Source organism: Trifolium pratense, linkage group LG2 (assembly GCF_020283565.1).
Source record: "Trifolium pratense cultivar HEN17-A07 linkage group LG2, ARS_RC_1.1, whole genome shotgun sequence".
Classification (NCBI taxonomy): Eukaryota; Viridiplantae; Streptophyta; class Magnoliopsida; order Fabales; family Fabaceae; genus Trifolium; species Trifolium pratense.
Genome location: NC_060060.1, coordinates 52,391,924 through 52,462,737, shown reverse-complemented (window position 1 = coordinate 52,462,737; position 70,814 = coordinate 52,391,924). Strand labels below are relative to the sequence as shown.

Here is a 70,814-nt window from a genome sequence, read left to right as displayed (position 1 = left end):
AATTGCATTTTAAGTTTTTCTCTCGTATTTTCATGGATGTTATGTTTCTTAACATAATATCAAAACTAGTATTTCTACCCTTGCGTTGCACGGGGCAAACTATGCTATGTATACAAATTATCTTTTTTAGCTTTTGCGAAACAGTTTATGTAAATAAATAAGTTTTTATGTATGATTTAATTTATTTTTTAATGTAGTTTATGAAAAAAAATCTTATAAAGACATAATTTTTGTTAGTGAAAATTTATAAATTAAGTTAAAAATTTATTTATTTACATAAACTATTTTCGTAAACTAAAAAATAAGTCAAATTCAAACGGACCATTAAGGTATTTCATACCACTTTAATTTAAAAATGAGTGTCAGCTTAATACTATTATTAGACCATTTTATTAAAAATAATTTTTCCCTCTTTATAAAAAAAAAAAAATATCACTATATACCCCAAAAAATAAAATTCACTTCAAAATCTTCCTTTTCAAAAACAAAAATTAAAGCAACCTTACTTTTTCTAAACATAGTTGCTTTCAACCAAATTCCAATACAATTATTTAACAGTCAACATGATAATTAAACGTATGTCTCTACTCTCTTTTTTGGGTACAACGTCTCTAACTAGAGACAACAACAATTTTAAGAATATATATAAAAAGCATGCTAGTTGGGGTTAACATCCCTGATTCTTGGTTAGGTGAGGCGGCGTCAGCTCTCTGTTGTAAAGTGAGAAAGATTCATTTCCTTTATTTGGGTCTTCCTATTGGGGGTGATCCGAGGCGTTTAGGTTTTTGGGAACCGGTTTTGGACCGTTTGAAGAATCGTTTGTCGGGTTTGAGGAGTCGCTTTCTTTCTTTTGGTGGTCGTCTAGTTCTGCTTAAATCCGTTCTGACCTCTCTGCCTGTCTATGCTCTTTCCTTCTTTAAAGCTCCATCAGGTACTATTTCTTCTATCGAATCTATTTTGATTAAATTTTTTTGGGGGGGGGAGTAAGGATGATAGGAAAATATCTTGGATTAACTGGAAAACTATTTGTTTACGTAAGGAGTACGGGGGTTTGGGGGTTAGGCAGTTGAGGGAGTTTAACTTAGCCCTGTTAGGCAAGTGGTGTTGGAGGATGCTAGTGGATAGAGAGGGTTTGTGGTTCCGAGTGTTGGCAGGTCGTTACGGGGTGGAGAGAGGCAGGCTGTGTGAGGGTGGAGCTCGTGGGTCGACATGGTGGAGGGAGTTGGCGCATATTCGGGATGGTGGAGGTGAGGCAGGGGGAGGGTGGTTCAGAGAGTATGTTTCGAGAAAGGTGGGGGATGGGTCCGATACTTTCTTTTGGACTGATCCTTGGGTGGATGGGACCTCTTTGCGGGAGCGGTTTGGGAGGCTGTTTGATCTAGCAGAAAATAAATCGGCCACGGTGGCTGAGATGTTTATGCATGGATGGGGGGTTGGAGGGGAGGCGTGGGTGTGGAGGCGTCAGTTGAGGGCGTGGGAGGAGGAGATGCTGGGGGAATGTCAGACTTTACTTTTTACCCTCTCTTTGCAGGATCATGTTTCCGATAGGTGGCAGTGGCAGTCTGACTTGGCTGATGGTTATACTGTTCGTGGAGCATATCTGTTTTTGACGACGCGGGATGCAGTTACTTTGGATGTTGCGTCAGGTCTTATTTGGCACCGCCAGGTTCCTTTGAAGGTTTCTATCTTTGCATGGCGACTCTTGCGGGACAGGTTACCTACCAAAGCAAACCTGGTTACTCGAGGGATCTTATCTGAGGCGGCCCATCATTGTGTTTCTGGCTGCGGAGGGGTTGAGTCGGCTCATCACTTATTCCTTTCTTGCAGCACTTTTGGTGCCCTTTGGTCTCTTGTCAGCTCCTGGATTGGCTCTTCTCTGGTGACTGCTCAGACTCTTTCCGATCACTTTGTTCAGTTTACAGGTTCAGCAGGGGGTCTTCGAGCACAACGTTCTTTCATGCAGCTTATATGGCTTGCTGTTGTGTGGGTTGTATGGACCGAAAGAAACCATAGATTGTTCAGAGGCTCAACAAACTCAGTGCATCATATGTTGGACAAGATCAAGATTTTTTCCTACAGGTGGTTGAAAGCGACGAGTAGTACTTTAGCTTTGAACTGCCATAGTTGGTGGTCTAGTCCTATGCTTTGTCTGGGCCTTGTATAGTTTCTTTTGGTTATTGTATTTCTTTGACTCTAGTGTAACTTTATCTGGTCGTTCTTGGCACGTCTTGTGCTAAGAAGACTTTTTGTTTATATATATCTCATTTTGGCTTGTTCAAAAAAAAAGAATATATATAAAAATATTGCTGAACAATATTTTTGGAACATTTTTTAAAAAGTCTATTTAAAATATTGAACATTTCAGATTGACTTCACATATTTTATAATTTTCTTTTTATAAAATATTAGTATTATTTAAAGATTTAAAGAGTGTCTAAAAACACTATTTAGCATGCATTTGCGATAAAAAAAATCTAAGTAGTTTCACAATTTTGTCCTATTAGTATGCATGGTTATTTATTTTGTACTCACGTAAAAGTTTAAATTAATTAGATGCACTTTGACTCCTTAGTTAAAGTGATCCGGATCAAAACAACTCAAGAAAATATGAGCATTTTTTTGAGCTAATCTGTCGGTGACATGGGTTGGACTAAGTTGGCTCATAGGTTATACCCCATTTGATACTTGTCACACGAGTCACATATATATGATCAATATAATGATCTTAAAAAAAAATCAAGTTTTTCACTATCTTAATCTTGTTTATCTTTCTATTAGTGTTTAATTTGAAGTTTTAGTCTTTTTTTTTTTGTGTGAAATGGATCCCAATAATAATTTCAACACCCAAAATTCTTCTAATTTTCCATTTGGCTATCAAAATCCCAACAATTATCCAAATCCTAACAGTTATCAAAATTCCAACAATTATCCAAATCCAAATCAATTTTCCAACCAACATCCTCAAAACTTGCCTAATTTTGGTTGTGCACCAAATTTCAACCTATCATCATCTGTTCCAAGCTTTCATCCATAAAATATTTCAATAAAATATTTGAGGGAGGAACTTAAAATGGTTAAATTTAAAAATAGAAACAAATTATACAAAATAATAAAGATACTAAGGGATTTTGAAGTTAAAGGAAAACATCCCAACTCGGTGCAGGGATTGATCACTAAAAATTGTTTTATATGAACAGCTAGAAAGTATTGAAGTCTACCATTCATCAGAATATACAACCACAAGAAATTGTTTTATATGAACTTTAAATTGTTTTATCAGAATATACATGGTCTACCATTCATCATCATCAGTATTGAAGTCTCCTTCGTATTTGTAATCGTTTTTCACCTCTTCATTTTCTTCATCAGTTTCAGTCTCCCATTCTTCTTCTTCATCGGCGTCATTCTTTTTACACAACAAGATATGTTGATCCAAAATGCCAGTCATTCTTGATCGTCTTAAAAGTATTGTCTTTGAGATCTTGACCACCAAATCCATACAGCAGGGACTAAAAGTATATACACACAACACAATAACATGAGTAAGAAACAAACTAATTGGCATTAAAAAAAATTGGCATGTAAGTTAATTATATCACCTATGTTTAACTTCTTCATGAAGTTGCTCCATTTCACCTATCAGCCGGGTGAATTCCCGCATTTGACATTGATTGGCTATGCAAATCGGGTCTTGAACAGACGAAGACAACAATGGGAGCATTCGATCCAAAAATTTCTAAATTGACAAAACAATTAAACAATCAAACAGGCCCTTACAAACATATACTAAATCAAACAAAAAATAAAAGAGTCCCTTACCTGAATATGTGAGATCTTTGAAGAACAGTCCTGCAGAGCATCCCAAAAGCAAGAGCTACCAGCATCAAAGGTTGAATCTGAATCTGAATCAGCATATAAAATAGTTACTGAGTTATCCTCTTTCCTTAAGCTTTGAATCAGCATCAAAGGATTGTTAAGCTTTTGGAATGCTCTAGCAACCATTTTTACATCAATGATATCCTCTTTCCTTCTTATTTCCAAAGCTTTCTTAAAGGTTGATGGCAAATGAGAAGTTATATTGTCATCCAGCAACATACACTTCAAGAAATCTAAGTGTTCTCCTCCAAAGGTAAGATAGAGTAAACAAGCCCAAACAACTGCTCTTAAAGTAAGACAACATAAGTCTTCAACCGGGAACAAATTTAAGTTTTTAGTAAACTCAACCAAAAATTTGGCAAAGAACATGAGTATGTCCTCCAATTGATTAGCTTTTATACTACCCAAGGAACTCAATCTTAAGCTTGATTGTTCATCATACTGAACAATCAAGTCTGCCAAATTTGACTTAGTAAGGTAGCTTGTACCCTTGGCAAGTGATGTTAAGGTTAGAAGCCTCTCAATCATGTACATTTGGCGATAAGACATTACTCTTTCTTCTTGATCCTTCCACTTACTACACATCTTGGTATGCTTAACCACTTCATAAAGTGACAACAATTGGTTTAATTCACTGACCTCTTCTACATATGTTCCAATGAAATTATACCATACCTCATTGTTTTTTAATTTCTTTTGAAGATTTATATAAACCTCTTTTCTCAAATTTGGAGTGGAAAGCACCATTTGGGCAACAAGTGCCATGTCACTTTCATTCAATCTATTTTTTCCCTTTATTTTTTCACGCATATATTCTGTGGCAACCACTAAACAAGCTTCACTTTTCCTTGCCAAAGCCATGTCTTTGGTCATCGATGTATCCCAACCCAAAGGATTGACCAATACATAAAACACATGAACGGCGCGTTTCCGAAGCTGCTCATACATTGTTAATGCTTCTGTATGTTGAAGCCTACGCAGATACGGTTTGAGAAATCGAATCACCTCAAATATGTGCAGAAATGTCATGAAGCAAAGAGCTTTAGAAGGATACTTTTTCTGATATAAAAAATCAGCAATGCTCTCAAGTTGGTCGCAACAAGTCATTGCAAAAACTGACATTTCTTCAATCCAAATTCTCCCAGCAGAAGTAACCAAATCTTCAAAGTCAACTGAGACTAGACTTCCATTTCTCTTTAGACTTTTATCGGCCAGCTCCTCCACCCACTTGGCTTCAGGCATGAGCAGAACATAAGTGCCATCCAGATTCCACACACCCAAGTAGCTCAATACAAACCTGTCAATCTCACTGTCACCATTGAACTCACTGCCAAGACAGTTTACTAAAGCCTCCATGTTTTTCTTCAAACATGTCCAACAGTAAATAAATGTCTCAAGAGAAAGCTTCCTATTCATCATCATGTCTTCAATACAATTATCATCAAACCCAAACATATTCTCCGGCCAATCGTATTCAGAGAGATCTTCATTACAATGAAAATCCAAAAGTTTCTTCAAACACAGTGTTATCCCTCTAAAAGAATCATGCGTGCGAAAAGCTTTCATATTATTCACTATTTCAAAAATGCTGGGATCAATTGATGATGATAGTAGCTTAGCTTCCTCAATTGCACAATCACGAAATTTGCTTGACACATCACTTGCAAATAACAAGGCTTTTTCCAGAAGCGCATCCCTCCCTTCAAACTCCAATATAGGCCATCCCAAGTTTTGATCATGCCAAAGAGAAGTGGCAAGTGCAGTCGAAAAAACAAGTTGATAAGCTTCCTCAGAATTTTTCAGCTTATCAGCCTCAAGTAAAATAGCCTCCAAATAACGCTCCCCTGTTAGTAAGCAGAAATTTCCACTATTAGTTTTGTAGCGCATGCAAAAGTTTTCCAACATATTTAAGTCAAGGTATATGTAACTCATACAACAAGCATCTCTCTCTTTCTAATACTCTATATATCTACCATAGTTTACCAAAAGAGAATCATATAAAAACACAAAGCAAACCAGACACTCTCATTCATACACATCCATAACAGAGCAATTAATAATATATATTCCACATACATTAGAGAGATGCACAACAGACATTTCGGAAATTCTACAATGATAAACCCTAAAACCTATCATTATAATAATTTCATTATAATTACCAAGGATTTTCATATAATCAACAAGTAAAAGAGAAAAAGATCATCGGAGCTACATGAATAAGAAGGTTGAGGATGAGAATCTCAAAATGTTTGTAAAAGCACAAAATGATAAACCCTAAAACCTATCATTATAATAATTTGATTATAATTACCAAGGATTTTCGTATAATCAACAAGTAAAAGGGAAAAAGATCATCGGAGATACTTGAATAATAAGGTTGAGGATGAGAATCTCAAAATGTTTGTAAATAAACCCTAAAACCTATCATTATAATAATTTGATTATAATTACCAAGATTTTCATATAATCAACAAGTAAAAGGGAAAAAGATCATCGGAGTTACTTGAATAAGAAGGCTGAGGATGAGAATCTGGTGGAGGTGGAGTTGAAGCCATAGTGTTGTAGAAGAAAGTGGAAACCAACGCAGAGAGAAAGAGATAGAGGAGAATGAAATGAAAAAGAGAGAATAGATAAGAAATGAGAGAGAGAAAAACGGTTATATGAGAACCAATGAGAGAGCAGAGACGAATTTTATTGAGAATGCATATCAAGGTCTCAACGCAGAAAATGATCACGCAATGCAACACCAACTGAGAAATTTAAATTTTAAATTAAATTTATATCTATATCTATATATACTAATAATAAAAACAACAAAACACAGCCTTTTTTTTAAAATACCATAAATACTCTTAACAATTTTTTTCTTTGTTTTTTAAATTTGTTTTTGCTCTTTTTTTACTTAACTTCTATAACTGCTATACTTTATAACTTCTATATTTTCTTAACTTCAATAACTTCTTTACTTAAAAAAAAATGTAGATGTATATGAAAAATCTAGAATATAATTTTTTACTAGTAAAATAGAAAAAACGGATCACACAGACGGAACGTGTCCGTCTGACTACTAGTTAAATTAAATGCATCAAAAAAGAGGAAAACGGGGAAGATTTCAATATTTTCCTTAAAATAAACCACTACATTTAGTCTAGTAGTAAAAGGTTTGAGTAGTAAGCATGAGGTCTTCATTTTTTATTTTCGCATTTTGTAGCTTTGATACTTTCTAAAAAAAATTCATTACAAAATTATATGAAACTAATTTTTTATCATGAACAAAAGTTGTTAACTTATGTATCACTAGTGGCCAAACGGGCACGTTCCGTACCCGTTTGTGTGATCTGTGTTGTCTATTCTGGTAAGTATATAAATTGTAAACAACGATTTATTAAACTTGATTTTTATTTAAACTATTTTATGTAATTATAAAAATTGTAATTCACGTGCATTAGTCCACAACATAGATAAAATATTAAAGTAACACGTTGAAAAAAATATAAATGATAACAATGTTAATTAATATAAATGTTTAGTGTAAAGAAAAATTGTATCCTAAATAATATTTGACAAAAAAAAAATTTCACAAATTATCAATGCGTTCGCACGGGTCATATATGTGACATTAATAAATTGTGAATTTGTTTGAGCAAATAGAATATATGTGACATTAATAAATTGTGAATATTTGACAATTCCAAACTAATTGGTTATGCTATCATAATAAAACTTTCATTTTTTATTAGATGTTGATATTCTTGTGTATGATTGAGCTTTAGAGGCCATACAACAAAAAATAAATGTGAAATATACAAACATTGCTCTCATATGTATCACTCATATACTTAAAAAATTTACACATAGCTTGTTCTGCAATGCAACAACTTAAAATTTGAATCATATATTACGTAGCATGTGCTTCACCAAGAAATCTAAGCTATGTTGAAAGCGTAAAAAATCTGAATCACTAAGAAGTTATATACTAACTCAGTCTTAAATTATTATCATACTCACATTTACATAATATAAAGTATATGTGATTGGAACTTCTGGTTTTCTTGAAAAGATTTTTTAGACGGAGCATTTATCAAGTGTTGAGGTTCCCTGCATCATGAATCAATAAAAATTAGTCAAAAGATTAACTAATAAAAAAACTAATAACAAATGTATAAATATGTCTTTAATCTTGAATAAGTGAAACATAGTATCCATAGCAATTCATGATATATATATATATATATATATATATATATATATATATATATATATATATATATATATATATATATAGGGGGCTGCTAATTTAGACCCAGTTGGGTCTAAATTAGCAAGGTGCACCTTTTGAGTTGGACAAAAATACCCATTTTTTAATTTTTTGGAAGAATAGAGCAACAGGGGCATTTCTGTAATTTTACGCAACAGTACACGCGCCCCCACTTCTTTTTCCCCCCCAGGACACGTGGCAGCGTGTTAGTGGCCAAGATCAGCGCGCGTGCATCACACGCGCCGACAAACGCGCGTGGTGCTTGCTGGATGACGCGGAGAGAGAAAATTCTGAAAAAGGCAGGCCACGTGTCATGATGTGATTGGCTGCGTTAATTTTTTTCCATTTTATACTTTAAACTCGATTATTTCGTCGTAAATTAATTTTTTATTTTTTATTTTTTATACCAAAATTCATAATTTTTTTTTCTCTACAAATAGAGACTTGGTTTGTTTGATTTGGACACCGAAAAAAAAACGCAATTTTTCACTACTTTAAACTCGATTATTTCGTCGTAAATTAATTTTTTATTTTTTATTTTTTATACCAAAATTCATAATTTTTTTTTCTCTACAAATAGAGACTTGGTTCGTTTGATTTGGACACAGAAAAAAAAAACCCAATTTTTCACTACCTTAATCTCATCAAATAACTGATAATCAACTTACTGAAACCATTCTACCAGCAAAATGGTTTCAGATTACAACTCTCTGAAACCATTCTACCAGATAAATGGTTTCAGAAGCAAACACAATTAATAAATTACTCACTGAAACCATTCTACCAGTAAAATGGTTTCAGAATACAACTATGTGCAACCATTCTACAAGCTAAATGGTTTCAGAAGCAAATAACTAATAATCAACTTACTGAAACCATTCTACCAGCAAAATGGTTTCAGATTACAACTCTCTGAAACCATTGTACCAGATAAATGGTTTCAGAATACAACTATGTGCAATCATTCTACAAGCTAAATGGTTTCAGAAGCAAATAACTAATAATCAACTTACTGAAACCATTCTACCAGCAAAATGGTTTCAGATTACAACTCTCTGAAACCATTCTACCAGATAAATGGTTTCAGAAGTAAACACAATTAATAAATTACTCACTGAAACCATTCTACCAGTAAAATGGTTTCAGAATACAACTATGTGCAACCATTCTACAAGCTAAATGGTTTCAGAAGCAAATAACTAATAATCAACTTACTGAAACCATTCTACCAGCAAAATGGTTTCAGATTACAACTCTCTGAAACCATTGTACCAGATAAATGGTTTCAGAAGCAAACTATGTGCAATCATTCTACAAGCTAAATGGTTTCAGAAGCAAATAACTAATAATCAACTTACTGAAACCATTCTACCAGCAAAATGGTTTCAGATTACAACTCTCTGAAACCATTCTACCAGATAAATGGTTTCAGAAGCAAACACAATTAATAAATTACTCACTGAAACCATTCTACCAGTAAAATGGTTTCAGAATACAACTATGTGCAACCATTCTACAAGCTAAATGGTTTCAGAAGCAAATAACTAATAATCAACTTACTGAAACCATTCTACCAGCAAAATGGTTTCAGATTACAACTCTCTGAAACCATTCTACCAGATAAATGGTTTCAGAAGCAAACACAATTAATAAATTACTCACTGAAACCATTCTACCAGTAAAATGGTTTCAGAATACAACTATGTGCAACCATTCTACAAGCTAAATGGTTTCAGAAGCAAATAACTAATAATCAACTTACTGAAACCATTCTACCAGCAAAATGGTTTCAGATTACAACTCTCTGAAACCATTCTACCATATAAATGGTTTCAGAAGGATTCCGGTGTCCAAATCAAACGAACCAAGTCTCTATTTGTAGGGAAAAAAAAATTATGAATTTTGGTATAAAAAATAAAAAATAAAAAATTAATTTACGACGAAATAATCGAGTTTAAAGTAGTGAAAAATTGCGTTTTTTTTTCGGTGTCCAAATCAAACGAACCAAGTCTCTATTTGTAGAGAAAAAAAATTATGAATTTTGGTATAAAAAATAAAAAATAAAAAATTAATTTACGACGAAATAATCGAGTTTAAAGTATAAAATGAAAAAAATCACGCAGACCCATTCATATGCTGACACGTGGCTGCCTTTTTCAAAAGCAAAATTTTCTCTCTCCAGCTTATATTCTAGTGTGGCGCAGACAGGATGATCTGACAGATCAGGATGATCTGGGCTGTCTGATTGATCAGACAGTCTTAATGAGATCACATCTTGGCTGTCTGATGGAAATCAACGGTCTGTAACCATGGTCCTTCCGTACGCGCGCGACACTGGATCCACGTCTATTAATTGTTTAAGAAGGTGGGGCGCGTGTTGTTATTTTTTTTTTAATGTAAAATTACAGAAATGCCCCTGTTGCTCTATTCTTTCAAAAATTAAAAGAATGGGTATTTTGGTCCAACTCAAAAGGTGCACCTTGCTAACTTAGACCTAACTAGGGTCTAAGTTAGAAAACCCCATATATATATATATATATATATATATATATTGCTCCAACTTTCTACCAGAGGCCCTGAAGCATATAAAGAACAAATAAACTAAGCTGAAAAATTTGAATATTAATTCATTTTTCAACAATATTTGCTTTGAAGATCCTCTTATCCGGATCTGGATTTGCTGCAGTGCATTTTGCACGCAGTTTCACGCGGTTTTGGATCTTGGCCGTTAGATTAAAATCAGACGGTCCAGATTATATATTACTAAAATCAACTGTTTGTAATCTGAACCATTCATTTATGATCGGACGGCTGAGATTCAAAACCGCGTGAAACTGCGTGAAACTTTTACAGCAGGATATCTTGTTCCCTCTTATCCCTACCTTAATTAATCAAAATTTGTCTCACATAATCATAGCTAGTGACATATACCTTACTAAGATTCTCTAAGAACAATGCATTTTAGGAGTTTTGTTTCACCTGTGATAACTTGGCATACAATATGTATATTGACATTGATAATATATAACTCACCAAAATGTGAGTTTGTGAAATATCTCTTCAAATAGCTAGCTTATTTAAAGATATAATTTCAAAAATTAGATAGAAGTGATTATGAAATAGTGAAAGTATATATATTTAAATATACAAATATAACAAACAAAAATCTTGACTGCATCATTGAATAATTTAGAGTCTATTGGATTGTCTCTTAACTCAACACTGGTTTCTATATATGTTTTGTAATACATCCTAACACAACATATAGAGAGCAAGTGTAAATGCAATTAACAATCATTAATTAGTTTTGCAAGAAACTTTCCACATTTCTGATGAAGAATTCTCCAATCCTACTTTACATAATAATTTGATGAATAAAAGGAGACCTATAAACAATTGATGGAGAATAAAATAACTGACTTGATGAATTGTAAACCATGAGATAGTTACTCATAAGGGAAACCAAAGAATATATAGTATCTTACCATAGCAGCCTAATGCTCCAGACAATATAAGTATCATTATTGCAATTTGCAAGAAATGTTTCATATACCTACACAAAATAGTTGCAACCACTATTTTAAGAACTCAAACTTCAACAAAGTCATTGTCCACTATTGAAGAAAGATTCAACCGATAAAAAAGGCTTACATATTCATGTCAAAACCAACATGAATCCATCAAGAGAAATTAATCATGCAGTTACAACTCAATTTAAACCACTGTTGGTTTATTTATTTATTTATAAAAGGGATGAGAGAAAATATTCATAAACAGTACTAATATGAATATTTAATCTCTTCATATAGCAACCACCAAACCACTTTACTTTAAATTCATGCTATTGAAACTCCACATTGTCCATATCTATAAATTCAAGTTTCATATTCAACCATTAAATCCTTGATCCAAGTATTTTATAGCAGCCAATTTTTCTAATTCACAAATACAAATCAAATCACAATATAAAACCATTTAAGTAAGCATAGTGTTTCTGCCTAGTGAAAGCTTTTTTTTAATAAGCGATGAAAGCTTCTTGATGGTTGGATGAATCCAGCGGTTGATAAATTTTGACTTCAGTGATTGTACATAGGCTTTTATCAACTGCCGTGAATCTAAATCCGACATTGGAAGTAGCTGATCGGTAAATGAAGCGTCATTTGGAGGCGTGGTAGATTAAAGTCGGACACAACTAGCCTAATCCTAATCATAACTTTATTTGAGATTAAAGTTGGACACATTTTAATCTCGTAAATCATAACTTATAATTTGCAACATGAACATCTAGTCTAGATTAAAGTTTACAAAAAGTACGTCATTTGCAACTTAAAACATCTATTTCTTTTCAAAAATGACAACTAGCCTAATCATAAGTTTATAATTTAGCATAACCATTCCTACTGTATGCAAAATATTCTTAGTAGTTGTACTCTTCGCCAAAAGCCTCACTACCGGAGGAGGGAGGGTTACTTATCACGTCAAGATCTTCATTTTCTTCATGCCGTTTCAACTTTGGACACCTATACAAAATAACACCAATATTAAATAACAATGCCTAAGTAACGTGGCTAAAATCCTAGGAACCATAAGATGAGAAAGTGTATTTATAAAGTCACATAAGATGACGAAGAGCGTTTACTTACCAAGTCTCGAGTAAACCATTTCGCCAAGAAAAGAACTTCATTTTCTTCCGACATTTTATACTCAGCATACCTTTATAAATTACAACAGTATTAGTATTAGGGAACAATGGATAAGTTAGCTAAAAACTACAATTTGCAGGGGATGGAATAGTCTCCGGAAACTATTTACTACTTGGAAAATAAATTAGATACATAAACTGACATTATAAGAAGCACGCACTCTGACACAAACACCAAGACACCACTAACCTAAAAATATAGGACACCGACACCGCTACCATGTATATAAAATATATAAATTGAGAATCAAAATATATACATATACATATACATATAAATCTAAGTTGGGGAAGTTAATTGATCAATAATGTTGTTTCGACACATTTTTAATTTTTGTGGATGTGTCTGATATGTGTCTAAGGAGAGTATAAGCAAAAAAAAAAAAAAAATTGGGACACTTGTCCAACACGTTCTTACGAGTGTCTTACAGGTGTCCGACGCCGATCAAAGGAGTGTCACAGTAAAAGAAAAATTGATTTTTTTGGACACCGATCTGAGCTATCCGACACGGTGTCGTACGAATGTCGGACACCGCAACACGCCTAATCATAGAGGTGTCCGTACTTCATAGCTGACATTACAACAACTGTCCATTTTCTCGTCCTCTAGGGAAAATGTAAAGGAAATTCCTAAGAGGTAATTAGTAATGAAAGATTGTGTCCACATGATTGTTTTAACATTCAATATCAAAGCCAAGGATGAAATTAAATATGGAGGTAACAAAAAACTAAAATTTATAATATATACCATAAAGAGATTAGTTATTTAAGCAATTGATTGATATATGAAAATTTACTATCTTAAGTGAGAAGATTTGTACGTACAAGTCTTCTTTTCTCCGTATAGAATGCCAAAATAGAAAGATAAATATAAGTGATAACATAGGGAAACTCACATGTCTCTTTGAATACTACTTGTCTTGTGATTAAAATTTAAGCTAAATTGCATTTCTGGCCTGTTAACTTACACAAGCTTGCAATTTTGGCCCCTGACCAAGTCAACGCACATGCGGCAAAAGACTCACATGTCGCATCAGCATACCTTGTCACCCAAACAATGATTCACATGTCACATCAATCTATGTGGCAAGCCATGTTGACATGTCATGTGAGTCACTTGTCACATGTGCGTTACTTGGTCAAATCCAGTGGGGCCATCCTTTTGCATAAGGAGTAAAAGTGTAATTTAGCCTAAAATTTATTACAATGGTTTTTAAAGAAACACTAGATACAAATGCACTATAATAAAGACTTAAATCTACTTCTATAATATAATAAAATTAATTTCTACTAAATTTACTAGTTTACCCTTAGTTGTTCTAACCGTATTCCAAGTTTTATATCTTTCATTGTAATTGCACTAAAAAAATATTAAAAAAATACAATAAAAAAATGATATGCATAAAAATAGGAACATAGAAACATAAACAATTTTACTACCAAGTTTACTAATTTGTCATTATCGGTTTTAGTAATATTTCAAATTTCCTATCATCTATGTAATTTTACTCTAATAAAAATCAACTACTTGCAGGTAGCCGTCGATTGATAAGGTGGCAGGATTTTCAGAGTTAATAACTTCGCAAAATAAATAACTATTATTTTGTGTTTGTCAAAGTTAATACTTAATACTACTTGCATAAGGACGCTAGTAATATCATAAACATTTTTAAATTTTGTGTTTGTCAAAGTTAATAAGGTGGGCAGGATTGATTGTCACATTATTTGCGAAGTTTATACATTTCTTCATTGCAGGATTGTTAAACTATATGCTTCCCATGGAAATATGTTTAAGTGCATTTTTTTTTCCTACTTAAAATAATTGATATTTTAGTTCTCATTTCTTTTTTTAAAAAAAATAGACACTAATGGCTACCCAACCATATTGTTATTGCAAATTTTGATCCTCATTTTGTCATTTAAGGTGTTTTTTCACTTAATGTGTTTTTACATTTAATTCAAAATATAAAATACATATCACACAAACGGGCACATAATTATAACAAAACAAAAAAGAGCGGACGCGTGCCCGTCTGGACGCTAGTAATATAATAAAGTTATTTATTTTTGTCCCCGTGAGCTTTGCTCAATTAGTAGAGACATCGGGAACCGGGGTTTGAACTTCGAACACTCCACTTATTCACCTTTGAGGTGGATTCTCTAGTCACTAGGCTACTAGACCAAAAAAAAAAAGTTAAATTACTTTCAAATTTACTAAATTACTGTAAATATCATCAATCAAATTAGCAATATTTTATAACAAATTTTGTCAATGGACCTTTGCGAATGCAAGGGTCTCTAAACTAGTATACATTTAAAGATATAATGAACTTGGACTTTGGTCCTCGTAAAATAATTTCTCTTTTTCTTTTACTAAAAATTAAAAAAAAAATTGAAAAAGTTCTTTTGGTAAATTTCTTGTTGATCTGGCCAATTTGAGCCTAGGTAGCATATGTTGACTGTGCAGGACTAATACATGTGGCATTTAAATAATTATAAAATAATAGATCAGAAAATGTTTCTTTTTTATTTTAATTTAAACCATCTTTTTTTAAAAGATTAAAATAGAAAGGGTTTCTATTCTTCTTCCTTTCCATCACCATCTTCGAGTAAAACTCATCCCATCACATTCATCGACCACAACTCCTCCGTCGAATTCACCTTCTACATTTTGGCCGACCACAGTCTAATCCTCATCCCCGGCGATCTCGCCGTTGCATCCCCCCATAACATTGATATTAATCTCCGGAAGTCTTGTCTCTATTGCGGTTGCAAACATTTCGAAATCGAATTTGGTTCTGAATAGTGGTGAAAAGATGAAATCTTAGGTTGGTTGGGTCACATAGGGTGGAAGTTAGGTTGAGTAAAGAGGGGATTTTGTTGTTGGGTGAAATAAAATGGTCAGGATGGGGGCATCAAACCCGGATCTAATTTCTTGCTGAAAGTGGTGTTGCAACCCTAAATTCCTCCTTTTATTTTTAATTTCATTAATATATATATTTAAATATAAATTAAATATATAATGTTTTTGTGTAATTTCTTATTATTTTTAAATAAATTGTTTAAATCAGTCACAAATGCCACCTTTTATTTTTAATTTCATTAATATATATTTAAATATAAATTAAATATATAATGTTTTTGTGTAATTTCTTATTATTTTTAAATAAATTGTTTAAATCAGTCACAAATGCCACATATATCATTAGTACATTGTCAACACGCAACAGCTTGACAGCCGTTGGATAATAAGACTTCTTTTTTTTTTGGTTTACAACAGAGCAGAGGATCGAACCCAGAACCTCATGCATACTACCCAAATCTCTCACCACTAGATCAAACCTAGTGGATAATAAGACTTTTGTTATTGGGTTTTTATGTTAGCAATAGTCCATTAGATATTATTATATATTCTCTTTGTAATCCTTATCTAAGTAATATTATTCTGATATTATTGAAACCCTAGCTGCTTTCACTCTCTTTATTGTTAACAACACATGGGCTCAAATTCTCCAAATAAGTAAGAGATCTACCAAAGTGACTTTTTTAAAACAATTTTATTTTTGCACGGGCATATTTTAAAAGAAAAAATCTACAAGGACAAAAATCCAAATTCTCTATATTTGCATGACGGACAAAATGTATATTTAAGACAAAAATAAAATATTAAAAGCTAAAAAGTCTTACCTTGAATGAATGCTCAGCACCTCAATATTGTCTCCTTTCACGACATCCTTAAGTGAGATTAGACTTGGAATATGTGGAATTACATCAATAAGTGCTGAACAAGCCCCACGAATTTGAAAAACCTTGCGTCGATATTTCTCAGGTTCACATTTCTCAGGTTCACAGTGAATTAAACAATTGCGGGAATGATATAAAAATATGGAAGCACCTTCTTCAAAGGGTTTTACCGGCCAGCAGAAACCATGACGCCATGAAAAAGAATAGCTCCGAGAATTGAACGAAGTCTCGATGTTGTAAGCCTTAGTCCATGATTCTTCAATGCCATATTCATTCATAACCCACATTGTAACAAGGGAAAAATTCAAGTCACAAATGTAAATAAACCCCTTTAGCTCTCCCATGCTGATACGTCTGTTATCATGAATTTCATTATTATGATTTTCGAACACATGTGGAGGAGAAGGAAATGGCTGCAACCTCTCACTTTCAAAACAAAAACATAATATTGACCTTTGCTGCCCATCAAGTTTGATCCAATGAAACACGCCGTTCACACAAGTGGGATACTCAAGGCTCAAAATAGAAATACGAGGATCCACTTCAACATTCCTCCATGATGGTGATCCAAGTGTGTTTACCTCAAGGATAACACGCTCAAACACCCATTCTTTGGCACGTTCAACATGTCTTATCCGCATTTTTATCACCTTATATTCATTAGTTTTAGGTTGGAAACCTAGACCAGAGTGTCCTTTCATTCTTACTCCATTTGTGTTTAATTTGAAAGGAGCCTTAGTAGCTTTAGGAAGTCTTATGAACTCCCCCGTGACTGGGTTGCAAATCGCTAAAGGGTTTTCGGTAGATGGGTCAGACAAACAAAGCAAACCATTGCAAGAATTAATAATATTAAACTTATCATGAGATATCCTGCAATCAGCATAATAACGCCATCGTCTATCATCCCGAATACCAAGACTATATTTGTTAAAAAATAATGTATCAGCATGAAATGGGTGCATGGATTTATTCTTGATTTTTTCCCTTTTCTCCTTAAATAATTTGCCATCACGAAGTGGAAGCTTGGTCATACAGTCAAGCTTAACAAGATTTTTGCTTCCAAAATCATATGTTTCAGGCTGACAATCAAGAAGATGCAGGGTTCTTGACACTAGATTGAAGCGATGGGTCCGAATCATGAGACTAAATGGTGATCGCTCAAAGTGCAATTTAGCAAAACGTGGTTCTGAAATTATTGTTTTCCAGATTTTGCACACACATCTACAAACAAGAAGAGATTTTATGGGAAGTTGAAGCAAAATGTTGGCAGCGAGGTGGGATGGAAGATTATCAAAATAAGGGCAAAGTTCATGACTTTCTGCCCCTTCAACTTCCCCTTTTGCTTCATTGCATCTTTGGTTAGTAGCCTTTGCAGAGACAATTGAATCCTTTTTTCTTTGCATGACTACACTAAGTTGTAAAATATGTAAATTAGAACACATCAAAAGTATGAATTTCATATTAAATATAACAACTTTAATTGAAAATAAGAATTTGACCTATATCTTAGAGGACGAACGAGAAACAATGAAAATCAAATACGAGAAGGCAAAAAGTTCATATCTTTCGATAAAAGATTGAAAATTTAAATTACAACTTGAACCAACTAATAAACCAATTAGCAAACAAACTGATATGACATCGTAGAGGACGAAGGAGAAACTATGACTTTCAATAAAAAATTGAAAATTTCATATTAAAAAGTACAAGTTGAATCAAACAAATCTGAGAACTAAGAAACTAATTGGCAAACAAATTGATATAGATAATTACAAGACAACAATGTCAAGTGACGAAACCTAGTACCGGTTTCATTAAAGCTAACTGCAAATCTACAAGAAGGTACCTGGGGCTTAGGCACAGCTTTCAGTATATGAGAAAACGCCGGGATTCAACGGCTCCGACTACTTGCAGGTAGCCGTCGATTGCTGCTTCCGGTCTGTGATGTTTGAGTTTGAAAGTGATAGCGCCGTGCCGAACTCACTCTTATATTGTAGGGATTCTTAGATTTAGAAATCGGCTTCGCTCAACATGGGAGGGTGATAGATAAGTTAACTTATTTTATGGCCCATCATACAATTCATGAGCCCAATAGAACTTATTAGTTATTACCGCATATAGCTGGTTTGTGTAGGGGTGTAAGCGGATCAGAAAAATTCAATTAAACTGATGATCCAATCCAATCCAAACCGAAAAAAACTGATTTTTATGGTTCGGATCAAAAACTGAACCAAACCAATCGAAAACCGATGTGGTTTGGTTCGGTTCTCGAATCCAGTTTTCAGATCCAATGGACAAATCGAACCAAACCAATATATAGAATTTATGTTAATATTTTTTTAGGCAGCCCACGTCTATCAAAAACTACATCTAGCCAAAGCCCAACTACTAAAAAAAAATCTGCCTCACTTAGAAGTTAGAAACCCTAACTTAGAAACATAAACATGTTACAACCGCAAACAAACGCCGCTCTCACCTCACCTCATCCTCAAGCTGCTCTCAACACTACCCAAACAACACTCTCACGTCAAGTTGTTGCTCTCATCTCTCATCTCAAACCCTCTAAACGATACTTTTACTATGTACTGATTCAATTCACATTTTCAACCTGTACTTTTATTTATTGTAATTGTTGATAGATAACTGCTATCTGGCTGTCAACCTATTCTAATTCACATTTTCACATGTGAAGATACAAAATGTTTTCTCTTCTTTATAATGTCATTGGCGCTGATGTTAAATGGAAACCTTTTATTCTTTCTGAAGTTATAATTTTCATGATGTTTAAACAAACATTCTTAGGGTTTTTTAATGCAAAGACAAAAAGTAAAGAGGTTCTCTACTCTGTTTGAAAATCTTATGAGTTTCAAACATATGAGTTATGATGTTATGAACTATGATTCTTTTTTCTTGTGTACGATAATATTTGATTACGTATCATCGAAAAAATAATAGTAGGAAATACATCGGAAAAACATAATAGCAGAGAATATATTGCAAAAAAAAGCGTTACAAAACTGATCAAAGTATCCGAACCAAACCGAACCAAACTAATCGTTTCATTTTTCAAAAACAGGAAAAATCGAACCAATTGAGTACACATTGGTTCGGACTTTGGATTCATCAAAAACCGATCCAAACCGGTCCAATTACACCCCTAGGCTTGTGTTTGTTTGGGAAGACATGTCTATCTATCTATATGTTTTAGAGTTTCTCTCTCATGGTCCAATTCATATGTCGCACCCTCTCAATGATCCATGTCTTATGTGGCATCTTCTTATTTTTTTCAATTCCTATGTGGCTAACTATGAGGCATTTGAATATCCAACCAAGACTTGCTTCATTATGTGCAAGGGGTTACGAGTTCGATTCCCACTAGCCACATTTTTTTATTTTATTTGTATATTTTATTTGAATTTTAATGCTTTTTTTTCGTATACCAAAGGTATCCTCCACGCGCAACTGCGGAGACTAATCTCCTCGAGGTAATTGAGATACATTTAAGGGGTTGACCTCTCCCAACAAATGTTTCTCCATACGCACCGTCCAAAGATCGAATCCAAGATCAAATGGTTAAGACGCTCAAGTATCTACCACTTGTGTCACACTACATTGGTTGAATTTTACTGCTTTGCATGTTGCCTGAGATATACATTGCAATAATTTATTTTTTTTAAGACAATTTTATTTGCCAAACCTTTTATGTTTTCTTAATTTAAGAATTTCTCAAATACCTTTTGTTTTTTGACAAATTCTCAAATACCTTTTATGCTCAATTATAAACATAAATAGAAATTTCTTATTCTTATAAATTAATTTGAAATACATTCAATGTTGAGATTTTTTTTCATTTAAAAAATTTGACAACCTCATATTGTAGGGTAATGTGAGATCCATTTAAGAGTATTTGATAGATTGTAGGTCAATTTAAAGAATTTGAGTGAGTTGGATGGATATAATTGTCGTAACAAGCACAAGTTTTTCACTACATTAATCCTTTTTTTTTTCTGCAATAGCCATTAAAATTACATAAAATTAGTAAGCATATAAAGCTAAAACTGTTATGAATAATTATATGTAATGAATGTCCATTATTGTGTAGGTTTTCTTGTCCCCTAAATGTGTCCTATAAATAGGACCCCTTTGTTACAATGTAATGCACACCTTGAAGAGAATATACAAACTCTAATCTTTCTTTCTTCTCTCCTTCATCTCTATTCTTCTATATTCTTAGTTATGTTTAGATTAGTTTCATAACACGTTATCAGCACCATAGTCTCTCCTCTTTCAAGAAAGGTATAACAACCATGGGAAGTGATAATTTTATTTTCTGTATGATTTTTTATTCTATTTTTTATCGGATCATTTTATTCCTTCTCGTTTTTTATATTGATTCACAGCCTACGATCCAGAAGTATCGTGATAAAAAAATTTAAATATGAATCCTGAAGATTCATAGTTTGACAAAATTTTAAAATATGAATCCTACGATCCAGAAGTATCGTAGTGAAATTTTTGAATTATGAATCCTGAAGATTCATAGTGTGATGAACTTTTAAAATATGAATCCTGAAGATTCATAAGCCTCAATTTCTAGAAGTACCGCAAAATATTTTTAAAATATGAATCCCGAAGATTCATAGATATAAGAATGAATCCCGAAGATTTATAGATATAAGTAAAATGAATTGGATAAATAACTGATTTGATCTTATTATTCATTTAGAATTCCAAAAGAATTCAATATCTATATGCATCCCTGAAGGATTGCACCAATATATTTCTCATACTTTATAGTATATATTATACAGTTCATGAAGAACTCAATGTTATATATGCATCCCTGGAGGATTGCATAAAGAATTATTTTTACATTATAACGATATTATATCTTGAAGAACTTAAAAAAAAAAAATCATGGAATATTAACTCATATGTATTGTGATAGTTTTAAATTACTACAAGCGTATTTTATCTCTTTGCTCATACATAGAATTATATATAGAATTTTATGAAAATGTGATAAGAAGAACTTGTGGTATAATTTGTTAGTCCCTAAAGAACTAAACCCTTTTTACGTTCTTATTTTAATTCAAATAAAGAATAAATGTAAATACATTTACTATTTTGTAACCTCTTGGATCATATGATTTCATATGAAGATTACATTTATGAAAATATGAAGATTTTGTAACCTCTTGATTTTACCCTTTTATGTTCTTATTAAAATACATTTACTATTTTGTAACCTCTTGGATCATGTATGAAAACGTTTTCATCACTTTTAAGAGAATTAATTCCATTTTTTGTACATTAATTCCAATTTTTTGTTTGATAATATATCTTTAATTCTTTATTCTTTATTTTATTTTTACATGTACAATTATATATAGTCTTATGAATTCTAGAAGAATTCAACATTCAAGCATCCCTGAAGGATTGCTTAAATAATGATTTTTCTTGATCATTGTTTATGAAAATTATTTGTGATATAGTAGTTCCCGAAGAACTAAAGAAAAAAAAAGAAAAAACCTTAATATTGAAGTATCTTTGAAGAATTGCTCAAAGAAAGAAGTTTGATATCAATGTTTGAAGATTTCAGACACAACTCTCGGAGAACTATAAATTTAATACCGAACATCCTTATGAAGATCATTTGTGATATAGTTCTTGAAGAACTACATCACAAAGAATATGGAATTAATATTAACGCATTATGGATGGATTGCTCCAAGATTATGGATTTCCTTAACTATTGTTAATGAAAAAAATTTATTTGTATAGTTCTTGAAGAACTTAAAATCCAATATTAAAGCATTCTTGTAGTATCGCTCAATAAAAAATTGTAAAAATTGTGAATTTCTCCGGCCATTCTAAAAAGAGATTTGTTATTGAGTTCCTGAAGAACTAAATTCTTACGGCAGATTACAATCTATATGATCTATTTGATCTTGGTATAAGATGGACCAAAATTAAAGGAAATTAATAGAAGAATTGTTTATGTCTCTCGAATATGCTCCTGAAGTAGCAACTTTGAAAAGATAATTTCAAGAATATTTTGTATATCAATTGTTGCACATACATTGGATGAATATTATTGATATATTTAGCTCATGATTGAATGCATGGTTCATACGTTTTTTCCCCCTCTCATAATAAAGATTATTCTCTTCAAATATAAATTGGTTTTAATTATTCGGTTACTTATTTAAATCAATTTATTGATTTTAATTTTAAAAATATTTTAATTGTTACTATCTTCTAATTTATTTATTTTATTTGGTTACAATCTTCTAATTTCTAATTCTGCTGAAATCCACATAAACATTATTCTGTTATACTTTATTTTTACTCTTTTAATTCTCAAACAAATAAATTATTACTATTTTTTATTATGTTCTACCAAAAAGAATTTTTTTTGCTGAAACATATTTTTGTTAGCATGAAAGTATATATCTATATTACTATTCATAAAAAAAAAAATTGGAAGGAATTAAATCCTATGTCTTATAGTACAAAAATTATTGAAGCTCTAGAAGAGCAAATACATTGTTATATCGAGAAACAAAGTTACACTTTGCTAATGTATTGTATATTTTAAAGTCTTAAAGAAATTTAGTATATATGCTTGGAGGATATTCACATAAATAAATATCATATTGAAACAAGTAATGGAGGAGATCTTGTATCTCTATATTACGAGACACATTATCAATTTTTGTCTCTAGTTTGGAGCATACTTATAATATTAGTGCAACTCAAGCACATATATGTTTAAGTAAACCAGAAGTTTACAATTTAAGTTTGTAATTGGCAAGATCGGATGGGTCATCCCAAATCTATTATGATGTGAAATATAAAATATTTTTATATGAATTGAAGGGCCTGAAGTTTCTTCAATCTAATAATTTTATGTGTCACTAGTTCCCGAAGGAAGTTGATAAATTAAGTAAATGAGCATCTTTTATTTTTTAGAATATATATAAGGTGATATTTGTAAATCAATACACCGATCACGTGGACCAATTCGAATCCTAAAATTTTAATTGATGCATCAACTAAATGGTCACATGTATGTTTGTTATAAACTCACAACCAGAAGTTTGTAAGATTATTTTTAAGAGCTCATTTTATATATATTATTCTAGAAAGTATTTGATAAGTATCATATGTTAATTGAAATTTATACTGAACATTTTGTAGAATATGTTCATACAAACAAAAATAATGGACTTGAAGATTCATTCTTTAGAGGTCTAAAGTTAATTACACGACCGATATTTATGAGATCGTAACTTCTAAGTTATAGTTGGGAACACTCAAACATGTATGTTGAGATATTAAATAGCATCATGCCAACAAATTATTATATACATAAGCTCTCCCCTAATTTATTTGAATTTTGGTTTATAAACCTAATTTCCCATATATAAACATTTTTGGATGTGTTGGGTACGTCTCAATTGCTCCAATATAATGCATTTAAATGGGTCGTAAAAGAATATTGGGAAAATATATTTGATATAACTCTTCATCCCTTATAAATTATATCGAGCCAATAAGGGACTTGTTTATAGCCTAGAAGGCTAATTTTCAAGTGATGAACTAGTTTTCCCAATATTAGGGGAGGGAATAAGCAGCTAAAAAATATGAACCAGAAGTTCAAATGAATCACTTGAAATAAATTATTATTATTATCTCATCTTGATCCTCATATAAAATAGCTTGAACCAAATGTTCAAAAGATAACTCATTTGCAAAGTTTATGAAATCAATCAATAGCTGCTAATGCTGCGATAAAAATAAATGTCCCTGTCGGACAATCTAATATTGCAAATGATTCTTAACCACGCTTAAAGCATGGTAAGCAAATCGGTTTCAAGGATAAATTCCTCAAATAAGATAAGGAGCTAAAAAGAAAGATGACTCAAGGGAGGATATGAAAAATTTTGAAAAAAGTATTTGACATAATTAATTTTTCAGTTCCAGAAGAACTCATCAGGTACCTATAATTTATTAAAACAAAGAGATCTCAATAAATTATGTCATGAATAAAATACGATGGAACCGAGATGAAGTCAACGTTGACACTATTTTTGCACATAATAAAGCGCTATATGTGATAAATGACAATGAGGATCATGGATCAAAGTCTATTAAAGATTATAGACAATGAAATTATTGACTAAATAGGTAGATGCGATTGATACAATATTAAACTAGCTTTGCAAAGCAAAAGGTTCTTGGATGAGCAGTCCGTACACCTGAAGATGAAAATAACTACTACAAATTAGTTTTCGCGCGAAAAGAAAATGATAAACGTCTACCATTAATTTTCAAGAGGTGTATTCACCTGAAGTGAATTCAATACTTCTTTATAATTGATTAAGTTTTGTAGCACATGAAATGCTCGATTTATTTGAAAGATGTGTTACAACGTGTTTGAACGGCTCATTAGATAATGATTATGTGAAAATCCCTGAAAGATTTAATTTTCGTGAGACATGTAAAATAGACTATTGAATCGATGATTTAATAAAAATGAATAAGTCCTTTTGTCTCTCAAACAGTTTTGATGCATGTGAATATTTCCAAATGAGGAATATGAGAAGGACATCATTTATCCATTTTTAAGAAAATATTTGAAAATGAATTTGTTATATTTGAGGCTTATATCGATGATAAAAAAATATCATTAAGACTCCTGAAGAGCTTATGAGATATTGTCATTTTTCTTACAAAATAAGTAATTGAAGAATGCTTCGTGAATCATGAATCTTATAGAAAACATGATTCTATATGAAATTGTTGTAAGTTCCTCAATAGTGAATTACTAATCGGTCCTGAAGTACCATATATCAAATGCTAATATATTTGTTGAGAAATATCATTTGCTGTAAATATTATCAGAACTCCTGAAGAGCTTCTGAAATTTGTAGATTAAAGAAATATCTGGATGCGCAAAATTTATTTGGAATTGCAAATTTATAATTTGAATAAAATTTTGTGCCTCAATAAAATGATATTTGACATTGACAAATCTAATTTGTTGTGTACTAAAATGGATGCGATGTCATTTGATGTGTCAAGCCTCAAGACAATGATGAAAATATGATATCTTAATTCAATTGTGGACACTAATATATTTTACTCGTTATACATGTAGTATTTTATTTTAGTCTTTTCAGCCAACACAAATAGTGGAACAAAGTCAAGCATATTATTTACCTTAAAGAAACAACAATATTATCCAATCATATGAAGATTTTAGCACTACATCAAGCAAGTTGAGAATGCACTTTTGTCGAGGCCCGAGGCCTGTAATTCAACGCATACAAGAAACTTGTTGTTTTTATTACAAAAGGATGGTTCCCGCAACAATTCAATATGAAGATAACATAAGAAGCACTGCTAACTTGGAGAAGAGTATAATAAAGAAAATATGTCAAATCTTTCTACAAAATCAACTTCAAGCAAATCTTTTGAGAAACTAGCACCGGAGATTATTTGGTTTTTTCATCTCATAAATAACTATTTTTATGAGGGGGAGACATAAATATATATGTTCTGCACTCTTTTTCCCTTCACCATGGTTTTGTCCCACTGAGTTTTCCTGGTAAGGTTTTTAACGAGGCAGTTCACATATAAAGGATGATATGTACTCTTTTTCCTTCACTAGGATTTTTTTTCCTAATGGTTTTTTCTCTAGTAAGGTTTTAACGAGGCATATCCTTGATGGACATTCAAGGGGGAGTGTTATGAATAATTATATGTAATGAATGTCCATTATTGTGTAGGTTTTCTTGTCCCCTAAATGTGTCCTATAAATAGGACCCCTTTGTTACAATGTAATGCACACCTTGAAGAGAATATACAAACTCTAATCTTTCTTTCTTCTCTCCTTCATCTCTATTCTTCTATATTCTTAGTTATGTTTAGATTAGTTTCATAACAAAAACAATGTGCAAGAAATATATATTTAATAGTTTTTTTTAAGGAAAATATATTTAATTGTTTTTTTACTGTAAAATATGTGGATTCTAAGACCATCTCCAATGGTGGGTACCTATTTTTTAAGTACCAGTATCTAATAGGTATCCTCATTGGAGCAAAATATAAATGAGTACCTAATAGGTACTAGTTCTAAGTTAAGCACCGGTACCTATTTTATTTGTGTGGGATCCATTTACAATTATGTATAGTTATTGGTGAAATGTGTTATAAGTGTGACCGTTTTAGAACTTTTTAAAAGATGTTGGGTTGGAGGGATTGAGTGCTTATTAGGTATTATTATTAAAAAATTTATAAATAAATGATGTGTGCACATGAGGCTCATTTAAGTACTAAAAAATGAGTAGCTCCATTGTGGATGCTCTAAGATGAAGACTCGAACAAATCCCTCATCGGTGGACCATCATAAACAAATTAATCAAGTTTACGTGTTCCCTTTCACGAGAAACTCTTGTATGGTCTTTAGACCAAGAAGCCGTGTTTGGTTCCAACCAATAAAAACATGACACAACACATTAAATCAATAAATAAAATACATATTCAATCCTTTCATCTTCAACCTTTCTTTGTACACTTTTTTTTTGGTTTTGCGTATAGGAAGACGGATTTGAATTTTCTAAAGTCGTAATTTTCTACATTTCCTACATTTAGACAAAAATCTAGGATATTTTGGTTTTTACAACACTTATTTAAAGCATTTAAATGTATAATATTTTATCTTTCCTAGTTAATTTTTGCTTGAATGCAGTTGAATTTAGGAAAATCAAATATAGAGAATCCAAATCGGAGGAAAACATGGAAAAATAAGAGGTGTGATACAATGTATATGGTATATAATAAGAATTGTGTGTTTGACCAATCTAATGGCTTTTAATTGTTATAACAATAGTCCATCGGTGAGGAACTTATTAGAGCCCTCACCTTATATGTAATTGTTAAGCAATGCAGTTCTAGTCATGGACGAGTTTGTGATCACGACTTGTTTACCATAAAGTTTCATTATGAATTCAACCTTTTAGATTGATACTTGTTGCGGTGCCAGTTATGTGGCGTGTTTCATTCATGTTAAAATAAAATTGAGATGATTTCTCTATAGTGCTTATGTTTCTTTTGGTTTAAGGATTTAAGGTTTTGGCTTTTGTTAGGTAAGATCAGATTTCCAGCTTATGAGGCTTGATCCTGAGCTAAGGTAATGGGTGTGATGGGCTAAAGCTCACAATTTTTAGAAGCTCATAACTTTTTGAAAATTGCTATCTAGGCCCTCCATGTTTACTCTCAGGCCCCTCAAAGTGACGAAAATGCCCTTGATAAACAATTTCGTTGAGTACGCGACGAAAATACGTCTACACATTGGCAAAACCTGGTTCTTGCGCAAGAACCACTACTTTCTTCTTGAAACTACTGAACCACAGTTTTGTTGTCTACCTGACGAAATCTTGCGCCAACGTTATAGGTTTATTGTCTACCTGACAAAATCTTGTGCCAATATCTTTATCCCTATATTTCGTTGTCTATCTGACATAATATTGTGCCAACGACGAATTTTGTTAAGTAGACGACAAACTTTTTGACCACTACCTCAGGGGTACTTTTTGACCACAACATGTTGAGGCATATGTTGGGTTAAACACTCCCACAAATCCAAGCCCAATTATTGAAAATTGATGTTGGTTCATTAGACAATGTTGCTTCTGCTTCAACTAGCTTTGATGTTTCAAAATTTTCCAACTTGATGGGTTTGTTGACAATGCTGACTCAACTAGCTTTGATGTTTCAACTTATTTCAATTTTGATGGGTTTGATGAGAGAGATGATAACTAGGTGCAGTGAACAATGAATTATTATATGCATTAGGTTTATCTTTGTTTAAGTATTGTTGATTTCGGTTGTTTATGTTTTTACTAGACGCTTACCCGTGCGATGCACGGGTCTTATGCTCTATTTTATATTATAACGTCAAAAATTTATTTGTATAAGTAGTAATTTAAAATTGAAATAATAGGTATTATCAAAATAATAATAACAATAAAAGTTATCTAAATGTGATATAGATGTTAAATATGTATTTATACATTTTAAAAACTTATTTATTTATACATCACATTTGAAGTTACTTTGGTATTTTCTTCCTTAACATTGGTTATCAATATTTTTAACTCATTCTTTAAAATAACTTTGAAAATGACAACATATAATTGACCATGAAAAACAATTGGCGTTGAATAATGCATGATTCTGAGTTGGATAAACTACTTCATTATCGAATTTGTCATTTATATTAATCTGAAACTCATTGGAGCAAAGATAAACCAACTTAACTCATACTCAAAATCGAATATGATAAAAATCAGGTCGGGCATACCAACCATTAGTATTTTGTTTTTTACTAACATTAGGAAGTAGTCCTAACAATCGACCAACTCCTTATATACACAAATAATGGACAAAAGATTATTAGCAAAAACATTAACTATTTTGAACAAAAAACAATAAAATACACAAAATAATAAAATTAAAATGGATAATAACCCAAAACAATTATAATTATAATTATAATTAGTACCACACATTAAATGGATGTAAGTGATGTGGCTAAATGAAAGGTTTTGATTGGTTTTTGGATTAGGGTTTAGATAGACAATTGGACAACTATCTAGGATTTATATATATAGATGTCATATATCTTTATGCTCTTTTTTCTTTTCACAAAGTTTTATTTTGTTGGATTTTCTTTGGTAAGGTTTTTAATTAGGCAGAGAGATTTTCACACCTTTAATTTTGATCTAGTTCTCCAAAGGTTTCTATACAACCTTAATATTTTAATTTAATAAATTTCATTAAGATGTGTCTTTTTTGAGATGACAATATAGTTAGGATATTTTAGCCGTACATTTTGCTTTTATAAAAAAAGTAATAATTAGTCATATTGATCTTAAAACTTTTATTTATGTACATTAAATTTATATCAGCATTCTTATTAGTCATATCTTGAATAAAGGGTCTGTTTGGTAAGACATAGAAACTGACTTATAGCTTATGTCTTATAGCTTATAAGTTAAAAGACCTGTTTGGTAATGGTCTTTTCACCATGAGCTTATAGCTTATTTTACTGACTTATAGCTTATTTTTCATAAGCTATTTCAAGTAGCTTATAAGCTTATAACTTATAGCTTTTCATTTTTTCTTCTATTTTTACCCTTATTATTTTTACTAAAATCCACTATTACCCTTTATAATAAACTAGATATATATTAATATCGGCTTACTATTTCGTACCCATAGAAAAAACTAAAACTTACTAATAACGATTTTTGACTAAAAAATTCTAACAATATTAACAACATTAAAACAATGTGTAACATTTTTTTTTTTGTCAAAAAAAATGTGTAACATTTTTTATAGACTGTTTTAACATGATGCATCCCGTAAAACAATATTATAAGCTACTACTTTTTGTTTTAAATTTAAATAAAACCCAAAATAGATCAAAATAAGTCTAATATCCATGAAAAAAGGCAAAATGAAACGAACCATGTCCATTTTTATTTGAATATATTGTTTTTTTTTTATAAATTATAAAAATAACATAAAATAAACTTAAATAAAATTTCAACAAATAAAAATTAATATAATAATATATAAAAGATATATTAAATTAATAAATTTAATTTACTAATTAAATATCTTAAATATTATTACAAATTGGAATGTCCGTTTATGTCATTTTACATCTATGAGCTAGTTGAACCGCTAATTTTACCAAACACTTTTAATTAGCTTATCAGCCATCAGTCATATGCTATAAGCTATCAGCTATCAGCCATAAGCTATAAGCTAGCTTATCAGCCAACCGCTATTTTTACCAAACAGAGCCTAAAACTATTGTACTTTGTCTCTAATTTTATGGGATGCTCTAAAATAGGTTTCTAAAATCATGAGACATACTGAAATTTTAAAAACACCTATAAAATTAAAGACTAATTTTGTGGTTTATTCTTCAACCGTGTGTTGAAGATATGAGTTACTTATAAGATAGTGTTAGTGAAATAGTAGTAATTGGTACCTAGTAGTGTCTATGTATAGATGTAACCATCTCATTAGTAGGTAATTTTTCCTCGTAACATTTTCACTAATTGCATTTTAAGTTTTTCTCTCGTATTTCCATGGATGTTATGTTTCTTAACATAATATTAAAACTAGTATTTCTACCCTTGCGTTGCACGGGGCAAACTATGCTATGTATACAAATTATCTTTTTTAGCTTTTGCGAAACAGTTTATGTAAATAAATAAGTTTTTATGTATGATTTAATTTATTTTTTAATGTAGTTTATGAAAAAAAATCTTATAAAGACATAATTTTTGTTAGTGAAAATTAATAAATTAAGTTAAAAATTTATTTATTTACATAAACTATTTTCGTAAACTAAAAAATAAGTCAAATTCAAACGGACCATTAAGGTATTTCATACCATTTTAATTTAAAAATGAGTGTCAGCTTAATACTATTATTAGACCATTTTATTAAAAATAATTTTTCCCTCTTTATAAAAATAAAAAATATCACTATATACCCCAAAAAATAAAATTCACTTCAAAATCTTCCTTTTCAAAAACAAAAATTAAAGCAACCTTACTTTTTCTAAACATAGTTGCTTTCAACCAAATTCCAATACAATTATTTAACAGTCAACATGATAATTAAACGTATGTCTCTACTCTCTTTTTTGGGTACAACGTCTCTAACTAGAGACAACAACAATTTTAAGAATATATATAAAAAGCATGCTAGTTGGGGTTAACATCCCTGATTCTTGGTTAGGTGAGGCGGCGTCAGCTCTCTGTTGTAAAGTGAGAAAGATTCATTTCCTTTATTTGGGTCTTCCTATTGGGGGTGATCCGAGGCGTTTAGGTTTTTGGGAACCGGTTTTGGACCGTTTGAAGAATCGTTTGTCGGGTTTGAGGAGTCGCTTTCTTTCTTTTGGTGGTCGTCTAGTTCTGCTTAAATCCGTTCTGACCTCTCTGCCTGTCTATGCTCTTTCCTTCTTTAAAGCTCCATCAGGTACTATTTCTTCTATCGAATCTATTTTGATTAAATTTTTTTGGGGGGGGGAGTAAGGATGATAGGAAAATATCTTAGATTAACTGGAAAACTATTTGTTTACGTAAGGAGTACGGGGGTTTGGGGGTTAGGCAGTTGAGGGAGTTTAACTTAGCCCTGTTAGGCAAGTGGTGTTGGAGGATGCTAGTGGATAGAGAGGGTTTGTGGTTCCGAGTGTTGGCAGGTCGTTACGGGGTGGAGAGAGGCAGGCTGTGTGAGGGTGGAGCTCGTGGGTCGACATGGTGGAGGGAGTTGGCGCGTATTCGGGATGGTGGAGGTGAGGCAGGGGGAGGGTGGTTCAGAGAGTATGTTTCGAGAAAGGTGGGGGATGGGTCCGATACTTTCTTTTGGACTGATCCTTGGGTGGATGGGACCTCTTTGCGGGAGCGGTTTGGGAGGCTGTTTGATCTAGCAGAAAATAAATCGGCCACGGTGGCTGAGATGTTTATGCATGGATGGGGGGTTGGAGGGGAGGCGTGGGTGTGGAGGCGTCAGTTGAGGGCGTGGGAGGAGGAGATGCTGGGGGAATGTCAGACTTTACTTTTTACCCTCTCTTTGCAGGATCATGTTTCCGATAGGTGGCAGTGGCAGTCTGACTTGGCTGATGGTTATACTGTTCGTGGAGCATATCTGTTTTTGACGACGCGGGATGCAGTTACTTTGGATGTTGCGTCAGGTCTTATTTGGCACCGCCAGGTTCCTTTGAAGGTTTCTATCTTTGCATGGCGACTCTTGCGGGACAGGTTACCTACCAAAGCAAACCTGGTTACTCGAGGGATCTTATCTGAGGCGGCCCATCATTGTGTTTCTGGCTGCGGAGGGGTTGAGTCGGCTCATCACTTATTCCTTTCTTGCAGCACTTTTGGTGCCCTTTGGTCTCTTGTCAGCTCCTGGATTGGCTCTTCTCTGGTGACTGCTCAGACTCTTTCCGATCACTTTGTTCAGTTTACAGGTTCAGCAGGGGGTCTTCGAGCACGACGTTCTTTCATGCAGCTTATATGGCTTGCTGTTGTGTGGGTTGTATGGACCGAAAGAAACCATAGATTGTTCAGAGGCTCAACAAACTCAGTGCATCATATGTTGGACAAGATCAAGATTTTTTCCTACAGGTGGTTGAAAGCGACGAGTAGTACTTTAGCTTTGAACTGCCATAGTTGGTGGTCTAGTCCTATGCTTTGTCTGGGCCTTGTATAGTTTCTTTTGGTTATTGTATTTCTTTGACTCTAGTGTAACTTTATCTGGTCGTTCTTGGCACGTCTTGTGCTAAGAAGACTTTTTGTTTATATATATCTCATTTTGGCTTGTTCAAAAAAAAAAGAATATATATAAAAATATTGCTGAACAATATTTTTGGAACATTTTTTAAAAAGTCTATTTAAAATATTGAACATTTCAGATTGACTTCACATATTTTATAATTTTCTTTTTATAAAATATTAGTATTATTTAAAGATTTAAAGAGTGTCTAAAAACACTATTTAACATGCATTTGCGATAAAAAAAATCTAAGTAGTTTCACAATTTTGTCCTATTAGTATGGATGGTTATTTATTTTGTACTCACGTAAAAGTTTAAATTAATTAGATGCACTTTGACTCCTTAGTTAAAGTGATCCGGATCATCACTCCACATATTGTGGCGACGGTTGTCAGTCTCTGTAGCCATCTTGAGAAGCCCTAGGGAAGGGTGGAGAAGCCCTAGGGAAGGGTGGGTGAAACTCAATTGTGATGGATCTCATAACGATAGACTGGGACTTGCTGGTTGTGGTGGTTTGTTGAGGAACTCAGATGGCACTTGGCTAAAGGGTTACTCACGAAAACTAGGAAATTGTGATGCTCTCCATGCGGAAATGTGGGGCATGTACCTGGGACTAGACCTTGCTCGTAGAGAGGGGATCATGCATCTTCATGTTGAAAGTGACTCTAAAGTCTTAATTGATATGGTGACAAAGAAAAGCAACTTTAAAGGAAACATACCCACCTTGGTCAGTCGTATCAGACAACTCTTGGATTTAAATTGGCAAGTTCATTTGTCACACATTAGGCGCGAAGGAAACAGAAGCGCCGATTGGCTTGCTAATTTCAGTTACTCTCTAAGTTCTTTTGATGTTCATTTTATCGAGTCTCCCCCTAGGGAGCTTCAGAGAATTCTTTTTCACGACATATCTGGGGCTTGCATGCCTAGGAATGTTCGTTTAACTATGTAGTTTCATTTCCTTTGGGCGTTAGCCCTCTACTATACCAAAAAAAAAAAAAAAAAGTGATCCGGATCAAAACAACTCAAGAAAATATGAGCATTTTTTTGAGCTAATCTGTCGGTGACATGGGTTGAACTAAGTTGGCTCATAGGTTATACCCCATTTGATACTTGTCACACGAGTCACATATATATGATCAATATAATGATCTTAAAAAAAAATCAAGTTTTTCACTATCTTAATCTTGTTTATCTTTCTATTAGTGTTTAATTTGAAGTTTTAGTCTTTTTTTTTTGTGTGAAATGGATCCCAATAATAATTTCAACACCCAAAATTCTTCTAATTTTCCATTTGGCTATCAAAATCCTAACAATTATCCAAATCCTAACAGTTATCAAAATTCCAACAATTATCCAAATCCAAATCAATTTTCCAACCAACATCCTCAAAACTTGCCTAATTTTGGTTGTGCACCAAATTTCAACCTATCATCATCTGTTCCAAGCTTTCATCCATAAAATATTTCAATAAAATATTTGAGGGAGGAACTTAAAATGGTTAAATTTAAAAATAGAAACAAATTATACAAAATAATAAAGATACTAAGGGATTTTGAAGTTAAAGGAAAACATCCCAACTCGGTGCAGGGATTGATCACTAAAAATTGTTTTATATGAACAGCTAGAAAGTATTGAAGTCTACCATTCATCAGAATATACAACCACATGAAATTGTTTTATATGAACTTTAAATTGTTTTATCAGAATATACATGGTCTACCATTCATCATCATCAGTATTGAAGTCTCCTTCGTATTTGTAATCGTTTTTCACCTCTTCATTTTCTTCATCAGTTTCAGTCTCCCATTCTTCTTCTTCATCGGCGTCATTCTTTTTACACAACAAGATATGTTGATCCAAAATGCCAGTCATTCTTGATCGTCTTAAAAGTATTGTCTTTGAGATCTTGACCACCAAATCCATACAGCAGGGACTAAAAGTATATACACACAACACAATAACATGAGTAAGAAACAAACTAATTGGCATTAAAAAAAATTGGCATGTAAGTTAATTATATCACCTATGTTTAACTTCTTCATGAAGTTGCTCCATTTCACCTATCAGCCGGGTGAATTCCCGCATTTGACATTGATTGGCTATGCAAATCGGGTCTTGAACAGACGAAGACAACAATGGGAGCATTCGATCCAAAAATTTCTAAATTGACAAAACAATTAAACAATCAAACAGGCCGTTACAAACATATACTAAATCAAACAAAAAATAAAAGAGTCCCTTACCTGAATATGTGAGATCTTTGAAGAACAGTCCTGCAGAGCATCCCAAAAGCAAGAGCTACCAGCATCAAAGGTTGAATCTGAATCTGAATCAGCATATAAAATAGTTACTGAGTTATCCTCTTTCCTTAAGCTTTGAATCAGCATCAAAGGATTGTTAAGCTTTTGGAATGCTCTAGCAACCATTTTTACATCAATGATATCCTCTTTCCTTCTTATTTCCAAAGCTTTCTTAAAGGTTGATGGCAAATGAGAAGTTATATTGTCATCCAGCAACATACACTTCAAGAAATCTAAGTGTTCTCCTCCAAAGGTAAGATAGAGTAAACAAGCCCAAACAACTGCTCTTAAAGTAAGACAACATAAGTCTTCAACCGGGAACAAATTTAAGTTTTTAGTAAACTCAACCAAAAATTTGGCAAAGAACATGAGTATGTCCTCCAATTGATTAGCTTTTATACTACCCAAGGAACTCAATCTTAAGCTTGATTGTTCATCATACTGAACAATCAAGTCTGCCAAATTTGACTTAGTAAGGTAGCTTGTACCCTTGGCAAGTGATGTTAAGGTTAGAAGCCTCTCAATCATGTACATTTGGCGATAAGACATTACTCTTTCTTCTTGATCCTTCCACTTACTACACATCTTGGTATGCTTAACCACTTCATAAAGTGACAACAATTGGTTTAATTCACTGACCTCTTCTACATATGTTCCAATGAAATTATACCATACCTCATTGTTTTTTAATTTCTTTTGAAGATTTATATAAACCTCTTTTCTCAAATTTGGAGTGGAAAGCACCATTTGGGCAACAAGTGCCATGTCACTTTCATTCAATCTATTTTTTCCCTTTATTTTTTCACGCATATATTCTGTGGCAACCACTAAACAAGCTTCACTTTTCCTTGCCAAAGCCATGTCTTTGGTCATCGATGTATCCCAACCCAAAGGATTGACCAATACATAAAACACATGAACGGCGCGTTTCCGAAGCTGCTCATACATTGTTAATGCTTCTGTATGTTGAAGCCTACGCAGATACGGTTTGAGAAATCGAATCACCTCAAATATGTGCAGAAATGTCATGAAGCAAAGAGCTTTAGAAGGATACTTTTTCTGATATAAAAAATCAGCAATGCTCTCAAGTTGGTCGCAACAAGTCATTGCAAAAACTGACATTTCTTCAATCCAAATTCTCCCAGCAGAAGTAACCAAATCTTCAAAGTCAACTGAGACTAGACTTCCATTTCTCTTTAGACTTTTATCGGCCAGCTCCTCCACCCACTTGGCTTCAGGCATGAGCAGAACATAAGTGCCATCCAGATTCCACACACCCAAGTAGCTCAATACAAACCTGTCAATCTCACTGTCACCATTGAACTCACTGCCAAGACAGTTTACTAAAGCCTCCATGTTTTTCTTCAAACATGTCCAACAGTAAATAAATGTCTCAAGAGAAAGCTTCCTATTCATCATCATGTCTTCAATACAATTATCATCAAACCCAAACATATTCTCCGGCCAATCGTATTCAGAGAGATCTTCATTACAATGAAAATCCAAAAGTTTCTTCAAACACAGTGTTATCCCTCTAAAAGAATCATGCGTGCGAAAAGCTTTCATATTATTCACTATTTCAAAAATGCTGGGATCAATTGATGATGATAGTAGCTTAGCTTCCTCAATTGCACAATCACGAAATTTGCTTGACACATCACTTGCAAATAACAAGGCTTTTTCCAGAAGCGCATCCCTCCCTTCAAACTCCAATATAGGCCATCCCAAGTTTTGATCATGCCAAAGAGAAGTGGCAAGTGCAGTCGAAAAAACAAGTTGATAAGCTTCCTCAGAATTTTTCAGCTTATCAGCCTCAAGTAAAATAGCCTCCAAATAACGCTCCCCTGTTAGTAAGCAGAAATTTCCACTATTAGTTTTGTAGCGCATGCAAAAGTTTTCCAACATATTTAAGTCAAGGTATATGTAACTCATACAACAAGCATCTCTCTCTTTCTAATACTCTATATATCTACCATAGTTTACCAAAAGAGAATCATATAAAAACACAAAGCAAACCAGACACTCTCATTCATACACATCCATAACAGAGCAATTAATAATATATATTCCACATACATTAGAGAGATGCACAACAGACATTTCGGAAATTCTACAATGATAAACCCTAAAACCTATCATTATAATAATTTCATTATAATTACCAAGGATTTTCATATAATCAACAAGTAAAAGAGAAAAAGATCATCGGAGCTACATGAATAAGAAGGTTGAGGATGAGAATCTCAAAATGTTTGTAAAAGCACAAAATGATAAACCCTAAAACCTATCATTATAATAATTTGATTATAATTACCAAGGATTTTCGTATAATCAACAAGTAAAAGGGAAAAAGATCATCGGAGATACTTGAATAATAAGGTTGAGGATGAGAATCTCAAAATGTTTGTAAATAAACCCTAAAACCTATCATTATAATAATTTGATTATAATTACCAAGATTTTCATATAATCAACAAGTAAAAGGGAAAAAGATCATCGGAGTTACTTGAATAAGAAGGCTGAGGATGAGAATCTGGTGGAGGTGGAGTTGAAGCCATAGTGTTGTAGAAGAAAGTGGAAACCAACGCAGAGAGAAAGAGATAGAGGAGAATGAAATGAAAAAGAGAGAATAGATAAGAAATGAGAGAGAGAAAAACGGTTATATGAGAACCAATGAGAGAGCAGAGACGAATTTTATTGAGAATGCATATCAAGGTCTCAACGCAGAAAATGATCACGCAATGCAACACCAACTGAGAAATTTAAATTTTAAATTAAATTTATATCTATATCTATATATACTAATAATAAAAACAACAAAACACAGCCTTTTTTTTAAAATACCATAAATACTCTTAACAATTTTTTTCTCCTAAAACTCTCTTCGATCCCTACCACTGCCATTTCTTTCTCTTTTTTGTTTTTTTTTTTCTTTCTGATTTTTTAGTATATATTAAAATATTTACTCATGAGTCGTGACTATTTTTTCCCCAAAATCTTACAATTTTTATTTGTGCATACTATGCTTGCTTTACATAATAATTGATTGATACATTTACATATTTACATTTTCATGCATATAATGACGTTATCAATTTTATTTACATGCATTTAGTCCAAATTTTAATTTTTTTTTTTTTGACATAAAGGTTGCTTATAGCATTTCATTCATAACTAAATCACGAATACATGTTGGTACATTAATGAAAATATTAGAGCTAGCTAGAGATGGGGCTACCTTTGCAAGAGCATGAGCTACCTCATTCGCTTGTCTCTTAGTAAACTCAACACGAGAGTTTTCAAAATATAAACTAAATAGACGTTTGCATTCCTCTACCACATCCCCCACCTCTGTTAAAACACTCCCTTCATTATGAAATTGATCAACAACATTTTTGGCATCCATAGCAAAGTCCACATTATCAATTTGCAGATTTTGAATCCACCGGATAGCATGCAAAAGACCGAGCGCCTCGCCTAAATCCACATTACATATCGGTGATTTCCATATGGTTTTTGCGAGCACAAATCTACCTTCATCGTCGCGGATGCACATGCCAATACCCACTCGATTAAATTGAGTCGTGAACGACGCGTCAATGTTACACTTGTACCTCCCTTGTGTCGGTTTCTCCCACTTACACGTCATCAGCCTGACCGTGCTTCTGCTGGATTCGGCCGAATTACCATGTTCTGTTGCTGCCATATCTGCAGAATTCGATGTTAACATGTTATTGCTATTGGCCTGCACCCACGCATCAAGCAGTTGCATAGCTTAGTCCAAAAATAAAAATTAAAAAAAAAATTAAAAAAAAAGACCAAAAAAAATTATTTGCATACACACTGCTTTTTTTTATTCCTATTAAATTTGTATTTATTTTTAAATAATTCATTCTTTTAGTATTTTTTTAATAGGCAAAATACATTTAAGTTCGTAACAAATAAATAAACGTGTAATATATTACAAATGTAAAGAACCAATTTGATTTAAAAAATTTAAAAGAATAACATGTTACAAATATTAACCTTTTTATGTCTTAAAAAAAAAAACAAACCTTTTTAATAAAAACAATAGTTCTATCATATATTGACAATTCAACCCGAAATTTTAATTAAATATTGGGCCGGTTTGGGTTAGGTTTGACCAAAACCAAAACCCGAACTACATAGGGTATTTCGGATTGGGTCAAGTAAAATAACCACCCGTTGGCTTGGGACCTGGGAGTGTGCTCCTCTTGAGGTCTGAGGTTCGATTCTCTCTGACGCCAATTTGGGTGGGCTAATTTAGCTTCTTCAAAAAAAAAATAACCACCTGTTACAACATTGGGCCGGGTTGGGTAAATCCACTAATTTCCGGGTTGGGTTGGGTCGTGGGTTACCCAAATTATTTTTCTATTTTTTTAATATTAAATATCTAAATGAAGAATCATCATATTTTTCCATAAAAATAAGTTAAATAACTCACCCATTGTATTTTCTTGAAAAATATCGTAACTTTATTTCACTATTAAAAATAGTGCAATGAATTATCATATTTATTTATAAAAATTATTCAATCTTTTTATTTATTTTTTAAATAGCGCAATGAATTATCATATTTGTTTATAAAAATTATTCAATCTTTTTATTTTCTTAAAAAGTAGTATAACTTATTTTCACTATAAAAATATTTAACGATAAAATGACAAAACCTATAGTATTTTTATAAAAAGTATTTCAAAAAAACATAATAATAGTGGGTCAGTAAGTTTTTTTGGTTGGATCCGGTTTTACCCGGAACCCAATCTTTTTAAGGGTTTTTCACTTTTGAGAGTCATACACACCCAATTGTCCGACCCAACCCACTTTTTTGGATTGGGTGGGTTTGACCGGATTTGTCCAATCCATATGCACCCCTAGTTCTACCTGATATTGCTTTGCATGAGGGGTGAATTCTTTAAATCTAAATTCCATCTATAAAAGAAAAAAAAGTTAAGCTAAAAAATTTGAATTTACCAAACAACTTTTGCTTTATTTTAAAAGCTCATAATTTTAACTTTACTCTTAAAGTAGCTTTAATGTTGGAAAAAAGTCGGGTCAAACGTACCCAATATTTGAATTATATGTTATATAAGTAAAAAAAAAAAAAATTGAAAAAGAGCCCAACCGGGTTCAAACCGATGACCTCTTGATCTGCACTCAAATGCTCTACCACTAAGCTATGGACCTACGAGATGATATTCATTTATAATATATTAAATAATAAACTACTATACTTCTAGAATAACGTGTAGGAAAATGTTAGGTAAACACATTTATTTGACAAAAATACAACAAATATATTTTTTTAATTTTTTTAATATTTTTTGTATACCTCGTTTTGCGTGCTTGTGAGTGGAAAGAGAATTGTGTTAATTTTGTGTCTCAAAATTTGTGTTTGAATAACACACCTCTAATGTGTATTCACAAAATGGAAGTTTATACATGTTTAATAGTACAGATTATAATTCAAGAATATATTTGTATTATTTTTTTTTTTACTAATATATTTGTATTATTTAGTTTTTTTAAAATATATATTTTACTCTATCAAATTTAAAGAATGTAAAATAACCAATGCACTGGTTTAATGAACATGTTCATATTGCAATATAGCAAGATTTGATCAAAATAGGTTGACCGGACGAGCAGGCCTTGAGTCCAATTTATGGTTGAACCAGTAGGACCGGCCGATCCTATCTTGTTTTCTTGATGCACAATCAACCACTACCCGAGGAGACCTGTTATCTTCATGGTGTTCCTTTTTTTGATAAACTAGAGCTTACTGTGCACTCTCCCTATCCTATATCCCCTCATGTAACCAACCCCTAAAATCTAGGAAACTAACTAACTAACTGAAAAGTCGGTTAGAAAAGTTAGTTGATACCGTATTAAGTGAAAATCAATATTAAGAATTAATGAAAGAAGAGAAGATTCATCTCTCTCAAAACTCTCAAGATCAGTTTCACATTTCTAATATGCTATCGCTATCAACTAACTATTCTACTAACCGACTTTTCAGTTAGTTTCGAGTGCACAGTAAGCTCTACTGAGAGGATGCGCTCCTCTAATACTGGTAATTATTTCTTTAATTAGTGGAGGAAGTATTCATGCTTCTTCTTTTTTCTTACCAATTATCATTTTAAAAGATTCAAATGTATTTTAACTTTTCAGCATTTTAATGACCAAAAACAGTATTTATTAGATGTTTAGGCATTCTTTGTTTCCAAAGTAATAGTTCCTTCATGTTTCTCATCATTCTGAATATCAAATACTCCCTCCGTCCCAAAATATAAGCAAAAATTGGTCAACAAAAGTGGATGTAATTGGTCCAAATTTTTAACCAAATACATCAAGTTTATTTGACTCACTTTTGCTTATATTTTGGGACGGAGGGAGTACTTGGCAAATTAGCTTCCAAGAGACGAAAAAGACTCGATCTTGGGAAAAGTGCGGATCTTGGTAGAAATCCTCATACCATTGCCGCAGATGCAGCTAATGTTGCAGCAAGTGGAGTCCCTCCTGGAAATGGTAAACTATGTAAAGGACTAGTTTATAAATTATTTTCTTTAGTATAATTGCTTTCTTATTTCTGCTACTGGTTCTTCCTATTTTGGCAGGTGAGGGAAGTCAGTCTCGTCGTGGAAGAGTTATATCAGTCAGTTGGGGTGAATATACGAGACAGATAGGTATTGATGGCACTTCGGCAGCCATCAAGGAGGCAATTAGGGTCGCTTTTAGGTTGAGAACTAAACGTTTGTTTTGGTTGGAGGATGAAGAACATACTATCAGAACTATTGACCGTGGCATGCCTATAGGAAATTACACTCTTCACATTGATGAAGGTTAGGCTCAGTTTATTCTTTTAGCTAACTTGTGCAAATTTTATTGTTTATTTTACTTTTAATGTCTAGGAGCTTTACTGTTATTTATTTTTTTTATTTTTTTTTAGTTCATGTATTGAGATTTGAGTTTGTGGATCCCTTAAATTTAAGGGATAAACTGTTTTTGACCCAAAACGTATTGTGTACGATCGCTGTAAACATAATATATTATCATTGCAGGATTGGCCATTCAAATATGCCAATTTGACGAGTTTGAGGATCTCCCCATAATCACTGAAGATAAGATATTTTATACACAAGATGATTTCCATGATTTTCTGGTAGGCCGGTCTTGGATATGTCTACAAGAATATGACAGTAATAGAAATATTGACAATATGGATGATCTTCGACCTGGTGTCTTATACCGAGGTGTGCGTCGAGGATAGGTGGATTGTATGATCAATCTTCAGTTATTTGCATTAAATGTCTAGGGAAATGGAGGGAATTGTTAGGATCTTTGACGACATATATATATGTGTAGTACTAACCTGAAACTGTATTTGTTTAGTTTCGTAACGCTGTTTATAATCAGTCTGTAATAGGAAAAGATTATTGTCAAGGTATTTACTCTACAAGATAATTGACTATTGTTACTTTTGCTGATGTAATTCTCTAGGATAGTGGCATACTCTTTTACCGGCACGCTGCTTGAGCAGGAATCTTATGAACTATCGTAACTGTTAACTTTAATCAGACGTACATTTTGTCCTAAAAATTCAATTCAGCAAACTTGCATATGAAGGGATGCAAGCTGTGGTACAAGCAGACTGTGGGGAGTTTGGATTACCCACTTGTTGCCATGCTGCATTTGCAGCAGAAATCATATGGGTGAGAAGTTATAAGGCACTGTCAAATTGACACTGTAGTGGCAGCGCAAGCCTAAGTATCACAAGTTATTATAAGTGTCATGAGTTACTGTTATAAGTGGTTATAAGTTAAAATAAACTCTTTTAACTTTCTAATATAATTGCTTCAATTCCAAACCATACATCTCCTAGAGATTTGCTTTTTATGATCTCTTTCAATGCTTTCATAATTAGAATTGAATTAATATACTCAGAGTGATTCACTAATTCATAAAACTGAAATGTTAAGTCCAACAAACCAGAACTACGAAATGAAAGGATTAGGAAAATTTCTTGAGGTCACAGCTAGATATGAACAAAGGAGTGCCAGAATGAGGCTGTGGCAGAACCTATATATATATATATATATATATATATATATATATATATATATATATATATATCATGTATTTTAAGTGTTAATGTTATAAACTAAATCATCTTTCTAATTTTGTAGTAATTGTTTCAAGGAGGAGTGCTAGCAACACACTCTCTAACACACACATATTGAGTAAATCTTCTCAATCCTATTTTTTTCATTGAATTACAGAAATATAATAAATAGTTAATAATCTTCTCAATCCATTGTTCAAAGAACAATTAGAAGAGACTAATAGTTTAGTGACCAAATAGCAATTCATACTTTTAATGCTTTCACGCAGACTGATTCAGTAATTCACACTCAAGTTTAATGACCAAATTAGATATTTACTCTTGTTTCAATACTCTTTTGAGGATTTGCTTTTTATGATCTCCTCCTTTAAACAATTTCAGACAGACTGATTCACCAAGTCATAAAACTGAAATGACAAGTCCATCCAACCAGAAATAGGAAAGGATAAGGAAATTTCATGAGAATGATTCACTACATCGATGCTTCCACAACCAGATTTGAACTAACATACTTAGAATGATTCACTATTTCATTAAACAACATACTCTGAAAAGATTAGGGAACTTTTTTTATATCCCTTACATGTCAATACTTTCAACCAGAAGGCAAACATACAAAAGCCGGGATATTAATACACATTACCCACATAAGTACACATATCTAACAATGTGAATAGAAAATTCACAATTGACACGATTCACTTGAAATCGGAAAATGCATAGAAACAGAACAGGGCAAGAAAGGAAGCAGATGGATCAGCTTTACTGCTCATCCCATTCGTCATTCTTGTATGATACAAGTGTGTCAACCTTGTGAATCTGCATAACAAAAACAAGTATTACTGATAGCCAATTTAACAAAAGCATGTCAATCATATAAATAACAAAAATGGCAAGTCCAAATTTTACCTTAGTATCAAAGGAATGCAGTTTCACCATTTGCGGATTTGCGATCAGCTTTGGATCACTCTCAGTCCAAGTGAATGGAACTGCAACATCTGTATCAGTGTATGCTAACACATCAAAAACACCTGAAACAAAATAGCCAAGCTCAACAAAGAGAAAAAACAATACGAAATTTAAAAGACGGAGAAAGAAGAATCAGAGAGTGGCAGCAGCTTACAAGGTTCATCCAGGCATGGCAAATAGGTGATACTGGACGCAATCTGTCTCATAATGGCTTGTATCTCTCTCATGATTTCCTTGTCACTCTTCTCCCTCGACACGCCCTTCTCAACAACCTCATTATCCGTCTCAATGCTGAAATTCCACCTTTCAAGAACTTCACCAGTAGACTTGCTCATAATAACAAGAACAATCCTCTGTAACTTGCCAGCTTCAAGCCATTCTTTTCAACATTCCAAATTAACAGTTCAATCATCAGCCATAGTCCATAACGATATCACAAAATACTCTCAAATTTGAGTATAGATATTAAAAGCCTCAAGAAGAATAAGAATATGAATAGTAAATATTTAATCATAAATTTTAATTCAGCATCATTTTCACAAATGAACTTTAAAATTCCCAATTCTTCATAAATCACAACCCAACAACAAACTGTTTCAATTTTTCTACAGCATTAAATAGATAACCTAGAACTTTAAAATTCCCAATTCTTCACAAATCACAACCCAATAATAAACTGTTTCAATTTTTCTACAGCATTAAATTGATAACCAAACCACAATAACAACAATCGAAAAAAAAATTAGGGTTCTTAGTTACCCGAAAGCTGAGCAGTTAAATTAGCTATAAAAGATTTAACACCCTCATCTTCAGTAAGCAACATAGGAAGCCCATATTTCTTCACCTTCACAAAGCTTTCTTCGGGATAAACAGCGCGATTATAAAGAATACTGAACAATTTCCCAGCAAAAATTAAATACATATTAATCAATTTCACAAAAAATTCAAATCACATAACTAAAATCTATGATAAACAAAATCTAAACAAAGAGTCTCAAATTCAAACCTGTTAGCAGCATATCCTGATGATCGAAAATAACACGCACAAAAGAAAAAGTAAAATAATTAGCCATAACATGATAAAATTAAGAATAATGAAAGAAATTAGGGGAAAATTGAATAGAAGCGTTTGAACGAATAATACCGAAGAACTCGCTAACGATTGCTGCAGAACCACGAAGAGTGATGATGTCTTTGGTAACTGTTTTTGCGGCCATTTGAGAAGTTTCGATTTGAGAAATGGGAGAGAATGTTAAGAGTGAGAAAAATGAAGTTAATTAATATATTACGGATTTGTGAGTGGAAACAAACTTGTAGGGGAAGCGGCTTAACGGCTAGTTCTGTTTTTTTTTTTTTTAATTGGGTTTTAGTGGGCTTTTTGATCCATGCGATAAGAGAGCGTAATGATAACAGTATACTAGTATTATTATTTTTGAATTTGCTTATTTAACGGTTAGGATTCGGAATCACCTTTTGCAATTCTGCTGATCTTGAGTGTACACGTGCGATTCGGAAACTTGTAGGGCCCGTTTGGTCGCAGGATAGCATAGTGACAAGATAGGATATAAAACAGGATAAGGATAAGATAGGATAACAGCAGGATAACAGTTATACTCAGTTATCATATCATGTGTTTGGTGCACACAGGATAACAAACATGATAACTATTATATTTTGTTTTTAATACATATTTGCTCATAATAATATGATAAGATATATAACATATTTAATTGACAAAATTACTCTTGTAAAACAATTGTTATTTTTTTAAAATTATTTTGTAATACTTTGAATTTTATAAATAAAAAATATAAATAAATAATCAAATAACTTTATATAATTTCAAATAAAAATCATGAGAAAATAATCAAGTTTAATTTTTTATATGAATCATGATCAAATAAATAACTCAATAATATATACATGTTAGATAAGCCAAATAAATATATGATATATCTCATACATAAATAATAAAACTACTATTGCAAAAGAATTATATTTAATTTTTTATAAAATTTAAATTAATATCCCTATTTGTCAATTTTTTAATAATCATTTTACTTTAAAATATTGTAATTTTAGTAAAATTTTGATTTTTTAGAATATATAAATTACAAAATTACCCCTGTGAGAAAATCACATATATATTTAAAAATCAATTATTTTATTATTTATATTTTATTAATTTTATTTTATGTATTTTAAAATATATTTTATAAAATAAATCAGTATTTTTTTTTTCTTATCCTATCCTGCTGGTAACCCAGCTCAAATTCAGGATAACAATTATAACTAGAGAGACATGATATGATAAGCTTCAGGATTAACTTATCATATCATTCTGTATCACCAAACACTAGATTGCGGCAGGATATGATATAGTTATCCTATCCTGTCTCTTATCCTGTACACCAAACGGGCCCGTAGGGTAAGCGGCTTATTGAATTCTATTTATAGAACGAATTATTTTGAGCATAAAAATAATAATTGTTTAGACTTTACTTTGTCTCGGTTGAACTCTAGATGATTGATGCTGTGGTCTTTGTAATTGTATATGTGTGTTGAATACATGTACGTTAAACGTTACACCTTTGATCGTACACTTCTTTTCTAAACAAGGAATTGTGCTTGCAAAACACTCTATGTCAAAGTTCTTTTATTTTTTTTCTTTTTCTTTAACTTCAATTCGTTTATATCAAAGTAAGACGCAATATAAGCGGAGTGGGCACCTAAGAGCACTTACATCCATCAAACTCATTTGAGTTCTAAAAATGGATCCAACATAATATTTTATATTACTTTACTCTTTTTAATTATTTAAATAACTCAACTACATTATTTAAATATTCATACAACCCACTCTAAAATGGTCACAATGATGTTGTTGACTACATGCAAGAATTGGGCACCACACAATTTGAATTTTAGAGCATCTCCAATAAGAGTATCAAACAGAGTTTTTGGTTTTCGTCCATGGTATCTTTTTTTAAAAAAATCCTTTTGGTTTTGGTCCCTGACGTCAACGTGTGTTAAAGAAATGCATATGTGGTTAAGTGAGGCTGACGTGACAGCATGTGATGTGGCAAAGCGAGGGTGATGTGTCAAAGATGATGCAGAATCATCTACTTAGAGTGACCAAATCCAAAAATGAAATTGCAGAGATGGGCCAAATTCAAAAAAACGTAATTGAACCCAAAAACTTTTTTTCCTTTCTTGTTTACTAAAACGATATTTTCTTCTTGTTTTGATATCAAGACTATTAGGATTCTCTTTCGACCTATAAATCAAAGGTGTTCTTCGTCATCTTCATATTTTTCTCTTTCTCTCTTTTTTACTCCTTCAATAGTATTAGATTCAACATGAGTCATTTGTGTGTGTGTGTGCGCGCGCGCGTGGGTGTGTGTGTGTGTATGTGTGTGCGCGCGCGCGAGTGAGAGAGATTCAAACGCATGTTGTTGTTATTTGGATATCGTTTTAGTACCTGCACTGCAGCACAGATTTTCGGGTTTAAAGAAATATGAGTCAATCTCTAGGTTTAGAGAAACAAGAAAAATATGTTTTTTAGTTCAATTTCGTTTTTTTGGATTTTGTACCTCTCTACAATTTCATTTCTGGATTTGGTCCCTCTAAGTGGAAGACCGATCATCATCTTTGACAAATCATTCTCACTTGCCACGCACACGTTGCCACATTAGTCTCTGTTTGCCACATCATCTTTGACCGATCATCTTTGACGTCAGGGACAAAAACCAAAATAATTTTGCATATTCAGGAATTTGTTTAAAACAAAAAACGATACATATACGAAAATTAAAATCTCGCAAACTTACATGGATAAATTAGTTATTTAAGCAAAAAAATAACAACAAAAAGTATTTGGCAGGCCGGCCCGCCAACTCACCATTAAACGAGACGGACTTGAGTTTTGGGCTTGAACACCTAAGTTGGGAAAAATAATTTTTCTACCCCAACAATCTTCACTCTACCCCAACATATTTTTCAAAATACCCGGTATACCCTTATAAAAAATTAGTATATTTTAATAAAATTTTTTTGTCGTATTATACTGTTCCGGTAGATTGTTTCATCCTCCCAAAAAACTGTTCCGGTAAGTATTTATCTATACCGGTATGTTAATTTTACCGGTACACTTTTTAAAAAGTGTTCCGGTATGTTAATTTTATCGGTACACCTTTTAATAAGTGTTCCGGTGTTGATTTTACCGGTACATTTGGTTTTAATAAGTGTTCTAGTATCTTTAATAAGTGTTCCGGTAAAAACTAACTACTCTCTTTCAAATAGATCCACTTTTGTTTAGAACCTTATGGCCTCTCCTTCAAATATAACTACTCTCTTTCAATATTCCCCAAGCCAACTTCCCATTTTCTATGGTGAAAACTATGAATATTGGAGTGATCAACTGAAGACTTTCTTCATTTCCCGAGATCTTTGGGACGTTGTAGAAAAAGGATATAGAAAACAACCACAACCAGTGCCTTTGCAAGGGAACCATTTGAAGCAATATAAAGAAATTGTAAAGAAAGGTGCAACTTCCCTTCTCTACATTCAACTAGGATTGATCAAAGGCATTTATTCAAGAATTGTAGGTGTTAATAAGGCAAAAGAAGCACAGGATATTCAGCAAAATGAATATAAAGGCAGTGAGAAATTCATTTCTATAAAGCTTCAAAACCTTTGGTCCATAAACAACTTCAATCGCCCAAGCTAGAGGTAACTGCTGAAAATAATCCATCTACATCCACTTCTCAAATTTCTAACGCTTTTGACCTTAATCCTTATGACTTACCAATAGCTTTGAGAAAAGACAAAAGGTCTTGTGCCAAGTACCCTATTTCTCAATTTGTCTCTTCTAAACATTTTCCCTTGCAGCACCAGAGTTTTATTACAGTTGCTGACTCTTTGAGAAATCCGATATCTGTCAAGAAGCACTAAAGGATGAAAGTTTGGTCCCAGTTATGGATGAGGAGCTGAAAGCACTTGAAAATGATGAAACTTGGGAGATTTTTGAGAGATCATGAGGCAAGAAAATTGTTAATCATGTGGATCTATACAGTTAAGCACAAATTAGATGACACTCATGATCGATACAGGGCAAAACTAATGACAAAAGGATACACTCAAACCTATTTTCCCCAATGGAAAAGATGAACATTGTTCATCTTGTACTCTCTCTTGTAGCCCACTATGTATGAGAACTATACCAGTTCGATGTCAAAAATGTTTGCTTGCATGGAGACTTAGAGGAGGTGTAAACGGAGATTTCCCAATGATTTGGTCTCACAGTATATAAATGGTGTGTCTTGGGATACAAAGCAAAGCCAAGAAAATCAATACCGGAACACTTATTAAAAAGTGTACCGGTAAGATTAACATATCGGAACACTTTTTAAAAAGTGTACCGGTAAAATTAACATACCGGTATAGATAAATACTTACCGGAACAGTTTTTTGAGAGGATGAAACAGTCTACCGGAACAGTATAATACGACAAAAAAAATTATTAAAATATACTAATTTTTTTATAAGAATATACTGGGTATTTTGAAAAATATGTTGGGGTAGAGTGAAGATTGTTAGGGTAAAACAAAAATTTTCCTAAGTTGGTTTGTCCCACTCCACCCATCTTTTTGGCGGGCCGGTCCACTTTGTCACCGCTACTTATTACTACCGAACCTAAAAAGGTGAGGGCCTTAAGACTAATTATAAGCATTATCGTTTTCTCATCAGATCACCCCTCAAATGAGATATGTATACAATGTTAGGGCATGGTAAGTTGGTTAGTTCAGCTTATCAAAAAAATCATTTTGCGCGTCCGTGCTTGACCCAACAACTCATTCCCACTCAAACACAAGAATAACTGGGCATCAATAGTTTTGACTTTTGACAGCTGAAACTCAAGAATATCTGACTAGCATGTTAACAAACTCAAAGGAATAAAGGACCGAAATGAAGTGCTATACAAATTACTTATGTCACAAGTTTAACCATTTTTTTTGACAAATTTTTTTTCCCAACAATGCAGGCCTTTCAATTCTTTTTGTGCTCGTAGTGTTTCTTTACTAACTTCATTGAAAATAAACACGAGGACTGCTACATTACGTTTAAATTATGTTTGATTTTTCATCTCAAGTACATCTTTCTTACATTCCAATATATTTGACGCAACTTTTTGAAACCACAAAGTGTGGTTTCACTATGATGATGATATTTATCACTATCGATCTGATCAGGATTACTGTTACACCTTTATATAATTGTCACCGTGACAAAGTTGTGAAGCAAATTTCGTGATATCTAGCATTTTCCCTTTACTATATATATTAAACTAGCATGCATGTGTTATAATATCTATCAACAACCTCAAAGAAAACTAATGAACACCAACAAATGTTTAAAGTATAAATCTTTATTCTCAAGACAAATTTAATGTCATCCAACAACAAATTACACAATCATCAACAACATATCCTTTATCTGAAAAATCAAATTCCTGTGTCCTATTTCTCAATTTGAAATAGCATAAAGTCAAAAATATAAATCCCAGAAATCAAGTAAAATTTTCTAGAAATAGAAACTTAGCATTTAAATTTCTGGGTCAGAGAAGAAGTTGTTGATGCCAGGCATAATCTGAGGGCTCTTGTCACGGACAAACCTCCTCACAAAGTGTTGTGAATATTTCTCACCCTCTGAAAAATTGTCAAGAATTCCTGCAGCTCTGTTCTGTTTGGTTACCCTGAAAACCATAATCAAATTCAACAATTCAATTATACATCATAAAAACTCTCAAAACAAGCAAATCTTTATACAAAGGTGAAAAATAGTATGGCATATGTTGGTATCACGGTAGGTATGTTAGGAATCAAACATCGGCCCGCAATGTCCAACCAACTGAGCTAAGCTCACGAGACCACGGTTACTCAACATGATTTCGTAGAAGCTACTGAGTGTAGCTTCCGAAAAATCACGGTGAAACAACATAATTTTTTACATGAGTTATTAGGTTTTGGAAAATTACAGTCTTAGATAGCAAACATACTCATAGCAATGGATCTAATAAAACAAAATATAAGTTTATTATTATATATAATATGAAAAAATAGATCCAATTGGAAAAGTATTATGCAAATTTTGAAGAGTTCTTGCCGATATTAGGTTCCACAGCCAAACACCCCATGATCACATTGGAGCGGTTTGACCACAAACTAGTCATGTTTGGCATGCCACCTAAAATTGATTTTTGCACCAAACTCAATTCTACCTAAAAACTTAGATTTATAGCTTTTGGAATGGTATAAAGTCAATTCTCAATTTTTTTTGTGAATGTATACATAACTAAATAATTTTTTTTATGAAAATCAATTCATTTAAAATTAAATTGTGTCGTGCATAACTAATTACACAAAAAATCATCAAATACATGGAAGATAACAATTCAATATATGTAGCACTGGATTTGAACAATATGAATAAATCAAAGAAAAATCAAAATTAATGAAAGATCTCAATACCTGACTTCAGGATTGGTGGTTATGTTTCTAACAAGTTGCATAGCGCAGATCCCGACGGCCAATCCAACGGGGATAAAAAGTGGGTACACCTATTCACATGAAACAACACATGACTCATTTAGATCGCATCAAATCACATATATTATGACCTTCCGTGAAGGAGCTAGAAAATTTATAAAGTCCTGATAAAATCTCAGTTTTGCACATTCTCAATTTTAGTTAACCCCTAAAATATCAAAAAAATTATCGGAGCCTAGACAAGTTCCCGAGCCAGCCGAACTATATATCCACCCATGCGTCCCATCAAAAGTGATTGACTAAGATTGAAATTGTGAAAAGTAGTCAAATTAAATTAATCAGAAATGTTGAAGCCGAAATTTTCTACCGCATGAAATAATCTTATTAAGACGTGGATATTTGAATTGACTATTGATCTGACCTAGTTACATGACCTAAATTTTAGATTTCCATCAAAAAATGTATGTGATTCCATCAAATTCAATGTCAATTCAATTATGAACAACAGAAAATCATATATATGTAATTAAAAAAATACAGATCTAACAACTATGCAACCGGTGCAACTGTTACATAAGGAATGTGAAAATATGTACCTCAGGTCTAATCCATCTGTAACCAGCCATGATGAGAAGAGAGCACGAATGAGAGAATGAAAACGCTAAGAAGAAACTTCAATGGAAAATTGGTGAAACAAGAAGGAAGCGGAGCAAAATTCTGAATAGGGGAAAAGAAAAAGAAAAGAGGGTTTATATAATGTAACGTAACACAGATATCATGGGCTTAAATATAATATCCCGAAAAATTAGGGAAGCAAGTGTGTTTAGGTGTAAAAGATTAGGTCAGCATTGTACGATACGACCCGCGCCGCCTATTAAAATAGTTGCGTTCAATTTGGGTCAATGGGTGGGCCCACTATTTACTTAGTTTTCAATTTGGGCCTTTCGTTCTTCGAATATTCTTTGGTTTAGTTGTGTTTTTTTTACTTTTAAGAGGAAAAAGGAAAAATTTATTGTTGCTTTTTCTATTGGCCAATTTGACATTATTCCTTTTGGACTATTTAAAAGAGAAAAAAAAAAATAGTAGTAGTTTCTAGAGGGAGAGGTCAAATATTGTTCTCTGTATTAATTTGCGTGGAAACCAAGATGGAACAATCCAACTTTGAACACCCTGTCCATACTCCCTATTCTATGATCACCGACCAAACGCGTATTCAAATGTTACCCTTCCCTTGCCTCCTTTTGTTTTTGTTTTGCACCGATTTGGTTCGAAGTAGACGGAGGGGAGAAGAGATGAGAAGGTAATCTTGACAAAAAAAAATTTGTTTTATTAAATTTTCTTTTTTAAAAAATGTTTTTTATTATTGAAAAAAAAATTTAAAATAAAAGGTTTCAATTATCAGATAGATTTGATTGGTTAAAAAAACATTTTTTTAAGAATAAAAAACATTTTTTTATTTAAAAAAATGATTTAATAAAAAAAAAAAATTTGTCAAGATTACCCCATCATCTCTCCTCCCCCTCCCTTTCATCTACTTCGAACCAAACAATGAGTTTTCTTCCCCGTGCTTCCTATAGTTATTAATATAAGAAAGAATTCACTTTTTATATACATTGTAATATTGATGTATTTAGTCCATAATGTAGTCTAGATACATCAATTTTTCAATATATCTAACAAATGAACTTTCTGCAATTTTGGTCTCCTGTTTTTTTAAATAGTGTCTCCGGGTACTAGTTAAGCATATTAAAGAGAAAATTATTTCTTGGAATTTATATATTCAATACTTTGAAAACTCAAAAAGTTATCTTAACAGCATTAACTTTATTTTTTATTTCCTCTTTTGGTATGCTAAGTATCCCCAACACTGTTTAGCATGACCCTTTAAAAAATTAAGATGTTTGGTCTTCCATTTTATTTTGCCCTTTTTGTTCGGATCAGCTAACCAGCAGAGGAGAAGGTCATTGTTGCAGCGACGGTGCCACTATTAGTACTGGTGGCACAGTGAGTCAATGACGGTGGTATTGTGATGGCCATTGGGGTAAGTAGGGATGAGGAAGGAAGAAGAAGTAGGGAGAATAAGGGTGCGTTTGATTTGCTAAAAAACAGGGGACTGGACAGGACAACTTTTGTTGTATTCTGTTTGATTTGAAATTTGTTATGGGACTGGACAAATTAGATAGCAAGGGACAAGACAAAAACAAGATTTTTTGTCCCTCACTAAACCACGGGACAACTTTTTGTCCACAGTACAAATATAAAAAATACGAAAATACCCATTTTATTTTCGAATATAAAAATATTATCGTCCTATATCTTTTCGGTACAGGTTTGTCCTGTCCTGTATTATCTTGTTCTGTCTCGTACTATTCTGTTCAGTCCTTACTGTTTTACGAATCAAACGCACCCTAAGTGAAAGTTTCTTGGACTTCCCAATTTCATTTTATTGATAATTTCTTTTATGCGCCCCCCGTAAGTGTGAATTTCTCAAAATATTCTACTTGCTACTTAATTTGCAAATTCAGTTCGCATCTTAAATAGAGAACGACAATTTTTTTTTATCTCAGCCCCAACATTAACACCCCTTACGCCCTATGAAAATATATTCTAGAAAAACACAGTTCGCTACTCAAACACTCTAACTAGTGAATCTTATAAAAATTCAATCATTTTGTCCACATCACCCTTCCCTCACACCCTCCCATGAAATACATATTGAATGAAATCCCGTATGAGTGACTGGTTGAAAAATGAAAAAAGATGTTTCAATTTATAAGGTGTGTGTGATTGATCGATGTTATGTCACTACCACTCCTGTGGCCAATCAAAATTGGTCACGGTATTTTATTCAATATATTTTCATGGGAGTGAGAGAAAAGTGAGAGCGACAAAAAGATTAGATTATTATAATGTTCACTAAAGTGCAAATTGAGTTCCAACTTGAAGTAACAAACTGTATTTTTCCAAATTTTACTTTATTCGCTAGTTAACCTGCAAATGGATAAAATTGAAAAGGTAGCACGCGATAAGAACATGGGGTGCAAAAAGAAATTCTTCTCTTTATTACTTTTCCTTTGTCTTTTATTTTTCTTGACTGGGCCTTCTATTTCTTTTTGGAACATAGTAGTAATAAGTTTGGGCTTTTTTTAGAACAGTCTATACTATTTTATAACAAAAAAATTGAAAAATTCTCAACTCCCCTCTCCCCCCAAGATTTGTTTTTCTCCAAAAAGAATTTTTTTCCCATGCATAAAAAAGTTTGGGCGTAAAATATTATACTCAACGGTAATTATATTTTTTTATAGTAAAAAAAAAACAGTAATATATTTTCGGAAAATACATTCCGAAATTATTTAACAAAAGACAAAAAAGTCTTGAGGGAGGGGGGGATATGAAGGTCATGCCGGATTAATTGGGCCTAGTTCGTCATGTTATAAAGTGGTGTAGTTGGTTATCACAACAGTTTAATATACCAAAGGTTTCTTGCTCAAGTTCAGGTGACGCCATACCTCAACAAATGTTATTTTTAATTATTTTTTATGTACAAATTTGACTTTCCTTCAATTTTAATTATTTTTTATGTTCAAATTTGAATTTCCTTCAAGTTTGTAATTTGTTTTTTTGTCCTTTATCGTGAAGTTTTTTTTTTGGGGTCAAGATTAATGTAACTTCTATTCCGAGTTCAAATCATAATTTTGACCTTCTGGATACCTTGAAATGTTGCTGCGCAAGAAGAAAATCATAGACAAAGACATCACGTATTTAGTGGTTTTAATTAGTCGTGGAAAAATACTGGGTGACTTAATTAAAAGTCTTGATTATAACTTTGTCCTATATTTTATGACAATTATAGAGAACTTACAAGTGTTAACATATTGAAAATTGTAAGCCTTTGACAATGGAAAATTGTGAAGCTAAACACTTTTAAGCATCATGCTAACTTGTATAATGACATGCGTGTATACTATTTTTTATACAAAATTTATTTATAAAATAATCATATAGCTAGTGGTGGAGTATCATAAAGCAATCAAACAAAAAGGAAAAGTTATCGCAGGTTAATACAGTTTAATCTATTTCAAAATTTCACCAAATCATAACAAATATTAAAGTTCAAAAAATAACGGGAGCTTTTTTTTACTAAAAATAATAACGGGAGTTAAACTCACACAATTAGTCCTCGTGAGCTTAGTTTAATTGGTAGGGATATCGCACTATATGTGCAGGAACCTGAGTTTGAATTCAGGACACTACACTTATTCACCTTGAAGGTGAATTTGACAGCCATTAGAATATTTGACAAAAAAAACTCACACAATTATCAAACAGCTGAACTAATACTCCATTTGCTTGTCTTATTGAATTATGTCACTGTGTACAGTATTTAAATATTTTTCTTAAACTAAAGAGTGCGACTTCAATATACTTTCATGCTCCACGCTTGTATAATTGCACCAAACAAAGACAATTAAATTTTAGTAATGCTTTGATGATTGCAACAACTAATTTAACACAACGTGAAGACTGATGTCAAGGATCACGTTAGAGCCAAGCCATTAGATTATTTATATATACGTACATACACACATGGCCGGTCCCGAATATTTGGAGGCCCTGTTTGAAAATTATAAATAGATCTTTAATAATTTATTTTTTTATTTTTAAAAGTGATTCTCTATTTGAATTGTAAATAACATAAAAAATAGTCCATAATAAATAACATCTAAAAGCGACATATTTTAATCAATACATTAAAATACATCTTCAATCTAATATCATTATCAACTTACGGTTCCTTCAGAAAAAAAACTTTCTTGAAATGTTAGTTTCTTTTTTTACGATCAACTGCAAGTTACTTATAAAATTAAGAGTGTGTCTGTTAATTTTTTTTTAGTATTAAAATATTTTTAGTAGTAACAAAGTCATTATTTTTTTTTACATATATAAATTTTTTAATAGACCGATATAAACAATTTGAGGCCCCTAAATATTTGAGGCCCTATGCGGTGGCTCGCCTTACACACCCACCTGGCCGGCCCTGCATACACATAGAATATAGGTACAAAAAAGAATATAGGTACAAATATACGTCTTTTTTATAAACGAGATACAAATATACATTATTTCTTTTTTATTAAGACGGGTGAATAATCGAAAGGGTTAGCCTAATAATTAATTGGTGCAAACTGAAAAATAAATAAAATTGATCAAAGTAAATAAATGAATAGATGATGAAATCTATACAGGCACTAATTTGCAGAGTAACTACTTGCAGTGGCGGAACCAGGAAATAAGATTCGGGGGGGGGGGGCGTTAAAAAATTCATAATATATAAATTAAATAAAAAATTATATTTCATACAAAAATCTAGGTAATAAGAAACACAAATTTGGGGGGGGGGGGGGGGGGGGGGGGGGGCTAAAAAATTCATAATATATAAATTAAATAAAAAAAATTATATTTCATACAAAAATTTAGGTAATAAGAAACACAAATTTGATCATGAAAATTTAAATTGCATACTGTAAATAATATTCTACGTGTGACAAGTAACTTGAAATTATTAATGATTTACTTTAAACTAATACTTCCATAAAGTTGATCATAAAATAATTATATATTTTATCATATTACATGTATACTTAAAAGAGAATGATTTTTTTATTTGAAAATAGTTGACTTGTTTTTGAAAGAAAATATAAATTGTTCATTGTTTATATATATATATATATATATATATATATATATATATATATAAATCAACTTTTTATGAAACCGTGTTATTGGTCCAGTGACTTGAGAACATGTTTTGGTTGAACATGGTTTTTTTGAAGAAAAAAAGGAACAAAAAATTGTGTAAAAAAAAGGAACAAAATTAAAAAAAAATAAAAAACTGGGGCGGGAGGGACTTGAACTCGCGCCCACAAGATGTAAAGGCGTGGTGTTATATGTATGCAAACCGGTATATATAGTTTTAATAGTATAAATATACCAAGGGTATTAAAGTAATTTCTCATTTTTCCGGGGGTGGCCGTGGCCCACCCCAGCCACCCCTAGTTCCGCCAATGACTACTTGTATGGTACCGAGTATTTGGTCATTGAGATAAAGTAAGAAGAGATAATTGGCGAGTGGAGTATAGTAAGAAAGAAAAAGATGAGAATTATACTAGTATATTTAAAGATGTGTCTTATTTGAACAACTTTTTTTAATAATTTGGGACAACTTTTATTTTCTTCTTTTCTTAAATTTTGTTTCGTATATAAAAAAGAGAAGAAATAAAGACGAAGGAAATAAGTTTTATGTTTTTTCTCTTGTTTGGTTGAATAGAAAAAGAGAACAGAGAAATATATAATTATATTTGAAATAACAAAAATGATACACCATCCGTGACAATATATAAGGAAAAGTCACATTTCTAAATTCATTTCATATTTATTGCATCTGGTCTATATTATAAGACGTATACATTAAATATGCAATGAATCTAAAAAGTTAATTTTGGTTTATATATTGTCACAAAGGGAGTATGAGAGGACAATAGAAGTTGGTACTAGTAACTCGTTTATATATATATATATATATATATATATATATATATATATATATATATATATATATATATATATATATATATATATATATATATATATATAACAGCATCCATATCCATCAAACTCATTTGAGTTCTTTAAATGCTCACTTAATATTTTATTTATTTTACATTTTTCAACAATTTAAACAATTCAACTATATTTTTTAAAGAATTTAATTTATATGCACCGTCGGTGTAAAGATATTTTGCACATGCGTCCAATAATATACAGACACATCATGTATGGTCATTAAAAACACATGATGTGTCACATTCATTAAATGATGTGGCAACGCGTCATTGGATGTATGTGTAAAAAAAAATTACACCGACGGTGCACAGCAATTAAACTCTTTTTTAAATATTCATACAACTCATCAAACACTTTAAAACGGGTCCACTTGACCCCACAATATTTTTCAACTATTTACGAGATTTTTTTTTTCTACCCCTACATTTATCACTTTACCCCAACAAACAAAACAATATTCTCATTTTACCCCTTAAGAAAACTTTAAAAAAAATGAGTTTTGAACATTTAGCCACGGTTAAACCGTGGCTAAATGTCACATTTTTCGGAACACTTTCCCCTAAGTCTTCCGATAACAAGTGTAAACCGGAACAGTTTAAAAAAATGTTCCGGGAAGCTTTAGCCACGGTTAAACTGTGGCAAATATTAGATCTGGAAAATATGTCCCTTGACCAGAAAATTTATTCCGATCCTTATCAACGGATTCAACGCCTTAGAGTGTTGGCTGCAAGCACGGTGAGAATCTCAACAAACGCAGGATAGGAACATCCGTATGCGGCATTGATTCCTTCTTCAAAATGCTTGGTTCCCTATATGCTAAGGGATATGTACATTGTAGGATACACACAAGGATTTTGAATTAATAATAAAGATAACATGATTAGCATATAAGAAATTACACTTAGGAGAATTTACAAGTTTTTCCTAGTATATAATTATATGGTTACTATTGCCTATTGTCGATGCAAACAATACCTTTCATACACCTTCCTCTAAGAAGGAGATAAAGGAGAAGATGAATCTCTGATTTTCCAGATCTAATATTTGCCACGGTTTAACCGTGGCTAAAGCTTCCCGGAACACTTTTTTAAACTGTTCCGGTTTACACTTAATACCAAAAGACTTGGGGGAAAGTGTTCCGAAAAATGTGACATTTAGCCACGGTTTAACTAAACCGTTGCTAAATGTTCAAAACTCTTTTTTAAGTTTTCTTAAAGGGGTAAAATGAGAATATTGATTTGTTTGTTGTGGTAAAGTGATAAATGTAGGGGTAGTGTTCTGGACTGGGCCAAGGGCTGGCCCAATCACTTCTGCCCGACATTTGGGGCACAGCCCAATAAGGGGAGACTTCCCCGACACGTCAGCCAATGACGTGTCCTGCTCGACATAATGGGTAAGCAGCACGTTAAACACGTGCTCATCTATCCATGCATGCTGATCCATTCCACCGTAGCTTAACAGCTAAGCAGCACGTTTAGCACGTGCTCCTTTATCCAACCACATCCGTCACGGAGTCTATCCCTTACCCGCGAATAGCGGAACGGCTCCAACCAAGATAGAGGCAAATAACGGCCTCCCCTACGATACAGGGACTATCTTGGCAGTTGAGTCTGTTGGGCCGGTTATCCCGGCCCAATAGACCAACCTTTGGCCCAGCGCTGGGGGCACTATATAAGCTCTCCTAGACAGGAGAGCCAGGTATTCTGATTCATTACTCACGATACTTTCTCTCTCTTCTTTGTATCTCTTGTTCTCTTGCTGACTTAGGCATCGGAGCACCTGCAGGTACAAACCCCCCCTTCGGTGTGGAAGCTTGCTCAACGGACCGGCCTCTACCTTTCTGATCATCAGGTTAGATCAGTGGCGCCGTCTGTGGGAACTGAGTTCCTCCCCTTCTTTTGTCTTCATTCAAGACTCTAAAGATCAAAACCGATTCTCTCAACAACTTCATCATGGCTAGTTCATCGCAGCAACTCAACACCAATACCGGCGACGAGAACGTGCTCAACGTTCCACCCTCTCCGCCGCCGCAACATAACACCGTTCTGTCACCGGTGCGTGACGATACCACCGTAGCGCGCGGTCCAGAAACCGATTCCCGCGGCGGACGGGAAACCTCACTATCGTCCGATGAAGAAGACGTCGAGGTCGTGACCGATCGTCGAACGGGCAAACGCTCGCAGTTCAAACAAGAAACTCCGGCAAACAACGCTGGACAGCCTGCCACCTTGGCCAATTCCGAGATCACAGCCTTGATCGCTGCCTTGAAACAAACAACGGAGGCCATGCAGGCTCAAGGTCGTCGACTAGACGAGCAAAGTGAAAGGATCGCCGCGCTGGAAAGGAGCCGGCGCCGCAGAAAGACCAACTCTCCCCCGCGGAGACACCAGGCTACTCCTTCCCCTCCCCGTCCGGCGGCCGTCAAACATCGACGCCCCGACCTAGAGAGGGTCGAAGTTACTCCTCGGAAGAGGGATCGTACTCCTCCACATCGCGAGGGTAGACTCTCCCCGGGCAAGAAAGGGAAACACGAAGCTCCGCGCCGCCATTCACCTCAAGGGTTGGCGCTGATGTCCAAGCAGGGCGCATCGGGCAGCTACCGCCCTCGCAAATCTCGCAGTCCGACGCCCATGCCCGGCGATTATTCTCCTCGGTCTTCCGAGGACCATTCTCCCAACGGGAGTGACGAGGGCGATCCCCGATGCCCCCTTTCCAAAGACATCTTGAGGAAGCATATTCCAAAGGGCTTCGAGAGACCTCCTACGCTCCCCGCGTACGATGGTTTGACCGACCCCGACGATCACATTGCTAATGTCAACGCTAACCTGGATTTCAGGAATATTAGCGGTGCCATTAGGTGCAGACTATTCCCGACCACACTGAGGAAGGGAGCGATGACATGGTACCAAAGCCTGCCCCCTCAATTTATCCACTCGTGGAGGGACCTTACAGAACAGTTCTGTAGACACTTCACTGCTTCCCGCAAGCACCCAAAAACTGTGCACGCCTTGGAGGCCATATACCAAGCCGAGGAAGAAACTCTCCGCAATTTCGTCGAGAGGTTCAATAAAGAAGCCGTGCAGGTCGAGACGACTGACGATATGAAGAAGTATTTGCTGCAGAGGGGCCTTCGCCCGAGCAGCGATTTTGCCAAAGCTGTTGGCATAGAAAAACCACCCACCTGGGACGACCTCCTCTTAAAAGCTCAAAAGTACATTGAATACGAGGAAGTCCAGGCAGCAGATGTCGCCCGCCTTGCCCGACTTGGAAGCAGTCACCCTGCCCGCGAGTCCTCCCATAGGAGCGATGATAGGGGCGGCGACAGGGGAAACGACAGAGGCGGCGATAGGGGTGGCGAGAGGGGCAGAGACAGAAGGAGGGGCGAAAGACGAGAGTCTCGTGGCCCTCCAAGCACATTCAGCACATACACCCCCCTCGTCAAATCTCGGGGAGAAATATTCGCGGAAGTTCACATCTCCGAGTTCAACAGAGCAGGTGTGAAGCAACCAAAGCCAACCCCTCTGAAGCCTGGCCAAGACAAGAATAGGTATTGCAGATACCACAAGAGTTACGGTCACAGGACCGACGACTGCATCAAGCTGAATGATGCTATTGAAATAATGATAAGGAGCGGACAACTGAGAGAGTTCGTCAAAAGAAACAACGATCATCGACCAGAGACCGCGGAGACTCGCACGGTCGAGGAGGTACTTCCACAACCCGCCGGGCAGAACAACGCCAAGCAGATAGCTATGAGCGTATCCCGGCCAGAAGATTTTGCTATCCCTAGCGGTTTCGAGGACATCTATACTGGTCCTACGCTTAGCACGTGGGACTATTTCACAGACTCGTTTGTCATATTCGGTGGTCGTATGGACAAGCACACCGTCGGATCAATAAAAAGAAAATTCGAGGAGCTCATCAACACGTCCTCGAATATGAACGCAACGTTGGACAAGGCGAAGGGGCGATCAATGCCTTTAGCCTTCTATCTTGAGGAGCTGCCCGGTGGGTCAGCCAATTTCCAAATTCCCCTCCTCGTCCGGGCAGACATGACCAACATGGACGTTCGTCGGGTCCTCATCGATCCGGGGAGCTCCTGCGACATTATGTACGTCAGTCTGTTCAGGACCTTACAGCTGGACGAGACACACCTCACCCCGTACTTGGGCTCAGATCTCACAGGATTCAACGGGGCAACTACTAAGCCTTGGGGCTATGTCGACCTCATCGTCACTTTTGGCTCCGAGGAAACTGCCAAGTCGATCAGGGTCAAATTTTTGGTCGTAGACTGCCCCTGCCTCTACCAGTGCATCATCGGCAGGACGGTCATAGTAGACCTGATCGCTGTCCCCTCCACTGCCCTGAAGATGAAGTATTACACTCATAAGGGGCAGGTTGCTACTTTACACGGGGACATTGAAGCCGCGAGGAGGTGCTTCGACGCAGCGTCCAAAGGCAATAATTTCATTGGCAAAACTCCTGAACCGAAGAAGCCAAAGCCTTCCTCGGAAACACCACCAAAGCCTTCCCCGGAAGCACCACCAAGTCTGCCCGGACCAAATGTGAGCTCTGTTGATCTTGACAGCCGCACCTCCAAGAAAGAACATAAGGAGGAGAAAAAGTTGAGGAAGGAGGAGAAGGAGGACGACGAGGCGAGCAAAGAGCATTACCGCCCCATTCTAGATGGAGACTTCGAGATAGTCCAGTTCGGCGGGGACCCAGCTAAAGGAGTCAAGATTGACACGGGGCTCCCCGACTTGGCAAGGAAGCAGCTGAAAGCCTGCCTTAGAGAAAATGCTGACCTGTTTGCATGGCACGCTGCTGATATGCCCGGGCTGGATCCAAACATCGCATGTCATCAACTCACCGTCGACCCACTTGCTAGTGCCGTAGTGCAACATAGGCAGTCTCCCGAAAAAGCGGAGGCTGCTGAAAAAGCTGTAAAAGACCTCCTAGAGGCAAATTTTATTTCTGAAGCCAGATACACTACCTGGTTGTCTAACGTTGTACTTGTGAAAAAATCTAATGGAAAATGGAGAATGTGTGTTGACTATATCGATCTCAATAGGGCTTGCCCTAAAGATTCTTATCCTTTACCTTGCATTGATAAATTAGTCGATAATTCTTCTGGCTTTAAATTATTGTCTTTTATGGATGCATATTCAGGATACAATCAAATCCCAATGGCTGTGGCCGACAGGGAAAAAACAGCTTTCATGACCGAGTCGGGCAACTATTACTACAACCTAATGCCCTTCGGTCTAAAAAACGCTGGTGCTACATACCAGCGGATGATGAACAGGGTATTCCGGGGAGAAATAGGCGACATGCTCGAAGTCTACATGGACGACATGATCGTAAAATCCCACGAGGAAATCGACCATACCGCCCACCTACGCAAGGTCTTCGAGCAGGCCAGAAGACACAACATGCGATTCAACCCAGAGAAGTGCACCTTCGGGGTACGGGCAGGAAAGTTCCTCGGATTCTACCTAACAGAACGAGGAATCGAAGCCAACCCCGACAAATGTCGTGCCTTTACGGAGCTCCCAACTCCGAGCAACAAGAAATCCATACAAACCCTGAACGGAATGCTGACCTCATTATCTCGCTTCGTAGCAAAATCTGCTCAACACGCATTACCTCTCTTCAAATTACTTAGGAAGGAAGTTGTGTTCGAATGGACGGATGAGTGCGAGCAGGCCCTCCAACATCTTAAGAAGGCCCTGTCCAAACCCCCAGTCCTCTCACACCCGGATGTCGAGGAAGTGTTATACATTTACCTCTCCGTCGCATTCGAGGCCGTCAGCGCAGCTCTTGTCCGTGAAACAACGGAAGGACAAAAACCAGTGTACTTTACGAGCAAGGCTCTCCAGGGGCCCGAACTCAGATATACACAAATCGAGAAGGTGGCCCTTGACTTGATCAACGCAGCAAGAAGACTACGTCACTACTTCCTAGCACATACAATCGTAGTCCGAACCGACCAACCCATCAAGTCATTGCTTGGTCGGCCAGATATGGCGGGCAGGATGCTCAAATGGTCCCTCGAGCTTTCCGAATTCGACATTCGTTACGAAAGCAGGAAAGCGCTAAAATCACAAGTCCTAGCAGACTTTGTGGCCGAAATGACGAGTCCATCCTCCACGACAAGCGAGGCAGACAAATGGACAATATTCGTCGACGGAACATCAAGCGCCACGGGAGCAAGAGCAGGAATTATCCTGGAAAACGAGAACGGGATCATCATCGAAGTATCCCTAGCTTTATCCTTCCCGACCTCAAACAACCAGGCAGAATACGAAGCCTTCCTAGCAGGACTACGGTTAGCCGAGGACATGGAGGCAAAAGAAATTAAAATCTATACAGATTCACAGCTTGTCGCGTCACAAGTGCTGGGAGAATATCAAGCCAAAAATGATAATCTCTCTGAATATTTAGCATTAGTGAAAGAAAAATCACTAAGTTTGAGTCCGTGGAGGTGCAACACGTTCCACGCGAGCATAACAAACGGGCAGACATCCTGTCCAAACTTGCGAGCACAAAAAAGAAAGGCGGAAACAAGTCCGTCATTCAGGAAATACTCCCTCGACCAAGCATCGAGAAGGCGACCAACGTCCTCGACATAAATGTCATTGGCGACAGAAACTGCTGGATGACCCCCGTTTACAACTTCCTCGCAAATGGAACCCTCCCCGACGATCAGAAAGAAGCAGCAATAATTAGACGTCGAGCATGCGCGTATGTCATCCTCGACGGAAAGTTATACAGACGAGGATTCTCAATCCCACTCCTAAAATGCGTCGACGAGGAAACAGTCGACTACATCCTACGCGAGGTACACGAGGGGATCAACGCCCAGCACCTGGGAGGAAGATCGCTGGCCAGGAAAGCTCTCCGAGCAGGATATTACTGGCCCACCATGCAGCAAGACGCTAAGGACCATATGAAAAAATGCGACAAATGTCAACGACACGGGGACATGCACCTAGCTCCTCCCCACGAACTCAAATCTTTGTCGTCACCATGGCCCTTCGCTTGGTGGGGCATGGACATACTTGGCCCCTTCACAAAGGGACTCCATCAAAACAAATTCTTAATAGTCGCTGTGGACTATTTCACCAAATGGGTAGAGGCTGAACCCCTCTCCGACATAACATCGTTCAGAATACTCCGTTTCTTTAAGCGAGACGTACTCTGCCGATTTGGGATACCACAAGCCGTCGTAACGGACAACGGAACGCAGTTCACGGATAAATGATTCCAAGACTTCCTTGCTGCCCTGGGAACCAAGCAACATTTCACTTCCGTGGAACATCCCCAAACTAACGGGCAAGCCGAGGCCGCCAACAGAGTAATCCTGCGCGGCCTACGACGAAGATTGGACCAAAATAAAAAGAAATGGGTCGAGGAGCTCGAAAGCGTCCTTTGGGCCTATCGCACAACACCACACTCCACGATCGGGGAGACTCCATTTCGAATGGTATATGGAACAGAAGCAGTCATCCCCGTGGAGGTGGGCGAGCCATCTCGCCGAACCGAGCAACCGCTCGAAGAGGAAATGAACGATGAAGCTCTCCGTGAAGAGCTTGATCTCGTCGAAGAGATCCGTACGGGGGCATCCCTTCGGGAAGCCACCCTTAAACAAAAAATAGCTGCCCGACATGACGTAAAAGTCATCAAAAGAGAATTTGAAGTGGGCAGCCTCGTCCTAAGACGAAATGCTAAGGACACCCAGGATGGCAAACTCGCTGCCAACTGGGAAGGACCATATCGCGTCATCGATAAAACAGAAAATGGCGCATATTATCTCGAGGATCTTCGAGGAAAGAAACTTCCTCGACCTTGGAACGCACAAAAATTGAAACAATATTATAGCTAAGTTATTGTCAAACTAAAAAACACTACTAAAAGGTTGCTCGGATACTCTAGCAACGAGCCCGGCACCTCGACAACGGAAAGCACGCGGGCACACGTGCTCGATCCAATAATTGAAAAGGAGATACTCTGGCTCAGGAAGGGCAGAGCGTCTCCCCGACGAGGATGACCTTTAAGACAAGCTCCTCGTCTTCGTGCCAAGGCTTAACGCCCAGCTCGCGATGGGAAGTTCAAGCCGCGGGGGCGGGCACAACAACGTGTCGGCGTCCGTATTAGCCTCAGAAACAACTCTAGGCGCTTAGATAGTTCCCTAAACAGTCTAAGTTAAATCCGAGGACGACCTCCTCGACGAAACGCGCTCGAAACAAAAACTTGCAAATTTGAAAAACGATTTTGTTGGGCAGGCATACGACAATGTCGAGCAAGTATACAAACATCTAAACCAAAAAAATTTGAGGGTGTCCTCGGTTTCATCCTCAAGGGGAGCCGACTTGGCCTGCAGGACGGCCATTTCTTCCAACATCTTACTCCTCTCCTCGGCACTACTGACTTTCAGGTCCTCGAGCACCTTATTCGTCTTATCCAGCTGCTCAGCGGTAAGACGAGCCTCCTCCATATTCTTAAAATAATTTTCCTGCTTGCTCTTAAGGTCGAGCAGGTCATTTTCCAGCTCGGAGATCTCAGCCTCCAGCTTCCTGTTTTTGGCGGCCAACTTCTCTGCCTCATGAGTCGGGCCACCCTCATTCAAAACAAGCGCCGTCTCCGCCAACCTAATAACCGCAGCGACATCCCGGTTCAGTTGTTGTTGACGAGCAGCTGCAGAGGTGCCCATCAGATAATTCCTCTCAGAAACAGGCACTTGGGGAGGATTATTGTCGAAGAAGCTCCCATTGGTCAGACAGGCGGGAAGAACAAACCCGCCATCCCCTTCGGACAGGTCAACAATAGTAGCCAAGGCCTCGTCCCTCTGCCTCTTAGTTCGGCTACCCGGGGCCGCCTTAGAGCTCACAACCGGGGAAGACTGGCTCGGACTTCCGGACAAAGTTTCCTCCGGAATCATTGTGCTGCTCGACCCAACCTTGGCCCTCTTAGTCTTCTTCTTTAGCTTATCCCCCTTGTGCTCGGCAGCCAGCTTAAAGAGCTCTGATGCAAGGTCGGCCATGTTATCTGCAACAAAACATTAAATGGTCAGTATCACGAGGAACAATAACATAACAACAAAATTTTATCCAAGAAAAATACAAGTAAAATCGGGGCAGGAAAAATGAAAGTAAATACCAAGCAAAACTTTTTCCTCCTCGACACTCTTACACGCGAGCAAGGCCTTAGTATTGACAAACCGGGGCTCGACCCTAGGCTTGCCACGCTTGTCGAGGGCAACATCACCCGAAGCAACAATAAAAGTACAAGGTTTGAAGCCCTTGACGTAAGTCTTGAGCTTCAGAAACCCTGCCCGTTCCTCCGGGGACAAATCCACAGCAGCGGTCAAGTATTCTTCCGTCCTCATCTCGAAGTGTTCGGATGACCAAGCCAAAGGGAATCGAGGTACCCGTTCAGTCATGGGCACCCCTTGTTCGTCAAGTCGGGGAGACCCATCTTCTTGAAACAACTCTTTGTCCATATAAAGAGAATCCCGGGCAGCTTGCGTCACTGGCTTGACGACATAATACCTTTCCTTGAACCCCCGGGCAGACTCCACAAACATCTTAAAAATCTTTGCTGAAGCGTGTTTCAAAGAAACCCAGACCTGCCTCTCCCCGAAAATCTGCTTCTGAATCTTAAAGATATGGAAGAAGAGGGGAACTGTGGCCTCGACGTTCAGGTACCGGCAGAGAATTGGATATGCCCGAATAAACGCCATCGAATTGGGGTGGAGCTGCGAGGGCGCCACCTTCAACCGGCCAAAAACTTCGCATTCAAAATTGCTGAAGGGCAACTTAAATCCCAATTCCTTAAAAGCCAGCTCGTACATGGCGAACCCGTCCTCAGTAAATGCCGAGCAGATACGTTTCCCCTCCTCGGGCAAATGAGTTTCCCAGTTTACTGGCCCATTCATAATGTCCTCGACAATGGTGTAAAGTCGAGGGTCATCAGCAGTGAGCGTCGAGGCAATGCCCCTCGGTTCGGGCGCAACCCAATCCAATGCAGGATCTGTTATGGTGTCGACCAGCTTATGTTTTGACACCGCTTGGCTCCCCGCAATTTCCTCTGTATCTGACATTTTGAATACCTGAAAAGCAGCGAAAACAAAGTGAATTCGACAATTATCAAATCCACCCTTTCACCGCAAATCAAGTGAAAGGGCTTAGGATAGGGCGAGGACGCTGTCCCCGACCAAAAGCCCTTATCAAAATGGCAAAACAAAGACAAAACGGAGGAAACGAGGAGAAAGCCTAAAAACGGGGATAAGGTCCCCGACACAAGCTAGCAGCATTGCTCGACGCTTAAGAGCAAACTTAGTTTTGCATAAAAATCTTAAGTTAAAAACGGGGAGAAGCTCCCCGACATAAAGTTTTACAAACTCATTTATCTACAAATTTCTCAAGGAAATAGAGTTTTCTAGAAACTCATTTCTTTACTAAATTCTCCAAGAAAAAACGGGGAGAAGGTCCCCGACATTCATACAATTCATAAAAGACACGCAATATTCGCGAAGTCAAAAACGGGGAGAAGCTCCCCAACACAAGGTTTAACTAACCTATTTCCACTACAATAAACGGGGAGAAATAGTGATTCAATTCTCCCCGACGAAATAAGGGTTGTAACGGGGAGAAGAAACAACATTCTCTCCCCGACACCAAACTCAGCAAAACCCAGAAATTTTGAACATCGTTCTTCGTGTTCATCACTTTTGCCCAGAAATGTATGAATGTTCATCAACATTCAAAGCAATTTTTCCAGAAACCCATCAATATTGATGGATGTTCTTCATTTTTCCAGAAAATGACGAAAATACGGCAAATCCATTACCATCAAACACCAAATCTCACTAAGAGCAGTGACTAAAACCAAAATCTAACGAAAAACAGGCCTGAATCTAACATGAAAAGATCAAGGATTTAAGGCACCCACACACAATGCAAAATGGGTACAAAGTAAACAGGAATCTAGCGCAAACACAAACGAAATCAAAGCAAATAGCAAGTAATGAACTTTGGTTTACCTTTGAGGAAATTGAAAGTTGAAGCTTGAAATAGGCAAACTTGAAGCTTTGATGATTAAGTTAGGCACAACCAAAGGAAGCAGCAACAGCGAAAAGGAGAAGAGGAAAGGAAAAGTACAAATGAACCTCTTCCCTCCTATTTATAAACCCTTGGAGGCTCTGCACCTCCATGGCGAAAAGAGGCGCCCCTCCAGTTACAACCGTTGATCAGATCCAACGATCCTGATTACAAGCCATCAAGTGGCTGAGATTCGATCTCGCAAAAACGAAAAGGCACGATGGATCCAACGGTCAAGAAACCTCCTCGTAAAACGAGGCTACTAACGCATGCTCCCAAGGCAATTATTACGCCTTTTCATTAGCCCACACACGTGGCATTAAATGATGAAGAATCCGTCTTTTCACATCCCATCGAACAGAACCACGCGTCTCTCGAGGGATTCGTCGCTATCCCCAACGTAAATATCTCCCCGACGTTGCGGACAAGCGTAAATTGCGGGCAAGAGAGACAAACATCATAAGTGTGCCCGCAAAAACAGGCAGCATCAACTGGATGCGACATACGCAATACCTCCTCGACAATCAGTCGAGGAACTAAAAAGCCAATACCCTCCAAAGGCTAAATCTCTTCCCCGTAATTTCCTCCACAAACATTGTGGCACGCGCTGCGAGCAAAATGAAACTTCCTCCTTGAAAATTTCTCCTCGTCGTGCCACGGAAGAATTTACAAGCAACATATATACTCTCCTCGTGAAAACGAGCAACAATCATAAACAATGAATTATGAACTCCTCCTAGGATTAGCGGGGAAAACATCTCCTCGACATGCGGGCCTGGACCTTAAGTCATTACTCCTATGCCTAGGAGCAACGACTTGGGGGGCTCCTGTTCTGGACTGGGCCAAGGGTTGGCCCAATCACTTCTGCCCGACATTTGGGGCACAGCCCAATAAGGGGAGACTTCCCCGACACGTCAGCCAATGACGTGTCCTGCTCGACATAATGGGTAAGCAGCACGTTAAACACGTGCTCATCTATCCATGCATGCTGATCCATTCCACCGTAGCTTAACAGCTAAGCAGCACGTTTAGCACGTGCTCCTTTATCCAACCACATCCGTCACGGAGTCTATCCCTTACCCGCGAATAGCGGAACGACTCCAACCAAGATAGAGGCAAATAACGGCCTCCCCTACGATACAGGGACTATCTTGGCAGTTGAGTCTATTGGGCCGGTT

The 70,814-nt window shown here is 35.1% G+C and overlaps 9 protein-coding genes across 11 annotated transcripts; 3 read left to right on the top strand and 6 right to left on the bottom strand.

Moving 5' to 3' along the window:
* Positions 1–667: 667 nt before the first annotated feature.
* Positions 668–2,100, top strand: LOC123904919. The gene is made up of 3 exons (XM_045954520.1): positions 668–931; positions 1,532–1,990; positions 2,080–2,100. Exons 1-3 carry the CDS (start codon positions 902–904, stop codon positions 2,098–2,100), a joined length of 510 nt encoding a protein of 169 aa, XP_045810476.1. The 5' UTR covers positions 668–901.
* Positions 2,101–3,134: 1,034 nt separating this feature from the next.
* On the bottom strand, positions 3,135–8,031 carry LOC123905472. 2 transcript variants are annotated; one of them, XM_045955087.1, is made up of 4 exons: positions 7,888–8,031; positions 3,820–5,720; positions 3,600–3,736; positions 3,135–3,509 (listed from the first exon to the last, which is right to left on the bottom strand). In XM_045955087.1, exons 1-4 carry the CDS (start codon positions 7,955–7,957, stop codon positions 3,293–3,295), a joined length of 2,325 nt encoding a protein of 774 aa, XP_045811043.1. In that variant the 5' UTR covers positions 7,958–8,031; the 3' UTR covers positions 3,135–3,292. The 2 variants fall into 2 exon arrangements, with proteins under 2 accessions (XP_045811043.1, XP_045811044.1); XM_045955088.1 differs by lacking the exon at positions 7,888–8,031 and adding an exon at positions 6,383–6,625.
* Positions 8,032–12,399: 4,368 nt separating this feature from the next.
* LOC123905475 (putative F-box protein At1g53550) lies at positions 12,400–18,658 on the bottom strand. 2 transcript variants are annotated; one of them, XM_045955094.1, is made up of 4 exons: positions 18,430–18,658; positions 16,527–17,988; positions 12,781–12,850; positions 12,400–12,657 (listed from the first exon to the last, which is right to left on the bottom strand). In XM_045955094.1, the coding sequence occupies exons 2-4, from the start codon at positions 17,984–17,986 to the stop codon at positions 12,634–12,636; spliced, it is 1,554 nt and encodes a 517-aa protein (XP_045811050.1). In that variant the 5' UTR covers positions 17,987–17,988; positions 18,430–18,658; the 3' UTR covers positions 12,400–12,633. The 2 variants fall into 2 exon arrangements, with proteins under 2 accessions (XP_045811050.1, XP_045811049.1); XM_045955093.1 differs by having other exon boundaries at positions 16,527–17,993; positions 18,430–18,641.
* A 15,851-nt stretch (positions 18,659–34,509) lies between these two features.
* LOC123909751 lies at positions 34,510–38,022 on the bottom strand. Its single transcript, XM_045960635.1, has 4 exons — positions 37,758–38,022; positions 35,195–37,095; positions 34,975–35,111; positions 34,510–34,884 (listed from the first exon to the last, which is right to left on the bottom strand). The coding sequence occupies exons 1-4, from the start codon at positions 37,807–37,809 to the stop codon at positions 34,668–34,670; spliced, it is 2,307 nt and encodes a 768-aa protein (XP_045816591.1). The 5' UTR covers positions 37,810–38,022; the 3' UTR covers positions 34,510–34,667.
* A 383-nt stretch (positions 38,023–38,405) lies between these two features.
* Positions 38,406–39,023, bottom strand: LOC123904918. Its single transcript, XM_045954519.1, has one exon. The coding sequence runs from the start codon at positions 39,021–39,023 to the stop codon at positions 38,406–38,408; it is 618 nt and encodes a 205-aa protein (XP_045810475.1).
* A 2,303-nt stretch (positions 39,024–41,326) lies between these two features.
* On the top strand, positions 41,327–42,603 carry LOC123904917 (trihelix transcription factor GT-4-like). The gene is made up of 4 exons (XM_045954517.1): positions 41,327–41,345; positions 41,684–41,800; positions 41,890–42,114; positions 42,334–42,603. The coding sequence occupies exons 1-4, from the start codon at positions 41,327–41,329 to the stop codon at positions 42,540–42,542; spliced, it is 570 nt and encodes a 189-aa protein (XP_045810473.1). The 3' UTR covers positions 42,543–42,603.
* Positions 42,604–43,848: 1,245 nt separating this feature from the next.
* Positions 43,849–45,714, bottom strand: LOC123908696 (mitotic spindle checkpoint protein MAD2). Its single transcript, XM_045959409.1, has 6 exons — positions 45,508–45,714; positions 45,370–45,385; positions 45,123–45,253; positions 44,518–44,742; positions 44,304–44,425; positions 43,849–44,213 (listed from the first exon to the last, which is right to left on the bottom strand). Exons 1-6 carry the CDS (start codon positions 45,578–45,580, stop codon positions 44,157–44,159), a joined length of 624 nt encoding a protein of 207 aa, XP_045815365.1. The 5' UTR covers positions 45,581–45,714; the 3' UTR covers positions 43,849–44,156.
* Positions 45,715–50,772: 5,058 nt separating this feature from the next.
* Positions 50,773–55,810, bottom strand: LOC123911036. Its single transcript, XM_045962351.1, has 4 exons — positions 55,773–55,810; positions 52,507–52,627; positions 51,893–51,981; positions 50,773–51,117 (listed from the first exon to the last, which is right to left on the bottom strand). The coding sequence occupies exons 2-4, from the start codon at positions 52,534–52,536 to the stop codon at positions 50,967–50,969; spliced, it is 270 nt and encodes an 89-aa protein (XP_045818307.1). The 5' UTR covers positions 52,537–52,627; positions 55,773–55,810; the 3' UTR covers positions 50,773–50,966.
* Positions 55,811–61,164: 5,354 nt separating this feature from the next.
* On the top strand, positions 61,165–62,518 carry LOC123904916. Its single transcript, XM_045954516.1, has 2 exons — positions 61,165–62,384; positions 62,494–62,518. Exons 1-2 carry the CDS (start codon positions 61,165–61,167, stop codon positions 62,516–62,518), a joined length of 1,245 nt encoding a protein of 414 aa, XP_045810472.1.
* Positions 62,519–70,814: the final 8,296 nt, after the last annotated feature.

Bases quoted from the DNA above. Each gene is read 5' to 3' on its own strand.
- LOC123904919 (XM_045954520.1), top strand. From the start codon at position 902: ATGCTCTTTCCTTCTTTAAAGCTCCATCAG. The intron at 932-1,531 runs GTACTATTTCTT...CTCTCTTTGCAG, and splicing joins CTTCTTTAAAGCTCCATCAG to GATCATGTTTCCGATAGGTG. The intron at 1,991-2,079 runs GTATGGACCGAA...TTTTTCCTACAG, and splicing joins GGCTTGCTGTTGTGTGGGTT to GTGGTTGAAAGCGACGAGTA.
- LOC123905472 (XM_045955087.1), bottom strand. From the start codon at position 7,957: ATGCTCCGTCTAAAAAATCTTTTCAAGAAAACCAGAAGTTCCAATCAC. The intron at 5,721-7,887 runs GTGAGTATGATA...GCTTACTAACAG, and splicing joins ATACTTTATATTATGTAAAT to GGGAGCGTTATTTGGAGGCT. The intron at 3,510-3,599 runs GTGATATAATTA...ATATACTTTTAG, and splicing joins CATGAAGAAGTTAAACATAG to TCCCTGCTGTATGGATTTGG.
- LOC123905475 (XM_045955094.1), bottom strand. From the start codon at position 17,986: ATGCAAAGAAAAAAGGATTCAATTGTCTCTGCAAAGGCTACTAACCAA. The intron at 12,851-16,526 runs GTAAGACTTTTT...TAATTTATAAAG, and splicing joins GTGCTGAGCATTCATTCAAG to GTATGCTGAGTATAAAATGT. The intron at 12,658-12,780 runs GTAAGTAAACGC...TATTTTGTATAG, and splicing joins AATGGTTTACTCGAGACTTG to GTGTCCAAAGTTGAAACGGC.
- LOC123909751 (XM_045960635.1), bottom strand. From the start codon at position 37,809: ATGGCTTCAACTCCACCTCCACCAGATTCTCATCCTCAGCCTTCTTAT. The intron at 35,112-35,194 runs GTAAGGGACTCT...TTGTCAATTTAG, and splicing joins CAAAGATCTCACATATTCAG to AAATTTTTGGATCGAATGCT. The intron at 34,885-34,974 runs GTGATATAATTA...ATATACTTTTAG, and splicing joins CATGAAGAAGTTAAACATAG to TCCCTGCTGTATGGATTTGG.
- LOC123904918 (XM_045954519.1), bottom strand. From the start codon at position 39,023: ATGCAACTGCTTGATGCGTGGGTGCAGGCCAATAGCAATAACATGTTA.
- LOC123904917 (XM_045954517.1), top strand. The intron at 41,801-41,889 runs GTAAACTATGTA...CTATTTTGGCAG, and splicing joins TGGAGTCCCTCCTGGAAATG to GTGAGGGAAGTCAGTCTCGT. The intron at 42,115-42,333 runs GTTAGGCTCAGT...TTATCATTGCAG, and splicing joins CACTCTTCACATTGATGAAG to GATTGGCCATTCAAATATGC.
- LOC123908696 (XM_045959409.1), bottom strand. From the start codon at position 45,580: ATGGCCGCAAAAACAGTTACCAAAGACATCATCACTCTTCGTGGTTCT. The intron at 44,743-45,122 runs GTAACTAAGAAC...AATGTTGAAAAG, and splicing joins TTTAACTGCTCAGCTTTCGG to AATGGCTTGAAGCTGGCAAG. The intron at 44,214-44,303 runs GTAAAATTTGGA...TTTGTTATGCAG, and splicing joins TGCATTCCTTTGATACTAAG to ATTCACAAGGTTGACACACT.
- LOC123911036 (XM_045962351.1), bottom strand. From the start codon at position 52,536: ATGGCTGGTTACAGATGGATTAGACCTGAG. The intron at 51,982-52,506 runs GTACATATTTTC...TCATGTGAATAG, and splicing joins ACAGATGGATTAGACCTGAG to GTGTACCCACTTTTTATCCC. The intron at 51,118-51,892 runs GTATTGAGATCT...TATGGTTTTCAG, and splicing joins ACCACCAATCCTGAAGTCAG to GGTAACCAAACAGAACAGAG.
- LOC123904916 (XM_045954516.1), top strand. From the start codon at position 61,165: ATGCCCGGCGATTATTCTCCTCGGTCTTCCGAGGACCATTCTCCCAAC. The intron at 62,385-62,493 runs GTTTGTCATATT...ACGTTGGACAAG, and splicing joins TGGGACTATTTCACAGACTC to GCGAAGGGGCGATCAATGCC.